Source organism: Lactuca virosa, chromosome 4 (assembly GCF_052849685.1).
Source record: "Lactuca virosa cultivar CGN04683 chromosome 4, Lactuca_virosa_CGN04683_v6, whole genome shotgun sequence".
In the NCBI taxonomy this organism is placed as follows: Eukaryota; Viridiplantae; Streptophyta; class Magnoliopsida; order Asterales; family Asteraceae; genus Lactuca; species Lactuca virosa.
In genome coordinates this window covers 149489056-149561144 of record NC_136429.1, presented here as the reverse complement: position 1 = coordinate 149561144, position 72089 = coordinate 149489056, and positions in this window count along the sequence as shown.

The window sequence follows — 72089 nt, the reverse complement described above, 5'->3', positions numbered from 1 at the left end:
ATTAGTGAGCATCATGAAATATTTTCATGAGCTTCTTAATTTTTTTTTCGTGAGCATCAAGTTTTGATTGAATAAAAAAAATAAACAAAAAAAATAAAAATAAAAATTTCTTTTTGGAGCATCAAAGGTTTTTTTTAGCACCTCATAACCCACGTGATCAACATCATCATGTTTTTTTTGTTTGGCACATCAAGTTTTTTTTTCTCTTGTCTTCGCGCATCACACCACCGAGATAACCCCACTCTTGCGCCAACCCTACTACAGATCATCTTCCTTGGCGTATCTTCATGACTTAACTTCACTTGGCGCATGATCCCTCCCGAAAACCATCTTGGCGCAGCATCAATCACACCTTGGATACATACTTTGGCGCAACATTGATACTCCTTGGCGCATCATCAAGTTTTTGTTTTGGCGCCTCATCTGTTTAGTGCAATACCCCTTGGATCAACTTCTTCATCTTGCGCCATCTACACCTAGAACCATTCCTTTGTTGCTCCACACCCACTATATTTTTTTTTTTGCATCACACTCCTCACACGACAATCCATCTTGGCGCATCCCTTCCCAGAATGACAACTCTTTGGCGCAACATCATTCTTTTTGGCGCATCTGATCACCGAGAGTATCCAAACCCTACGTTGGCGCATCTGATCTTTGGCGCCTCAGACTCATCAATTGGCGTTTTCGCCTTCACTTTGGCACCTCTCCATCGCATCTTCTCTCTAAATCAAAACCCTTGGCTCATCATCTCTAAGCCAAGAACGTCTTCAAATCCATCATCATCATCATCATCTTATTTGCGCCACTTCTCAGTAAGTCTCCATCTCAGCCGACGTGCACATCAACATCAACTTGGCGCATCATTCTTCTCTTGATCATGATCATCGAGGTTGCTCAACTAGCCCCACAACCTATTGGTGCAACTTCTGAGTCCCATTGATCATAAAAAATTCGTGAGTTTTCTATCCACCTTGGTGCATTCTCTCACAGATTAGGTGCGACATATACACTCACCTGGTATGCCACTAAAGGGAAGAATTTTTTCCTATATCCCTGAACAAGGGAGTACAAGGTATATATACATGGATACAGAACTGAAAGAGAGTAAATGACTCCTAACCCTCAGGAACTAGTTACAGACTATTTCAAATGTACAAGACTATTTCAATTTATACATGTGTTAAATATTGTGTTATTATCCCCCGGCAAGCTGAACAGAGGGACGAACTTGAAGCTTGGAACGAAGAAAACAAACTCTATCCTTTCCCAGAGGCTTTGTGAAAATATCTACAACTTGATCAACTGAGGAAACATAAACTATCGTCAATGTGCCTTCTTCGACTTGCTCACGGATGAAATGAAAGCCCAATGCAATGTGTTTTGAGCGAGTACTGATAACCGGATTTTTGCTCATGAAAATAGCCCCAACATTGTCACATAACAGAAGTGGTGAGTGAGTGATTGGTGCTTGAAGATCTGCTATTAGCTGTTTGATCCACAACAATTCAGCAGTGGTATAAGCCAAGGACCTATACTCAGCTTCCGTGCTTGATCTAGCCACGACTTTTTGCTTTCTGGATGTCCAACTAATCAGATTTGAACCATGAAAAATGGCAAAGCCATACTGAGAACGACTATCATCACGATCTGAATTCCAACCTGCATCAGAATAAGCATGAAGAGCACGAGCTGTACTGGGTTTGAAGTGAAGACAATGATCAATAGTCCCTTTTAAGTATCGAAGTATACGTTTCACTGCTTGCCAATGTCTAGTTGTTGGAGCATGCATAAACTGACAAACTCTATTAACCGAGTAAGCAATATCGGGACGTGTGATTGTTGCATATTGAAGAGAACCAACTATCTGTCTATACAATTTTGGATCTTCAAATGGGTCACCTTCTAATTGAAGACGATGATAAGGATCAGCTGGTGTCGACATTGGAGCTGCCATCGCCATGTTGCTTTTGTTTATAACTTCTTATATATATGCCTGTTGAGAAATTTGGAGACCATCTGCATGTCGATGTATTTGAAGACCAAGAAAATAATGCAAGTCACCAAGGTCTTTTAATGAGAATTGTTGATTCAGGGCTTTGATAAACGTCTGAAGATGAGATGCATTTGTGCCTGTTACAATTAAATCATCCACATACACAAGAACATAAACAGTGGAGGTAGATGAAATATGCACAAATAGAGATGTATCAGATTGGCACGCTCTAAAACCATGCGTAACCAAGTATTGCTTTAGTTTTGTAAACCAAGCTCTTGGTGCTTGTTTAAGTCCGTAAAGAGCTTTGTGTAATCGACACACATGGGTGGGATTATTCGGATCTTTAAACCCTTTTGGTTGTTTCATGTATACCTCCTCCGTTAGATCGCCATTAAGAAAGGCATTGTTAATGTCGAGTTGTCGAATTTGCCAGCCTTGAGAAACAGCAATGGAGAGCACGAGCCGTATAGTTGTAGGCTCAATAACTGGACTAAACGTCTCAAAAAAATCAATTCCAACCTCTTGACTAAAGCCCTGTGCTACTAATCTGGCTTTGTGTCGCTCGATAGTGCCTTCCGAACTTCTTTTAATCCTGTAAATCCACTTACAACCAATAACATTAGTATTAGTGGGACAAGAAACTAAAGACCATGTGTTATTTTTCATGAGTGCATCATACTCTGCCTTCATTGCAATTTTCCAACATGTGTGCTTATTAGCTTGAGAGAAATTTTATGGTTCAAGATGAGATGATGTAGAAAGATGGAAGAGTTTTGGTTTTAGTGAGTTTGTGCGAGCACGGGTCATCATAGAATGTTGATTATTGTCAGCAGGACGATAATGAGAAGGAATAGAAGGATTTTGTCGAGCTCTTGAGCTAATTGTGGATTGTTGATGATGTGGAGTGGGAGAGGGAGACATAGATGAGATGATTGGAGTATTTGATGGATTCGAGTTGGGGTTTGAAGGTGGTGATGAATGAGATGAGATGGTTGGGGACGATTGGATTGAGGATGGTGAATCTATTTGAGTAATAATGGTAGGGGTATTGTCAACATTTTGTGATGTCTGATGTGAAGGAGTAGATTGCGGAATGTATGGAAAGACTTCCTCATTGAAAACAACATAGCGGGAGATGTATATGCGAGAGGTTGGTTGATGAAAACAAAGATAGCCTTTGTGTGAAGCACTATATCCTAGAAAAATGCAAGGTTTGGAACGAAAATCAATTTTGTGAGCATTATATGGTCTGAGAAAAGGATAACAAAGGCAGCCAAAGGTTTTTAGAAAATCATAATCAGGAGCTTTCAGATAAAGTTTTTGATAGGGTGATTGGTAATGTAATATTGGTGTGATGGTACGATTGTTTAAGTAGGTTGCTGTTTTAAAAGCATGTTCCCAGAAAAGTTGAGGTAGTGAAGCTTGAGCTAGAAGAGTTAATCCTTTTTCAACTATGATTCTGTTTCTACGTTCAACAGATCCATTTTGTGCTTGGGTATAGGGACAAGAAATACGATGAATGACACCATTTGCTTGAAGAAAGGAAGAAATATTTCGAAATTCCCCACCCCAATCTGTTTGTAAGCTCTTTATATCATAGTTGAATTGAGTTTTTATCATGGTTCGAAATTGTAAGAAAGTAGAAAATGCTTGGGATTTATGGGACAAGAAATATATCCATATAAACTTTGTGCAATCATCAACAAATAAAATAAAATACCGATTTCCATTTAAATAAAATTCAGGGGATGGCCCCCATACATCAGAATAAACAAGTTCAAAAGGTGTAGAAGATGTAACATGCGAAGATGCAAGATGAAAGCGATGACTTTTTCCAAGTTGACAGGAGTCACAAACACTTGGAAATTTATTTGATGAAACAGGAGATTAAATGAAGTCACAAGTTTACGCAGAATAGGTTCATGAGGGTGTGCCAAACGTTTATGCCAGCCATGTAAGGATGTACGAACACCGGTAAATGCCATTGAATGAGGTTTTGATATGGTATGAGGCAGCCGATAGAGATTGTGTTTAACATCCCCTTTGAGTATGGTTTGTCCCTGCAAGGTCTTAACAGTACAATGATTAGGCCAGAACTCCATATAGACATTATTGTCTGCTGTTAACTTAGACACACTTAAAAGATTTTTAGTGAGTTTAGGAACAATAAGCACAGTTGGTAATTTTAAATTAGGCAAAGAAGAGGATCCAACATGAGAAATACACAGGTTTTTACCGTTTCCCACTTGCAGCTTATCATCCCCTTTGTATTCTTCTGTAATATGGAGCTTGTTCAAGTCAGGAGAGACGTGATCAGTGGCCCTAGTATCAAAATACCAAGCAGGGTCAATGACAGTAGAAGGACTGCTATTGTGTTGTGCTATATGGGCTTGTCGAGTCTGCTGTCTGGGATTAGGACGTCTAGAAGGATAATCAGTCTGATTTTCTCTTTGCCAGCAATCAATAGCTTCATGTCCTTGTTTGTTGCACAACTGACACAGTGGTCGGCGCTTTCTGGAGTCAGAATTGCGAATGCCTGAATTAGGATTTTGATTGTTGTGGGAGTTGGATGAACGGTTGTTGAATCGATTTACTATAAGAGCAGCAGGTGGTGATTGAACAGATGCTAATCTAGCATGTTCTTGTTCTAGGCGTGCTTCCTCCTGTAACAAAAAACCTACAAGATCATCAACAGTCATGGCTTCAGTTTTCATCATAAAAGTAGTAGTAAAAGCGCCATATGATGAATCAAGACCGGCCAATATATGACCAATAAGTTCCTCATCAGAGATTGGAGTAAGATTGGTAGCTAGAAAATCAGCAATAGATCGCTTTTTCTCAATGTAGTCGATCATTAACATTGACCCTTTAGAGAGTGTTTGAAGTTGGGCTCGAAATTGAAAACGAGAAGCCCTAGATTGAGCTTGAAAGTTCCGTTCAATGGCTTGCCAAGCCATTTGAGATGAAGTTGATAGAGTGACAAGAGCTAGGGCTCTATCAGACAAGGTGGATTTTAACCATAATAAGACAAATCTATCCCTCTTCTTCCAGGTAGCATAGTCAGGATTAGGAGCTGTGGTGGCCGGAGTAGCAGTGACAGCAGGAGCATCATCAGTAGCCGGAGAAGCAGAAACCGCTGGAATTTGAATGGTTGCAGGTGGTGGATTAGGATGAAGAACAAATTCTTCCAAATCAAAGGTTTCAAGATCTGCAAGAATTGTTGTGCGCCAGAGAACATAGTTATCTCTATCAAGTTTGACTGTGATAGATGGGATTTGGAAATTTAGGTTAGATGTGTTGGTAACAGCAAGATTGAGTAAACTGAGAGAACTTGCTGCCATGGATGAAGTCACGAGAGAGAAAAAAAAATTGTGAGAGATTTTTAGCGCTCTGATACCATAAAGGGAAGAATATTTTCCTATATCCCTAAACAAGGGAGTACAAGGTATATATGATGGGTTTTATGCATAAGAAACAATCCTATGTGCTCATACAAACCCTAATGCTTGGATCTAGATTTCTCTATTGTACATGCTTTGAATCCAAGACTTACAAACCCTAGATCTATCAAATAAGAACTGAAATAAGGGTTTAGTAATTACCTTTGATTGTTATATAGCAATAACAATCAATCCTTGCTTTGATTGGCTTCAGAAAGCTTAGTGCCTCAAGTGTTGCACCTCTAATGGAGTCACAAACACCACTAAGCAACTTGGATGAAGAAGGAGGAGAGAGGAGGCAGCCAAAACGTCTAGAAACCCTAATCTAAGAGTTGTCTACGTTTTTGGGCATCAAGGGCTCTTTATATAGGTGTAGGCTATTAGGGTTTACAACTAGGAAACCCTAATCTGACTGCTTAGGCCCTAAGCAGCCCATGGATCCCTTTCTTTAGAGTCATGGACGAAATCTTATGGGCTTCCCCATAAATTTCGTCCACTCCACTCTATGGAGTCCATTAGCCCACTCTTGCAATTATCTTATAATTATAATTCCAGTCCCTTAAGTTTAATTAATCTCTTTTAGTCACAAAATTAATTCTTAATTAATTCTTGACTAATATTAATTAAACAATATGATTTCTCCTTTAATATATTATTCTTATAATATATTAATAAATCATAATTCTCCTTAATTCATCCTACATATTGCTATGGTGAAGGCAACCCAAAAGGACCATGCTCATAATCGGGTCAAGTACATACCAAAATAGTTATGGACTTAGACACTAATCCAACAGTCTCCCACTTGGATAAGTCTAATAACTATTTTGCATAACTTCAGAACCTGATCAGCAATCGTAGCTTTCAAAAGCCGCTGTCAACTCTGATCTTATCAGATACGCGTGTCCTTTAGATAAGGGATTATATATTCCTCCATTCTACAAGATATCGTATAGACATGAGACATGAATTGAAATCATTCTCTCAGTCTATGTGTCGTTTCCCGATTTCCGATTTATGACAACTGACTAATTGAACATATCAAATCAGTCCTGGCCCGGCCGAGCACTTTCCTTTGTCATCACTAAATCATCGAGGGGCCCACAGATATCGCTTTTATCCTACTTTGGGTAAAAGGAATGGATAAACTTTGACTCAAATGCTTGCTTGCACCTACTAATCGAATCATACACAACAATAAGTTTTATAAAACCAAGTTACTGGTGCGTTTACTTATCATCAATGTGCAACTGATCAGCAAGTAACAACTCACACGTCTTGGTTTCAAGAATATACAATATTATCGTCTCACAATCACTCGTGACAAAACCATGAAGTGATTCAAGTGAGCGTGGGTTTGATCCAATACTTTAATCTTATCAAAGCACTCATGAACTCTGCAGCAAACTTGTGCTATGTCTAAACACTTAAGACAATCTACAGACAGATTCACGACAGTCTTCCTTCATGCCTACTTCCAACGTATGACCGACTGTGGAGGTTCGAATAACCCAGTTATTCTGGAAGTCAAAACATGCAAAATGAAACGTAATAATAATATTAATCCTATATGGCCCCAAAACCTTTGAGCGTAAATAAAAACACTTTTATTTAAACACCATATTGATTACTCATTATTCATTGTTTACTGTTTCAGAAAATCAACTTATCACTCGAATTATAACCACAATTGTCCCATGCTCCAAGCATGCACACTTTGGTTTCCTATGGTCCATACTTTATGAAATAGATCACTTGGAAAACTTTTCCAATGAAACTCATTTCACAGTCCCCAATATGTCAGATTCTAACATTTTATGCAACGATCCTTTCGTAAAGTCATAGCACAAAAGACATCAAGACTTGGCCAATGAAATTACAAAGTACTCTATCTGAAATTGTTACAAAACAATTATATAGATGTGATGTCTCTCACTCAAAGTACATTCCTTTGAACATCCTTTTGCATAAAAGTTTCTAATCTAGACATATTTCTTAATATCCAACTCCCATTAATGGAAACATTTCCATATTTGTCATATGACAACTCATTCTTAATAGAATCTTATCTATTCATAATAATGTCAATATAGTCCATCCAATACTATACTTCCAACTACTCACAAGCGACAAATCCTCAGTGAACCTCAGATCGTCCTTTGATAGTTGTTTAATTATTTTAGTCAGAACCAGTTCTAGTCCCTTTTCCCTCTTAATGCCCTAGGCATTTGGAAAATTTTAGAATGGTCAAATATTATAGCATATGCTATCGATCCTATACCCGAAGCGTATTGGACACGATGCATAATGTCTCACATAAAGACATGATACTTCATCATCCTTCTGCCATAATATTTTATGTGCCATGTTCCCACAATTCGAATTTTGAGAATGCACTATGTATCCTTGACTAAACTTATTAACATTTCTTGATCTAAGCTTTAGAATTTTGAAACGAAGTATAATATTCTCTCCCTTAATTATAGCAAAACAACTTTTCAACCCTTGCAACTTTGCAAAATAAATCTTTGTTTTCTATAATTAATATTGCTAACTTGCAATACTTACCATAATAATCATGCTCCCACTATCATGATGATTATTTTCTTACCAGCATAACACTTATGCTCCCACTAGCTTTGACATGTATTCAGAAAACAATTGAACTTCTAGAAAAACAATGCTTATTGAATTCCTTAAGTTCATATTTCTAATACCTAATGCTTTGATAAGCCTTTATCTAAGCTTTTTAAGCTCATACACCTTTGCCTTAGAAAGCTCACATGTATGTCTAAACAATTCAGAATTTAGTTACTAAGTCCCAAATGTTCAGATCAATTGTCAAATCTCACAATTCGAATTATGAAAAGGGATGCCGTAATCATAATCGAATTTGAGAATACAATTTTCACAATTGCTATCTTATTAAAATCTCTCTTAGTGAAAGCATTTCCTCACAATCATTTTCATGAAGGAGGAAAACCTTATGACACTTAGATTTTATGATGTATGTGTTCCTATCCATGTGAATTTGTCAAAACGAAAGTTTGCGACAAATCCAAAACCATATGGACTGAACTTGTTCAATCTTGATTTCTTGCCTCATTGTAACATGAATGCCCACCATGTCTTCCAAGCAACTCACCCTTTCGTATCAATGTACTTTCCATTGATCAAGGTGCTTTATCTTTACGCATTCAAATGAGAACTCATAGAACTCACATGCATAATTAACTCAATTGGAATGGCACAGAAAAAGAATATGTCATCCACGATAGGCTTTAGACCTCATGTCGTGTGCTAGTGATGATCAATTAGGTTTACTCTTGATTTGTTCTTGAAACTTTTCAAGACCATTAAGACTCTCACTGACTCCTTGACATATAAGATTCTCTTGTCAGGAAACATTTCTTGACAAAACAATTATTCAAGAGTTAGTGTAGCTTTTTGTCAAGTTTAACACTTCACACAATTGATCCTGGTTGGTCTTTGTCTTATCCAAGACATTACAACTTACCAATTTCAAATGTGCAAGAATAAGAAAAAAAAATTTCAAATTCCACATTCGTCGAGTGTTATAAACCTACTTAAGACTTGTCACTTATGTCAGAATCTTGACTCTAAGATTTGATATTGGAACGAAGTATGATTGACTTCTTGATTTAACCATTTCTACAATTCTCGATTCCTCTTCTTAGACATGCAATTGCACTAAGACTCACTTAGAGGATCTATTGAGATATGGTTCTTAATCATTAAGACTTATCATAAAACACAATAAAAGGTACTCTCCCTTCTTCTTGGAATGGAGAAACTTTTATCTTTCTGCCTACTTGATTCTTCTTATTCGTTCTGCTATTGACTGAAACTCTTTCAATCAACTCAGAATTATACTCAATCTTATAAGTATAACCATATTTACTAAACTTTAGTAAATCATGACGAATATCTTTATCACTCTTGTGGTGGACTTGATCAATGCACAACCTAGTGTACTCGATCTGCTAGTCCTTCTCTTGACACTTTGTCAAAGAATTAGTCTAATTTCCAAATATGAAATTTCTCATTCATCACGCAACCAAGTTCCATGATTCCAAGTTTCTGTCCAACTGAAACTTGGGCGATGAGAAGCTTCCCTTATTTGGCAAATTCTCGACATTTCCACAAATAACATAATTGAGAATCAAATCCATTATAGAAACAATTAAACATCAATTTTTCATACACACCATTGCAAGGATAAATAAATAAGACAAAATCAAAATTTATTTTATTGCGGAAAAACTTGTCCTTACAATGTAATTCAACTGAAAAACTATGCTATTACATATTTCTTATCATTCTATCCTAACTGTAGAGTAGCAGCTCAAAAATCTGATCCTCGAGTCCATGCGATCGAAATCCATTTCTTCATGATCAGATTCAGCACGCTTCTTCCTTAAGCTTCCTCTCTTTTCTTTGATCCTGCAAAAACATCAAAATGTAATCTTATCACATCATGTATTAAGAATCAAAGAATAGGAACTTATAGAGTTAGTTAATAGATTTTACCTGAAGTAGAGCCATACGTCTTAACTCTCCCATCTCTTAGATCTCTCAGGTAAACAGGGCAGCTTCGTCTCCAATGCCCCTTCTCTTGGCAGTAGAAGCAGATGGACTCTTTTGGAATGGCACAAGAAACTATCTCAGAATTTACCTTTTCTGGATTTCCAATGTCACCATTTTCAATGTCCATTGAAGTTTGGGAGTTTGATTTGCCAGACAAATTTGCTTGATAAACATGCCAAATCATTTCTGATTCAGCAGCTATAAGCAAATAGGTCAAATCAATGAGGGTCACATCATGGTCCATCATATAGTACTCTCTAACGAACTCACTATATGATTCAGGAAGTGACCGAAGAACCCAGTCAACAGCCAATATTTCTGAGATATCGACACCCATCATCCTTAACCTATCAATGTGTGACTTCATCTCTAAGACGTGTGCACACACAAGTTTCCCATCTTCGTGTTTACTTGCCAAAAGGGCTTGAGTGAGCTTTAACTTTTCAAGCCTTTGAACTTGTGGGTTAGGGAGAATAATTGGAGGAGGTGGAGAAAGTGAAGCATGACTCTCATTTCCTTGATCGTATCGTGGAACGTCATCTTCATTTGGAAAGCTTGTTCCAAGGGACTTGGGAAGACCATTGTAAGATTTAGACATCTACAAAATGGGAGAAAAATTCAAGTTAGTTGATAAAAAATCCTTGATGTAACTCCCAAATGAAACATCAAGGCTAGGATCCAACACAATACTCTACAACCTAGAAGAGGGATGCCGTAATCTAGTTGCATAATATTTGAAGGTAGGTAAATGACGATTTACCAATTTCCACCATGAAAAACGAAAAAAGAAAATTAAGTTTTAAATGAATTGAAACTCCTAGATCTTTTGAGATTCATTGAACTTTTCAATGGCATGTTTTAATCTCGATTATGCCCTTCTATTTGTGACTGGGATGCCGAGGATCACAAATAAGGTGTGAATAACCATGCGAATGTACTTGGTGCACTCAATGTCATGCTTACCTAATCAATGTGCCGGTTAACCACACACGCTCCATTGATCTATGACAGACATCGAACCACCCTTCGCCACCAATGCCAAACTCAAATTAGTGTGCCGGTTAACCACACACGCTCCACTAACGTTTCGACAAGGGTACAAAGTGTAATTCCATGGATTAGCATACAATTCCACATTTTTCCTAAAGTAACTATGATTGGGAATTTGTAAAAGCATTTAGTTACTTTGTACTTCATTATACTTATAATGGAAGGTTTCGTCCTATCCTACCCGTTCGGCTAACGACCCTCCACTAGTCAAGAGTGCGGTGGGTAAGAGTGGATACCCATTCAATCGCCATTTTATAGGCAATTTCCTTAAACACCCCTTGTAGACCAGCTTCGTGAATGAGGCCTACTAACGGTAAGACTGACTCTTTACTCATATATAATATTAGACTTTTAATGTTACATATATATAGTATAGGGTGTATTTTACACTTTTAAAATACTAGGTGATTTTATTAACTTTCTCTTTTAATTAAACTTTTAATTAACTTAACAAAACCATGAGGGTGTAATTTGAACTTTTTCAAAATACTAGAGTTTTAGAATTTAAATATTACATAATTAAACTATTAATCAAAATTTTAAATTCCAAAACTTGAGGGCAAGTTTTGAAACATTTCAAAACATTAGGGTTTAACTATTTAAATTTCAAAAACAAAACTTTTAAGTTCAAATTTAAAGTATAAAACCTAAAGGGAGTAATTTGAAATTATTCAAACTTACTATGGATCAAATAACAAATAATATAAATCAAATAATTAATTTAGTGATTATCTATATTTGACCTAATCTAATTTTAGTCATTAGATAATTACCAAATAACTTTAAATAATCCATATTTATCAAATAAACAACCAATATTCAAAAGATTTGAAATTATCTATTGTTTTGGCAAGGATAATCATTTAATTAAGATAAAATTCGGATTTTAACTTCAAAAAACGATTCGGGCATCAAATCCAAGTCAAAATAGCAACAAAATCTCGAAATATCCTCTGCCTGACGCACAAACTCGCCGAGTCAGCTCTGAACTCGCCGAGTCCAGATACTGACTCGCCGAGTTGAGTCGGGCAGAGACAAAAAAATTCGATTTTCAGCAAGCAAAACAGTTAAGCATCACATACAATTGAAACCAATCAAGGCTCTGATACCACTGATGGGTTTTATGCATAAGAAACAATCCTATGTGCTCATACAAACCCTAATGCTTGGATCTAGATTTCTCTATTGTACATGCTTTGAATCCAAGACTTACAAACCCTAGATCTATCAAATAAGAACTGAAATAAGGGTTTAGTAATTACCTTTGATTGTTATATAGCAATAACAATCAATCCTTGCTTTGATTGGCTTCAGAAAGCTTAGTGCCTCAAGTGTTGCACCTCTAATGGAGTCACAAACACCACTAAGCAACTTGGATGAAGAAGGAGGAGAGAGGAGGCAGCCAAAACGTCTAGAAACCCTAATCTAAGAGTTGTCTACGTTTTTGGGCATCAAGGGCTCTTTATATAGGTGTAGGCTATTAGGGTTTACAACTAGGAAACCCTAATCTGACTGCTTAGGCCCTAAGCAGCCCATGGATCCCTTTCTTTAGAGTCATGGACGAAATCTTATGGGCTTCCCCATAAATTTCGTCCACTCCATTCTATGGAGTCCATTAGCCCACTCTTGCAATTATCTTATAATTATAATTCCAGTCCCTTAAGTTTAATTAATCTCTTTTAGTCACAAAATTAATTCTTAATTAATTCTTGACTAATATTAATTAAACAATATGATTTCTCCTTTAATATATTATTCTTATAATATATTAATAAATCATAATTCTCCTTAATTCATCCTACATATTGCTATGGTGAAGGCAACCCAAAAGGACCATGCTCATAATCGGGTCAAGTACACACCAAAATAGTTATGGACTTAGACACTAATCCAACAGTCTCCCACTTGGATAAGTCTAATAACTATTTTGCATAACTTCAGAACCTGATCAGCAATCGTAGCTTTCAAAAGCCGCTGTCAACTCTGATCTTATCAGATACGCGTGTCCTTTAGATAAGGGATTATATATTCCTCCATTCTACAAGATATCGTATAGACATGAGACATGGATTGAAATCATTCTCTCAGTCTATGTGTCGTTTCCCGATTTCCGATTTATGACAACTGACTAATTGAACATATCAAATCAGTCCTGGCCCGGCCGAGCACTTTCCTTTGTCATCACTAAATCATCGAGGGGCCCACAGATATCGCTTTTATCCTACTTTGGGTAAAAGGAATGGATAAACTTTGACTCAAATGCTTGCTTGCACCTACTAATCGAATCACACACAACAATAAGTTTTATAAAACCAAGTTACTGGTGCGTTTACTTATCATCAATGTGCAACTGATCAGCAAGTAACAACTCACACGTCTTGGTTTCAAGAATATACAATATTATCGTCTCACAATCACTCGTGACAAAACCATGAAGTGATTCAAGTGAGCGTGGGTTTAATCCAATACTTTAATCTTATCAAAGCACTCATGAACTCTGCACCAAACTTGTGCTATGTCTAAACAACGTCAAGCAACCAAGGACGCTGGAGTCACCTCAATGACTCACAACGTCAAGCAACCAAGGACGCTGGAGTCACCTCAGGCCTCAATGTCATGCGTATCATCAACGAACCTACTGCTGCTGCCATCGCTTATGGTCTTGACAAAAAGGCAACAAGTGTTGGGGAGAAGAATGTTCTTATCTTAACCTTGGAGGTGGTACCTTTGATGTGTCTATTTTGACCATTGAATAAGGTATCTTCGAAGTTAAAGCCACAGTTGGTGACACTCATCTTGGTGGAGAAGATTTGGACAACAGAATGGTCAACCATTTCGTTCAAGAATTCAAAAGAAAGCACAAGAAAGACATCACCGAAAACCCCAGAGATTGACTCTCTATACGAAGGTGTTGACTTTTACTCCACCATCACCAGAGCTAGATTCGAAGAGCTCAACATGGATCTTTTCAGAAAGTGCATGAAGCCAGTTGAGAAGTGTTTGAGAGACGCTAAAATGGACAAAAGCTCCATCCATGATGTCGTTTTTCCCTACCAAGGATCAAGACGATTTTTTTGGGGGAGCACTCGTTTTACTTCAATCATGAGCCCAATGCATTTGGATGTCACTGTGCTGTCTCTCTCAATCTTCCTTCAGCACATCCTTACCGGCCTCTTTATATTCTTTCAATCAATTCCATGGCTAAGCATCTTATACATCAACGTCACCATGGAGTTCGTCTTGCATCTCGACAACGGGTTTCATGTTGATATTCTCAACAACATGCTGTGAAAAAATCAAGAATTCACAAGTTTTATTTATTTTGACATTTGTTTTCATGACACTTGCATGTTTTTCTTTTGTGACAGTTTTGGTGTCACAAAGAACAACCACATGTTGCTGTCAAGAAACAAAGAACTCACTAAGTTTTTTTTTTTTTTTTTTTTTTTTTTTTTTTTTTTTTTTTTTGACACTTTCATCCTAAAGGTTATAGTTTTTTTTTGTGATACATGTGTACCTTTCACATTGACTTTTTATTGTTAAAACACATTCACACACATGCACGATTTTTTATATATTCTTTTCCTTTTATTTTTATTTTATTTATTTATTTTGATTCGATTATTTATTTATTTTTTTTCTATTTTTTTTTATTTGGGTTCTTAGCGTTTATCTGATATTTAAGGGATATCCATAATTTTTTTTTTTCCAAAATATCATTTATGATAAAAAAAAATGATATGTTACAAGTCTTTTAAGGTCAAGACTTAACAACTTTGTTTTATCATAACACTCGTTGATATGATTTAGCAAAATATAAAAGTTTTTATTTATTTTTCAGTTTGTAGAAAAAGATCAAATCTTTCACTTTTATTCAACACTTGACTTTTCTTCAAACTTCTGGCCTAAATAAAACACTAAACGAGTTTGAAAGTTATTCCTATTTGTCATTTTACTTTCCTATCTTGACAAAACAAATTTTTGTTTAGATTGCGCAAATTTGAACATATTTTTTTATCAATTCCATTTTTTTTTAAATTTGTTTTTATTTTCAATTGTCATATTGACAGTTAAAATTTTCTTTAACAAAATCTTTTATGTTCGAGGAACACATTCTTTCGAATTTTTTTTACAATTTTTTTTTCTGTGTCAGCTTCAACAGAATATTCCATTGAAGCAGAAGGGGGAAATGTTAAATCGATATTTTTCCTTTTGCACACTTTTTATAGTTCCTTATTTCGGTAACCATCACATAGGGGGAAACTGTTGAAAATATTTGTATGTGATTGTCACTTGAAATAAGTTGAGTATTGATTTACATTTTCTAACAAACATTATCAGAATGTTCAGGTTGGAAAGATCCTGAAGATTCAACAAGTGTTTGAAGAATCAGATGTTGGACCACTTGAAGTGAACTTGGAGCACTTACAGTTCACATGGAGCACTTGCAGTTGACATGGAGCATTTGATGTGTTGGATTAGGTGTCTAAGCCCATTACTATATTTGGTATGTACTTGATTTGATATGTAGTATGGTCCTTTTGGGTTGCCTTCACTCATGCAACTTGATAGGATGACAAGGAGAGAGAGAGAGAGTAGGATTTATTATATGAATAATAAATTGGTACTCAGAATGATTTTATTAATATATTATAAGATTAATATATTATTTGGAAATCATATTATTAATTAGTAATTAATCAGAAATTAATTTGATATTAATTTTGGGATTAAAGGAACTGATTAATAATGGAGGGACAGGTTTTGCAAATCATTGATAGTTGCCAAATTGGGCTGATGGACTCCTGTGGGAGGACTGGACGAAATCTATAGGAGGCCCTATAGAATTCGTCCAAGACTTCTATTGTGGAGGTTCATGGGCTGCTTAAGCCTTAAGCAGGAATTAGGGTTTCCTCCAGAAACCCTAGCAGCCCACACAGCTATATAAGGAACCCTCCACTATGGGATTTTCAGCCCTAAGCTTATGAAACCTTAGAGTAGCCGATTTTCACCTCTCTCCAAGTCTTCCTTTGCATTGAGTGTTTGTGACTCCATTAGAGGTGCAACATTTGGGGCACTAGGCTTTCAGAAGTCAAGATCAAGCAAGGATTGTTCTTGTTATTACTACATAACAAGTGAGGTAATGATCAGACCCTAATTTCATATGTGAATTTCGAATTGTACATGCTAGATCTAGGGTTATTGCTTTGGTGTTCATATTTGTATGTTCAATAGAGAAAAACTTAGATACAAAGCAATTAGGGTTGCGTGATCACATAGGAATGTTGTTATGCTCAAAACACATCAGTGGTATCAAAGCCTAGGATGTTTTTCAATTGAATTAGTGCAATAGGGAATTGTCCAAAGCAGGAAAAAATCGAAACTTGCTGTCTGGAGGATGGACTCGACGAGTTCATTCTTGAACTCGACGAGTTGACTCGCCAGTTTCCAGATTTTTCGAATTTCTAATCAGATTTTGAATAGGATAATTATAATAACTCGTTTTTATTGCCTAAAATCGATTTTTCTGATTGGTAACTTGATATCCTTATCAAAATTGAAGATATGGTTAAATTTGGATAATATAATATTATTTTGATTCATAGATTTAACCTAGTATTTTTGAATAGTCTCAAATTGCACCCTTTCGATTTTATAAGTTTAAATTTGAAACTAAAAGTCTTGATTAAGAAATTTAAATAGTTAAAACCTTGCATTTTGAATAGTTTAAAAATACACCGTGATGGTTTTATTAATAATTTAATTAAAAGATTAATTAAGAGACAATTAATAATTCCTTGACATGGTTTAAAATTAATTAAATTAAAAGCTTAATTTATTAAAAGATTAAACCACCTAGTATTTTAAAAAGTTTAAAATACACTCTTATACTATATAAGATTAAAAGTTTAATTATATATATATATATATATATATATATATATATATATATATATATATATATATATATATATATATATATATATATATATAAGAAAACGGTCAGTCTTACCGTTAGTAGGCCTCATTCATGAAGCTGGTCTATAAGGTGTGTTTAACCGGCACACTAATGTGGACTAATGAAGGATATCAATGGATTTCTCGTAAATTATCGTTGATCAATGGAGCGTGTGTGGTTAACCGACACATTGATTAGATGATAAATGACATCGAGAGTACCAAGCTAATTTGCATGATTATTCACACCTTGTTTGTGATCTTCGGTATCCCAGTCACAAACTTGAAGGGCATAATCGAGATTAAACATGCCGTTGAAAAGTTCAATGAATCTCAAAGGATATAGGAGTTTCGTCTAAAACCTAATTCGTTTAAAATTTCATTTTCATGGTGGAATTGGTAAATGTTCATTTACCTACCTTCAGAAATTTACAATTGGATTACGACATCCCTCTTCCGAATTGTGAATTATTGTGTTGGGTCCTAGCCTTGATATTTCATTTGGGTGATATATCAAGGATTAAATCAACTAACTTGAATTTCTCCCTTTTGTAGATGTCTAGTTCTAACAACAATGGTCTTCCTTATCCTTTTGGAAAAAGCTTTCCTTATGAAGATGATATTCCACGTGTCGATCGAGGTGAAAGATCAATCCCTTCTTCGTGCATTAATGGAACTGGAAATCATACTTCTCTTCCTCCACCTCCTCCAGTGATTCTCCCTGACCCACGTTTTCGTCAACTTGAAAAGTTCAAGGTTACTCAAGCCCTATTGACATGTAAACATAAAGATGGAAACTCTGCATGTGCACATGTTCTTAACATGAAGTCGCACGTTGACAGACTGGGAATGTTGGGTGTTGTTTTCCCAAAGGAGCTGGCTGTTGACTTGGTTCTTCAGACACTTACCGATTCACATGGTCAGTTTGTTAAGGACTACTATATAACAGATCACGACGTGACCCTTATTGATCTAACAGAATTGCTTATTACCGCTGAAGCAGAAATGCTAAAGAGCACTGGTCAAGCAAAAGAGTCTGAAGATCAATCTCCCAAAGTTCCATGGACATTGACAGTGGCAACATTGGAAGTCCAGAAAAGTTTTCTCTTCCCAATAGAAAGAGAAAAGCTGATTCTGAGATAGTCCCATGTACAATTCCAAAAGAGTCCACTTGTTTCTATTTCCAAGAGAAGGGGCATTGGATGCGAAGCTGCCGTGTCTACCTGAAAGATCGCAAGGATGGTAAAGTCAAATTGTATGAATCTACTTCAGGTATATCCACTATCTAACTCTATTAAGTTCCTATTTATTAGATTCTTAATACATGATGTGATAAGATTGCATCTTGATTTTTTTGTAGGATCAAAGAGAAAGAAGGAAGCTTAAAAGAAGAGCAAGTTGAATCTGATTGTGAAGAGATGAATTTCGATCGCATGGTTCGAGGATCAGATTTTTGAGCTGATGCTTAGGAGTTATGATAGATTGCTTAGGAATATTTAGAAACATAGTTTTCATATGAATTTGCATTGTAAGGACATGTTTTTTCGCATTTTATAAATAAAGAATTTTTTTATTGTCTTATTTTATATTTCCTTGCAATGGCTTTTGTGAAAATTGGTGTTTATATGTTTCTATTAATAGCAATGTTGAAAAATGGATTTGATTCTTAGTTATATCGTTTGCGGTAATTTACCAAGTGAGGAAGGATTCTCATCACCGAAGTTTCAATTGGACAGATACTTGGAATCATGCAATTTGAGTTGTATGATGCATGAGAATCTTGATCTTTGGGAAATTAAGATTAATTCCTTGTTCACATGTATATGTGAGTCAAGTGAAAGACAAAAGGGATCTGGTACACATTAATGTGGACTGGTCAGACCCACCACAAAGGAAGATAATGTATGTTCGTCATGATTTACTGTTGGTTCAGTAAATATGGTTATTCTTACAAGATTAAGTGTAATTATGATACCTTGAAAAGTTTCAAAGAATGGCAGAACGAATAAGAAGAATCTATTAGGCAGAAAGATAAAAGTTTCTCCAATCTGAAAAGAAAGGAGAGTACTTTAGTATCATATTTTATGATCACCCTAATGATTATGGAACCATGTAACAATTGATCCTCTAAGAACATCTTAGTGCATTTGTATGCCTAAGAAGAGGAATCAGGAATTGTTGAAATGGTTAAATCGAAAGGATGAGTCATACTTCGTTCCAAAACCAAGTTTTAGAGTCATACTCTAGTTACTCCAAGTTGTTGTTGGGTTATGAGCGTTCTAACACTCCTAAGGTGTTCATGCAACCCTAGAAACCTTGGATCTATGTTTGACTAAAATACATGCAAAATAATTTTCCAAGGTCCATATCCTATCTAGCATGGCATGGGGTACTTTTAAACATAAAAGATACTAGAAGAATTACATACCTTTAGTAGTGAATTGATTCATTAGGAGTTTGAGAGCCTAGCACCAATAGTGTGGATGCCTCAAATGGAAATCACAAAACACCACAAACTTGGAAAACTTTATGAGAGAGTATACAAGCTCTAGAAATCGGCCACTCTTATGCACACACACATAGTGTCATTTCAAGCACCACAAGCCTCTTTATATAGTGTAGGTGATTAGGGTTATGAACCATGTAAACCCTAATAACCCATGTCTTTTCCTTTACCAAGGATCCATGGGTTAAAAGCTCCATGGATCATCCATGGACTCCCATGCAAGCTTAGCCCATTTCCTAATGAGTATTAGCCCACACTATATAAATATAATAGCCCATTATTTAATTAGTCACCTTTTGATCACTAGATTAATTCATAATTAATTTAAGATCAATACTAATTAAATAATATGATTTCATATATTAGTATATTATAACTTATAATATATTAATAAGTCATAAACATACTATTCTCATAATATTATCCATACAAATAGTTCGGGTGAAGTGCAACCCAAATGGACCATGTCGGGTTGGGTCAAGTATATACCAAATAAGTTATGGACTTAGACACCTTATCCAACAGTCTCCCACGATAAGTCTGATATCTGTATTTGCCTATATAGCTTCAGGAACCAACCGGAAATCGTAGCTCTCGAAAACTCTGTTGAACTATGAAGTGCCATTTTTGATAAGTGATCATATAATCCTCTGTTCTCATGATATCAGTCGGACAAATACATGGAACAATGTCTTACTTATTGTCCAGCAGTTTGTTTCCCGATTTCCGATTTGTTTGACAAAGAACTTAATCGAACACATCAATTTAGTTCTGACCGGGCCCGGTACATAGGTCAAAACAAAATCATCGAGGGGCCTAGATATCGCTTCTAATTCAAGAAGGAACAGATAAACTTCGACTCATATGCTTGTTCTACTACTTGTTGAATTGTACACAAAGGCACGTTTTATAACATCAATTTACTGATGCGTTTTGTGTAATCAATGCACAACCAACTCATAGGCAACAACTCATATCTCTAGGTTCGAAGACTTATATGATATTACCGTCTCACAATCACTCGAGATAAATTCCATGAAGTGATACAAGTGAGCGTGGGTTTGTTCCAATACTCATAACTTATGAGCACTCATGAATGTTGTAGCAACCATTTCTATGCCTAAACACTTTTAGTCATCTACAATCCCAATTCATGACAGTCTTGATTCATACCTACTTCCGACATATGACCGACTGTGGAGAATTTGAATAAATTTATTATCCTGGAAGTCAAAACATGCAAAGCTGAAACAATAGTAAATAATTGACAATGATAGCAACACCTTACTCATGAATAAATCACAGATTTTATTCATCATCAAACGTCGATTACATATTACAAGTTTCAGTAACAACTATCTAATCCATAAAACTAATATCGTCCCTCAGCCCGATGCGCCTCGCATGCTGCAAATGCCTAACCCTCGTCAGTCCCTTCGTAAGGGGGTCTGCAGGGTTCTCATCCGACGATACCCTCTTTTCCACGAGGAGTCCTTCTTCTATCTTGTGTCTTATGAAGTGATAGTTTCTGTCAATGTGTTGGGATCTGCCATGATCTCTTGGTTCCTTGGCTAAGGCAACCGCACTATTGTTGTCACAGAAAATCTCCATAGGCTCCTTAATAGCTGGTACAACTCCAAGGTCTCTGATGAAGTTCTTCAGCCATATCGCCTCCTTTGCCGCTTCACTCGCTGCTATGTACTCTAATTCACAAGTCGAATCAGCTATAGTCTCCTGCTTGGAACTCTTCCAAGTGATTGCCCCTCCATTTAGGGTAAAGACCCAGCCAGACTGAGAGCGGAAGTTATCCCTATCAGTCTGAAAACTAGCATCACTATACCCTAATACTCTCAAGTCATCACTCCCACCAAGGGTAAGGATCCAATCCTTAGTCCTTCACAGGTACTTGAGAATATTCTTTACCGCAATCCAATGAGCCTTGCCAGGGTTCCCCTGATATCTGCTGACCATGCTCAAAGCGAAGGCCACATCAGGGCGGGTACAAGTCATAGCATACATGATCGAGCCAACAGCGGAAGCATAAGGTAATCAACTCATCTCAGCTATCTCAGCCTCTGTACTCGGGCTCTGAGCCTTGCTCAGTTTGGCATTGCTTTGGATCGGTAATTCTCCTTTCTTGGCATTGCTTTGGATCGGTAATTCTCCTTTCTTGGGATGTCATTTCCTATGAGTAGTATGTCGTCTACATACAGTACCAAAAAGCTAACTATACTCCCACTAGCTCTGACATACACGCAGGACTCATCTTCACTTCTCGAGAAGCCAAACTCTTTGACCTTCTCATTGAAACAAAGATTCTAGCTTCGAGATGCTTGTTTCAATCCATAAATGGATTTCTCAAGCTTGCACACTCTATTAGGGTACTCTGCACTGACAAAACCTTCTGGCTGATTCATGTAAACATCCTCAACCAACTTTCCGTTAAGGAAAGCGGTTTTGACATCCATTTGCCATATTTCATAATCATGAAATGCAGCAATCACTAGCATAACCCTAATAGACTTAATATTCGCTACTGGCGAAAAAGTTTCATCATAATCAATACCCTGAGTCTGAGTAAAACCCTTCGCGACCAGTCGCGGTTTATAAGTGTGCACCTTCCCATCCATGTCGGTCTTTTTCTTGAAGATCCATTTGCACCCGACTGTGTTACGGCCTGGTACATTGTCAACCAAGTTCCAAACTTGATTGCCATACATGGATTGTATCTCGCTGTCCATAGCCTCCTTCCATTTAGCAGACTCCAGGCCTACCATGGCTTCCTTTAGACTGTTAGGTTCATCTAGATTTACCAGTGTACTATCACTGATAAATGTATCACTGTCGCACCCCCAAACCAGAACGGCAGAAACGTTCGGGGGCGGAGGACTTTAGGTAAGTATCACAACACATGCAATATAGTAATCAAAGTACAAACAACCATTGCATTAATAAGTATAAGTTTTACATAAGTGTTCAAACATTACATATTCAAACACTAAAGTAGGTACAGTAGAAGACAAGAGTCGCGGTACGGTACTAGGTAGTCTTCTCAATAGCTTCGGGAGTGTACCTGTCTACTGGATTCCTGAGAATACAAGTTATTTGGAAAGAGTAGATCAACATTTAAGATGGTGAGTTCATAAGTATTTTAGTTCTGTTAAGTATACTCTAAGTTCTTTGGATAAGTTCAGTGGTTTCTCCAGGAAATCCTATATTTCCTGAGGTGATTAACTGATAACCTCAATAGTTTCCCTCTGTAATTACTTAGTTTATACTGATTATATATAACCCAATATCGAATGGACAGTCAAATGGGTGTATCTACCCTAAGCCCACAACCAAACAAGGAACAAGAAGTAAGGCGGAAGTCACACATTTCACTGTCAATCGGATATTACTTATGTACAACTCTGATGTAATAACTAAGGAATTGTAGAATTAACCACTAAAGGTCTTTTATGTTATACTAGTTTACAAAGATTGAATGACTAAGTTTCATTTGATAAGTGGTTTAATCCCATAAACCGTTTCCTTTGTATAAGTGGTTTAATCCCATAAACCGTTTCATTTGTAAAAGTGGTTTAATCCCATAAACTGTTTCATTTGTAAAAGTGTTCTTAGTTATATTTGTTCTATAGTAAAAACCTTAGTATTAATCCTGGAGAGTATTGTATTATCCATAATATTGCCTTGTGGTTTTAAATGTTCAAAACCAGAAGTACAATACTTGATTTCATGATACGTAGTTTTTACTGTAAGTAAAAACTACTGAATGTATACTTGGTCGGGATGTAATTAAATTTTCTTACTGTTATAAGAGAAGTATATTACTTTGTAATTCACTTGTTGTTTTATCCATGTGAGTTCTATTAACCATACTAATATGACTGATATGCCTGCGGCGACGTTCTTCAGGCGTCGGAATGGAATGATATTTGACACCCTAGGCCTGTCGGCCAAACTGTAGCGAACAATAGAGGTGCGGGATTGTCAGTCCCATATAGATCTATACATAAATTCACGCTCTCCCTACAAGAGATTCTGGCTAATAGTTCAGGACTTAAAAGGTCGTACTTAGATAAGTACACTGTGAAGGGTCTCACAAATTTATTGTTTCAATGAGATTTACTATGTATTATTATTACCCTGTGAATGCTAACTCTGGTACTTTGTATCGTACCCTCGGTTAATGCAAACCCGGTATGATGTATTAGTACCTCGTGTTTGCTAACTCTGGTACTCTGTATAGTACCATTGCTAATGCAAACTCGGTATTATGTATTACCTCGTGTTTTCTAACTCTGGTACTCTGTATAGTACCATTGCTAATGCAAACCTGGTAGGATGTATTATTACCTCGTGTTTGCTAACTCTGGTACTCTATATAGTACCATTGCTAATGCAAACCCGGTAGGATGTATTATTACCTCGTGTTTGCTAACTCTGGTACTCTGTATAGTACCTTTGCTAATGCAAACCCGGCATGATGTATCTTTACTTCTTTAATATGTTGTTCGTATATTAAAGGTATTATACATATCTTGGTATAGTTGAATGAATTTTGGTAATTTCCTTGGAAAGTATACAGTCGTGAATCATACTTGTATATTTAGTTTTGAATCATAAATTATACCTATTATAATTTATATGTTCTATGTGATTAGCATGGTTTCTCATGGATGAACACCTTTGCTCAGCCTGATACAAAGGTGATGATACCAAAAGGAGTAACCTTTTATACTCATATATGTATAATATATATATAATTAAGAAGGAAACGACCTTCAGGCAAATAATACAACCTTAATTCCACATCCAAACAAGGAAAATAAAATAAGATAATTCATTAGTCCTAAGCCCTTCAAATCTTATTTATATATTTATACATATATAAACATGATTTTGGCATATATAATTTGAAATAGTTTGTAAAACATTTTTCAAAGAATTTAACAGAGTTTACATGACTTTTAAGATTTAACATGGCTTTAAGTTATTTTGGAAGTATTTGGTAATTCTTAAAAGCATACGAAAACTTTCTATGTGATTATTGTTGAGAGAAAACTTAGAGACACACTTGAACAAACGTTAGAACAAGTAGATTGCGGAATAGTTAATCTCGAAGGATCTAAAAGCTCAACAATAATATTAATAAGTTAGAGTTAGATAGTTAGAGAGTTAGTTGCTGAAAAGTAAAGAAATAGAAATGACAACAATTGTTATATCAAGTATACACATAAGTTGATTCATAACAAGGAATGCATTCAAACCAAGTTAATAAGGAAGATCAAACTTAGTGATTAAGTCACAAAAGACTTGCTCCGAAGAGAGGTTATAATCAGTTGTATTCTAGTAAGAAGGGATGAGTAATTAGATAGAGAGATAGAAAAGATAACTTCAGAGATGTGTATTCAGAATAGATAGATTCGTGATGAATACAAGAGAATGAGCTCTATTTATAGAGACACGAAGTACACTAGTTACATCTCTAAGAGTAGCCATGCAAGACATACTGGACAATAGAGAGTATTACAATAAAGAGACTGCGGTAGGTAGGGACTCCGGATGTGGTTGCTGAAGAAGGAGCTTGACTGCGGGTGCTTGTAGGCTGCGGTAGCTGAGGTTCAAGAGGGTCACTTTTTATGATTCAACAATTTCCCCCTAAGTGACCTCTTTAACTTTTGTTCAGCTATCAAGTTTAAGAAACTTGATCAGGATCCACCAAAATTTCCTGATGTTTTCCAACCAGATGATTCTCCTTAAAATCTCGAACTTGACTTCTGCAGTAGTGTGCTTCGATTTTTCAACTGCGGTTCGGCAGATATCAAGTTGCTTCCTGGTGAGGTGATGCATGGAAGTCATAGGAATGACGTATTTGACATTATCGATCTTCCTTTTGAAAATGACTCCAAGTTCAGGAAAATTGGTTGCACCTAAGGATCTTTCTTGATAGCCTTCGGTAGGCATTGGTGCAGGATCGAGTGGTGGCAGATCAAATTTTTTGGCAATGGTGGGGTAGATGTCTGCATCGATTTTAGCAAAATCGCAAACAGTTTCCTTCAAGAAAATATTAGCCCTTTCAAGCGCAATCTTCATATTCGGATGCTTCTCCGACTTGTTCTGAAACACCTTAGCTATGAGAAAGACTTCTTCCGGATTCATGCAGGGGAAGTTAGCTTGGGTGCGGACATAGTCGTGTTCCCTTCTAGTGAGGGTGTACTGGATGAAGTCAGCCTTCATGAACTTCCGAATCTTGTAGTTCTTGACTGCGGATGGTCTATCGTTAGAGAATATTTTATCAATGGGAGAGGCATGCTTAGCATAAAAATGACTAAGTCTCTCAAATTCCATTGGCAGTCTTTTATGGTCTGGAAGGCTGCGGTCGAATTGCTCAAACACTCTGAAGTATTTGCCATTAGGGGAGATTGGAACATCCCAGTAGCCATCCGAAGGGGGTTCAACATATGTGAGGTGAGGTCTGTAGTCGTCATCCAACAGTCTGCGGTGAGGATTGATCCAAGAGTTTATCAAGGATTCATCCATGATAGTATCAAAACCGCATTCTCTCCATATGAGCTCCTCAAGTTTAGCTGCCTTCCAATCTTTTTTCCTTTGGGTGGTGGCAGGGGCGTCGTTTGAGCTTGGAGAGGACATGTGCTCGACCAGATTTTTGAAGTGCGGGGGAGTCTCTGGTTTCTCAGGAGTGATCTCCTCTTGCGGTGGAGTGTTATGAGGTGGAGAATGATGAGATGGTTGCGGTGTAGGAATTTTTTCTGTAATGATAGGGGGACTTTGATGTTGTGAGATGGAGTGATTGGAGTGATGGACTTCTTCTTCAATTCCCCCTCTTGAGGAATGCAACCCAGGAGCTTCCTCAAGCCATTGTCGAAGGCCATCAACTTTGGCAAAAACTTCTTGAAATTGAGCTTTAAGGGCATCGGCCAGCTGTTGATTATTGGGAATGGTGGAGTTGAAGAGCAGTCTATGAATTTCCTTGGTGAGCTGAAGTATCTCATGACCATGGAAATTTGAGGATAAGGATCGTTGCAGGCGGTTGATTGTGGCTTGAAGAACTGAGATAGTGGACTCATATGCAGTGTGAGTCTCAGCTATCAGTTTTTGAGACTGGGTGGCTTGATCCGCAATGGCTGCTTGGAGATCTTTCTTGATTGTGGTCACCTCAGAGATGAGGCGTTCCGCAGCAGCCATGAAGTCCTTGTGATCTGCTTGTCGATTGTTGTCAAGGGACCGAATTCCTATTTCAACTTTGAGAGAAATTCTCTCAGTAGCCAATCGCTCACGCGTTTCCAAGCGCTCTATCCGTTCGATCAATGACTGCGGTCCGGGGGTGTCTTCTGGTTGCGGTTGAGTTGGCTTGACCGCAGCGAGAATTTGATCAACCTTTGCTTGCAGGCTCAAAAACTCCTTTCTTGTGACAACATTCTTCTTCTTTTTCTTTTTTTCTTTGGGCTTAGAAGTAGAATGGTGAGAGCCACTGGATTCCTCTTCTTTATCGAACATCATAAGGTCATCATCAGAGGGAGAGGGTTTGTTCACCTCTTGGAGATCAACATCATCAAAACCGAAGGTGGGAGCAGAACTGACTTCTATTGCAGTTCCTTCGACTTGTGATTCATGAACTGTTGGAGTTGGAATCGGATTTGGAGTTGGAGTTACTCTGGAGGGGCCTGCGCCTTCACCTGTTGCTTGAGCTTTGAGGATTGTCTCAGCCATCTCGGTCATCCAGTCTTGAAACTTCAGAATGGTGGCTACGGTATTGGCATTATTGATTGCATCTACCTAATACTTAGCCACTGACTGGATTTCTTGTTCCTTTTGTTGTTGTTCCTTGATCTGTTGTTCCTTGCATGCTTGGAATGCCCTCCTGAAAGCGACATATTTCTTGATGTCTGACTCAGTTACCGGAGTGTAGCATAACCATGAGTCGTTTGATTCATCCCCGTCAAATCCTTGGAATCGCACCGAAGTGTCCTTCGGGTCCACGGATCCTTGCACATTTGTGCTCACCGTGCCTAAACCACCTGCTGCGGATGTAAGCAGAGTAGGATTTCCTGAGCTTCCTTGGTCTCCTTGACCTGTAGTCAAGTTTGGCCTCGGATCAGTTCTGGCTAGGGCAGAAGAAGTGCCCTGCGGTTGGGGAGGTGTTTGAAGTGTTTGGTTTACGTTCAAGAGGATGGAGTGCAACTCCTCAGAAGAAAAGAAATGCAGTCGGGAAGCCCTGGAGACCTTAGGGCGTGCACCAGTGTCATCCTCATGGGAGTGAACTGGGGGGGAGTCTCCACGATGTGGTGAATCAGACTCACTTTCTGAGTCTGATTGGAAAAGGATAGTGGTGTTGAATGGGTCTGCGGCCACCCCAAGGACTACCGGAGCCTTTTGAGAGGCTTCGATATTGGTCTGGTCACGCATATGGCCAGTGGTATCGGTTTTCCTTTTCTTAAGGATGGCAATTGGTTGCGCATCCTCATCAGAATCACTATCAGGTGTGGGTGCGGTTGGTGTGATTTTACGTTTCTTGGTGGGTGCGGTTGGTTTGGGAGCATCTTTCTTGGGAGTTCTTTGTTTCTTCTTCGAGGCCAATTGCTTTCTTCTTTGAGAAAGATTGGAGAGAGTAGTGGAAGAAGGGACTGCGGTACCTTCAGGGTTAATGATTGCAGATGGATTTTGAAGAGGCGGGGTAGGAAGGTATGGGGCAATACCTTCCGTAGCCTCAATATGATCTGAGACATCAGCAGTCTCAAGAGCAAGAGTGGAAAGAATATGGGTAGGAAGTCTTCGAATCGGTCCAAAAATAGATTGATCAGATGAGGGATTGTACCTTTTGAGATCCTTGGTGACAAAGAAATTGATGTCACTGCTCATGTTGATCCCTGCATCCGCATGGAGGTCTGAAATGCAGAGGGACCAGAATCTTGCGAAAGTGAGTTCGGTTGGGTTCTCCCTTGGGCTCTCCTTGGGAATGTATTGAAGAAAGTCGTCCCATAGGATCTGTCCGTAGTTCACGTCATGACCCATGAAGATACTCCACACCAGCTCCAGAAGTTTGAGTCCCATATTATCCGTGCCTCCGGTTCTGCCGGATAGACTGCGGATGACGAAGTGGCAAACAAATTGCCAGACCGGAGGCAGTTAGTTTTTCTTGAATTCATCAATCCCTTTAATCTTCTTCTGGTATCCCATTTGGTAAAGTGCAGAAGTGACGTTTGCCATGGATGGGGTGAAAATCTTGATGGAGGGATGAACAAGGCGGTTAATGTCAGAAAGAAACTTTTCTTTGGACAGAATGACCAAAGAATCGTTAACCAGGTTAAGATGTACTTCTTGTGGGTTTTCGAGTGGGCGATAGGCTGAAAAGGCACATTTGAATAGGGTTGAGATTGGGACAACATCTGTGAAAGCATCGAAGGGGCCAAACAGGGGGTGATTCTTCAGAAACTTGATCATCAGCTTGATCGGAGCATTGTAGGATGAATGATCTTCGAACACAGCTCTGAAGTTGCTTGAAGCAATCGTAGGAGAGTCTGAACCAGTAGGGTTCACTGATCCAGATGCCTTGGATTGTTTCTTAGATACACCGGATTTCACCATTGTAGGAGCTTGAGAGAAAGAGTAGAAAACAGAGTGCTTGTAGGAATTTGAGAGGGAAGATTCAATGTTCAGAGAGTGTAAAGTGATTTTGGGGAAGAAGAAGGGTTTATATAGGGGTGAATTTGAACAGTAACTGTTTTTACCCTAGGTAAAAAGAAAGGATAAGGTAAAAGGTCGTTTGGGGGGAATCTTTTGAATTGGAAATTAAATCTCAGCCACATAATATGAAACGGTTTAAAAAAGTTTTTGAGATTTACCAAAAAAAAGGGTTTGCATTTAATGAAAAGTCAGACGTACATCATCACACCAGGTGATCGTGTGGTGAGGGGAAAAGAAGTTGTAACGGATGGGACGTGCTGGGTAAGAGGAAAAGACAGATTAAGGATGTGTTTATGGAAAAACGTTCTTTTTGTCATCATTCCTAAAATAGGTCTGACACAAGGTTTATTCAAAAAGAGAATGAGACAGTTTCTCAAGGAATGTTTTTTATTTAATGTTTTATTTAATGAAAGATTATTAAATAGAACACCATGATTCAAGGGTTGATGAAACAGTTGAGAAATTATCAATGTGATTGCGGATGGAGATTGCATTGCGGATGACCAGATTTCATTGCGGATGAACAGATGTCATTGCGGATGAGCAGATGAATGTCTGCAGTATAGGAACTGAGGAAAGCACTTGTACAAAAAGTTAGTAATAACAAACAATAAGGACCTATGAAAGATAAGTATGATATATGGTTGCGGTACATAGACTGCGGTACCAACACCATCTATCATAAGTAACTTTCAGTTAGAACCGTAACGGAGACCAAGGATGGTGTGCGGTATCTATCAATTCAAAAAGAATTGCGGGTCTGGATTCATCATTCCTAACATTTGTAGGAAGGTGTTAAGTTTTGTGGAGTCGAGCGCTTTTGTGAACACATCAGCAATCTCTTCATGAGTATGGACAAAGATGAGTTCAATGTTACCTTTCAGGATGTGGTCTTTGATGAAGTGATACCGTAGTTCAATATGTTTGGTCTTGGAGTGCTGAATAGGATTATGAGAAATCGCTATAGCACTTTCAGAGTCGCAGTAAATTGGTATCCGCAACATTCTGTATCCGTAGTCCATAAGTTGTGTCTTCATCCATAGGACTTGTGAACAACAGCTGGCTGCGGCCACATATTCAGCTTCTGCGGTAGACAGAGATACACAACTTTGTTTCCTTGATGACCAGCTGACGAGTCTTCCACCCAGAAATTGACATCCACCTGAAGTGCTTTTTCGATCTAGTCTGCATCCGGCATGATCCGCATCTGTGAATGCTTGAAGGCTGAAATCATTGCCTGCGGGGTACCATAATCCAAGAGACTTGCTTCCTTTCAGGTACCATAGTATCTGTTTGGCTGCGGTCATATGTGACACTTTTGGGTCATCCTGATACCTTGTGCATACACCTGTTGCAAAGACAATGTCTGGCCTGCTTGCGGTGAGGTACATCAAAGAGCCTATGATACCTTTATAAGTCTTCTGATCCACAGATTCGCCTGAGGGATCAGCAGAGATCCTATATCCGAAGGCCATGGGGACCTTAGCCGAAGAACAGTTGTCCATAGAATATTTCTTTAACAGTTCAGTGGTGTATTTCTCTTGATGAATGAATATCCCTTGCGGAACTTGTTTCACTTGAAGTCCTAGAAAGAAGTTAATCTCTCTATTCATGCTCATTTTTAACTTGTTGGTCATGAGCTTAGCAAATTCATCCACTATTCCTTGATCAGTCGATCCGAATATGATATCATCCACATATATTTGTACAAGCATAAGGTGGTCACCATTTGCTTTTCTAAATAAAGTGGGATCAATCACTCCTCTTTTGTATCCAGACGAGACAAGAAATTCAGAGAGAGTCTCGTACCATGCTCTTGGGGCTTGCTTCAGACCGTAGACTGCTTTTTCAAGTTTGTAGCAGTGGTCTAGGAATTCAATACTTTCAAAGCCTGGAGGTTGCTGAAGATAAACCTCTTCTTTTAATTCCCCATTGAGAAATGCACTCTTAACGTCCATTTGGTGTACCTTCACGTTTTTGTGGGCTGCGTATGCTAAGAAGATTCGGATGGCTTCCATTCGTGCCACCAGAGCATACGTTTCATCATAGTCAACACCTTCAAGTTGACTGTAGCCCTTTGCAACTAGCCTTGCCTTGTTTCTGACTACCGCACCAGATTCATCCAGCTTGTTTTTGAATACCCATCTAGTACCAACAATGGTGTGACCGTGTGGCTTCAGGATGAGCTTCCACACTTTGTTCCTTTTGAATTCTTCTAGCTCTTCTTGCATTGCGGATATCCAATCAGTTTCTAGTAATGCTTCTTTGATCGTTCGGGGCTCGACTGAGGACATAAATGTTGCGTAGTGACAATGATCAGATAAGTCCTTGGAAGATCGAGTCTGGATACCTGCGGATGGGTTGCCAATGATTTGACCTGGTGGGTGGTCCTTCGTCCATACGTGTAGACGGGGTTATAGATGATCAGCAGCTGCGGTAGAGGGAATATCTTCAATATCAGAAGATTCTGCGGTTAGAGATGGTAGTTCCCCCTGGATTTGAGAACATCCTGCGGAATCATCTTGGTTTGTTGGAACGAGAATGGAATTTTCTTGAGCAGTTGGAAGAGGTTCCCCCTGGATTGTTGATGGGAGTTCCTCTGGAACCTGAGAAGGTTCCCCCTGGACTGCGGATGGAAGAGTGATAATCCTTGAATCGGTTCTTGTGCCAATGTTCTTTATGAGTTCATCATCTGAATCCGAAGATACGTTTTATGGTAACGATTCTCTGCGGATGGGAACTTGAGCAGCATCAAGTACTGGAACCTCGACGGTTGTTGCTTGATCCGGAGTAGAGCTTTCCCCCTCAACCGGAGAGGTGAAAGTATTGAGAGATGCTACTTCGGATAGTGAAGGACCAGATACATCAGCGTGCTGCTGTTGAGCTTCTTGAGACACAAGAACTTCGGATAACTTGCCTGTTTCTACAGGGTCGAAGAGATCGTCATAATTGACTTCAACTAGATTTAATGGACCCGAAAAGATAGGAATATCACTTTCCAGGATTGCGGTGGTTTCAGTGGATGGAGGGGTGTTGCGGATGTGATAGTCGTCAAATTTCACATCGAAGCTTTCAATGATCAACCTTGTGCGTCTAATGAGAACTCGATAAGCAACCTTGTTAATGGAGTAGCCAAGGAAGATGCCTTCATCAGACTTTGGTGCAAACTTGTTAAGCTGATCTCGGTTATTGATCACGAAACATCTACACCCAAAGATATGAAAGAAGCGAACATTTGGCTTGCGGTTGTTAAGGCCCTCATACGGTGTTTTATTGAGGCGTTTGGACACAATGCTTCGGTTTTGTACAAAGCATGCGGTTGCTACAGCTTCAGCCCAGAAGTAGAGAGGAAGGTGTGCGAAGTTGAGCATGGATCTGGCTGCTTCTACTAGAGTGCGGTTCCTTCTCTCTACTACCCCATTTTGTTGCGGTGTGTAGGGAGCTGAGAAGTTGTGAGTGATGCCTTTGGAAACCAAGAAACTGTTGAGGAGATGATTAGTGAACTCGGTTCCATTATCACTGCGGATACGTCTTACTGGAAGCTTGATCTGAAGTTCTATCTCCTTGATGAAATTGATGAGAATCTGTGCTGTTTCTGACTTGAGTCTGAGGAAGAAAACCCATGTGAAGCGTGTTAAGTCATCTACTATAACCAGTAGGTACTTCTTGTGATGGAGACTGGCTACGGTTGATGGACCGCAGAGATCAATGTGGATGAGCTCTAGAGCTTCAGAGATTGAAGAATCAATCACCATGGGGTGACTTGCTTTGGATTGCTTCCCACATTCACATGCAGGGCAGAAAGTATCGTTGCTGAATTTGAGAATAGGGAGACCTCTGACTAGTTCTCCGGTGAACAAATTGTTGATGTACCTGAAGTTGAGATGAGCTAGCTTGCGGTGCCATAGCCAGCTGACTTCGGATACTGCTTTGGATAGGAAACATAACTGCGGTTTGCCTATGATCAGAGAGACATCCAGAGGATACATAGTACCTTCGGATCAAGATTTTATCAAACATCTGCTCCTATCACTTGTCATTACATAACAAAATTGATCATCAAATTCAACTCGATGGCCTGCCTTACATAAGCAACCTTCTGAATAGAAAAGTTCCCCGTAGTGAGAACACCGTAACCTCGGATGACTCCATTCGCATTGTTGCCGAATGTGACATTTCCACCATTGCATATTGGCCTGAAATCCCGAAGGTATTCTAACCTTCTGGTCATGTGCAAGGAGCAGGCACTGTCAATTAACCATTCTTCTTCTTGTTCCTCCTTGCACAAAGCCTGAGAATTACACGGTTACTTTAGGCATCCAAACTAGTTTGGAGCCTGGGGCAATTGGTGAATTTCTGAATGATGCATGGACCGAGGTTGCAGGGACGGGTCTCTTGTCAACTTTTAATCCTAGTCCTAGGTGTTTGTGCAGATTTGGAATGTTGTGAATTTTTGAAAAAGTACGAGGTTTGTGACTCCGACTAGAATTGACATAGGATGAATCCTTTTGACAACTACACTGACATTTACAAAAAGAGATTTTGTCTTTTGATCTGACACTATGCTTGGTCAGCGGTTTAAAGGATGAATTGGACTTGTTACCGGTCCGAGGTTGGTAATCCCTGACATGAGTGTTGTTGGGTTTTGAAAAAGTTTGTTTTTGAAAAGGTTTAGCACGTGTAGGTCTTTGAGTTCTTTTTGGTGGAGTTGGTAGAATACCCTTCCACTTTTTGAAATTTTGACGTGACTTTAAAAGTGTTGGAGTGGGTAAGATACCCTTCCATTTTGGATCATCTGAGGAATAGATTTGAAAACCATTGTTTTGAAAAGACTTTACACTTTTTTGATTTTTGTCAGATGAATTAGGAAGGACTGATGAAACTTGACATTCCTTTTTGTGTGTTTTCTTGATAGGAGAGTTTTTTGAAAAGTAGTGTGAGAAAACAAATTTTTCTGGACTTTTGGATTTTGGAAATCTGACATGCTTCTTGTTTTTCGAAAAAGTTTGTCTATTTGTGCCACGGGATCGAATTTCCTCTTTGAAAGCCTTTCTAGCTAAGGATTTTGGTGAACCGCAGTCTTTGTTGTTCAACTGCGGTTTGCTAGAACCCTTTGAAAATTTGTGAAAACGAGGGCTTGAGTCATCAGAACTTGAAGATTCAGGGATTTGAGAGCATTGACCCACTTCAAAGTTTTCTATGGGTAATTCGTGATGAATTGTTTGAAGAGTGGCAGAACTTTTGTTCGAAGACTGCGGTAGGGATGACTTGACTACCGCAGAGTAAGTCTTAGTTGGGACTGCAGTGGGACTTTTGTGGGACTTTTGGCTACAGTGAGAAACACTGCGGTCTGAGGGCAGAGATGGAAAGTCTTTTGAGACTTCGGGGCCCTCAATGACAATTTCTTCATCAACTACGGATGAGGTTTGAGAATTTGGGTAAATGGTGCCACAGATAGGAATTTGATCACATGTGTGACCCGAAACCTCAGGCACAATTTCCTCAATGACACAATTATTGCTTAGATTATGCAGTCTACCGAAGTGAGTTTTGATGTCTTCGGGAAAGGTCTTGTCATTGACTGGGAAATGAAATTCTCGGTCTGGAGGGGCATACAGTCTGTCTTTGTTGAACCGGGGTGAGGAATCCATTGTGGTAGGATATCCATTTGACCAACCCCAATTGTATGTATTGTCCACGGTTCCATTGTTTACCAAATTTTCAATAGCTTCACTTTCATTGAACAATTTTTCGATTAAAAGATTTAAGCGTACAATTTCACTCTAAGCTAAATCTCTCTGGTTCAAAGCTATCTCTAATTGTGTTTCACTCAACATTCTTGCATCTTTTTCTAACTCTAAGTCCTTTTCTAACGTAGCCATTTTGAGTCTTTTGTTATCCAGTCGTCCTCTCACGTGGAACATCTCTTGGGACGCAATGTTCTTCTCATCTAAGGATTTGTTATAGTCTGTAAGGACGGCAGCACAAGTATCATTAAGATCATCTATGTAGGGTTGACAGTCATGCATGCTATAGTTTAGAGTTTGGATCATAATTTTACCTGTTCGACGATGCTTAGAGTTCCATCCTTTGCCATATAGCAGTAGTTGTTGTCCGGTTTTGTAGACCCATCATCATCCGCAGTTGCCAGCATGCAGATTTTTCCTTTTCCTTTAACACTGCTGATGGCATCATCTTCATCTCCGGATGACCAAACTTGATGGTCTCTTTTGACATGGGCTACGTATGCCCTTGCCTTTTCCTTATCTTCCAACTCTTGAGCCATTCTAAGGTAGAATGCTCTGTCTTTTACTACATTGGCCTTACAATCTCTTGCAAAGTGATTCTCATTGTTGCATTTGTGACAAATTACAACATCAGTCTTGTCTTCTGAGGGAGTACCGGAGTCAGTGGTTTGAGTAGACTGCGGTGCCTCCTTTGGTTGATTATTTTGAGATTGCGGTGGTGGATGAGAACTTTTGGGATATCGAGGATGGTTATTCTAGGAACTGAAGTTACGGTTGAATGGAGGTTTGTTGAACTGTTGATTCTTGCGGAAGGAAGGAGGTGGTAGACGGTTGAACTGTTGGCTAACTAGAGCAATAGCCTTCTGAAATTCTTCTTCATCGTCATACTCTGAGTCAGCTTCGTATGACTGCGGTGGAGTGTCATACGAGGGAGAGTAAGATTGATTATGTGGAGCTTGTGCTATGAGAGCAAGTGGTCCTCCGAAGTCAGCACAGTCTTTGAGTACGGTGGATTCTTGTGCTTGCAGTTCTCCATAGAGCTTGTATAGTGACAAAGAATGAATCTTTCTATCGCCTTGGACTATCATCTTAGCCGTAGTCCAATGTCTTCCCAAACTATTAAGAAACTGATGATTTGTTTCATGGTTACTGCGGATGGTGCCCGCATTGGATAACTTGGTGACTATCAGGTTGAACCTTTTGAAGGAGTCTTCCAAGCTCTCGCCAGTATGAGCTTTGAAGTTGTTGAACTCATTGAGTGCGGTAGTAAGCTTCTTGTCTTGTGCTTGTTCTGAGCCTTCGTACAAATTCTTGAGAACTTCCCAGATCTCTTTTGCTGATTTGCAATTTATGATAATATCGGAGTTGTCAGGAGCAACTCCACTGGAGATTTCATAAAAAGCAACAACATCATTTTCCATTTTATCAAGATCATCCTTGGTGGGACGGTACATGACTGGTTAACCTCCTCCTAGTCTGGTTGTAGCTCCGTCAGTTTGGACTGGTGTAAGGACTGGGACATGTAGTCCTTCTTCTACGGATCCCCATACATCTCTACCAAGTCTCCTTAAGTATCTTTCCATTCTTTGCGACCAGTGATGATATTCATTTGCTACCAGTATTGGGGCTCGATTAGAACCACCAACACTGTTGGAAACATTCAGAGATAACGATTGTGCCATATTTTTGAAGTTTTTTTTTTAAGAAATGAGCTTCAGTGGTATAGAAGGCCCTTTGAAAATCAGAGTTCCGTTTTCAAAAAGCAACCACTATGGCTCTGATACCAATTGTTGAGAGAAAAACTTAGATACACACTTGAACAAACGTTAGAACAAGTAGATTGCGGAATAGTTAATCTCGAAGGATCTAAAAGCTCAACAATAATATTAATAAGTTAGAGTTAGATAGTTAGAGAGTTAGTTGCGGAAAAGTAAAGAAATAGAAATGACAACAATTGTTATATCAAGTATACACATAAGTTGATTCATAACAAGGAATGCATTCAAACCAAGTTAATAAGGAAGATCAAACTTAGTGATTAAGTCACAAAAGACTTGCTCCGAAGAGAGGTTATAATCAGTTGTATTCTAGTAAGAAGGGATGAGTAATTAGATAGAGAGATAGAAAAGATAACTTTAGAGATGTTTATTCAGAATAGATAGATTCGTGATGAATACAAGAGAATGAGTTCTATTTATAGAGACACGAAGTACACTAGATTACATCTCTAAGAGTAGCCATGCAAGGCATACTGGACAATAGAGAGTATTACAATAAAAGACAAGTAAAGTAATCTAGTAAAGAGACTGCGGTAGGTAGAGACTCTGGATGCGGTTGCTGAAGAAGGAGCTTGACTGCGGGTGCTTGTAGGCTGCGGTAGCTGAAGTTCAAGAGGGTCACTTTTTATGATTCAACAATTATTATCACACACTATTATTAACACAATTTATTATTGTGTTAAACTTGTATTCCCCCCTAAAAAGCATTTAAAAACCATTAAAAAGGTAAATTATAGGGGTATGAACTCACTTTGATAAGCGGTGATTCGGGCAGCGTTTTGTTTCCCGTAAAGAGTTTATTTGACGAGAAACCGGCTCAAACCGGGCAGAGTTTCGACTGGAGAGAGGATAACTTCTCGAGAATTCCGGGGCTCCGGGGCTTGCTTCGGGCTTTAGACATGATACCGGGGCCTTGGGGGGTCGTGAGAAAGTCGAGGGGGTGAAATGGTGCAAAATGGAGAATTTAAGGGTGAAAAATCCTCCTTAGCCGAGAAGGTGCGGTCCGAAGTGAGGAGTCAGCAGCCACCTGGCGAGGGTTCGGACACCTGGCGAGGCGAGGAAGAGTCAGCAGGACACGCGACAGCTCCTGCGAAGGCCACGTGCGAAGTCTTAAGGCGGTGCAGCTTCGGACACGGTGCGAGGCACGTGCCTCAGACAAATGGTAGCTTCTAAGTGGACCGGACTTCGGTCCAATAGGAAAGAAGGGTGACGACTTCGGACCAATCAGCGGTTGCCACGCGAGGCTGCGGTCCAATGAGAAGCGAACACGTGGAGGCTGCATGCGAAGGGTGACGTGTCCGAGGCCAGCTATGCGAATTTGCCCGGTTTTCAAGATTTTCTTGATTTTCGTGCCAAAAACTTGCGAAAATCATAACTTTCGCATACGAGCTCCGTTTTTGGCGTTCTTTATATGCACGCGTAGGTAAAATTATACTCTACGACTTTAGTTTAGACTTTGTCGGCTGATTTTGAGTTTATTTTTAATATTATTATTTTTAACAGACCGGGACAGGAAATCCGTTAAAAATTCATAACTTCTTCATCTGACGTCCGTTTTCGTCTGTCTTTTTACCGTTGTGCTACTTTTGACGAGACCTTCGATTCTCGTTTAAGTTGCGTCGGCTAAATATCGATCGATTTATATTTCGAATTTTTAGCTGTCTACTGCTAAACCGAAACTTCGAAAAATCATAACTTCCTCATGCGAAGTCAGATTTTTACGTTCTTTTTATGAACGTTCTCGGTTTAACATATTCTACAACTTTCATTTAGGTTGTCAAGGCTAAAAAGCCTTTTATCGAAAATTCGCTTTTTACACTGAACAGTGTTTTGCCGGTTTTATCGCAGATTTTCGATTGGTCATAACTTCTTCGTTATAACTCGGATTTCAGTGTTCTTTATGTTTTTGGAAACCTTGTTACAAACTCTACCACTTTGTTCATCCCAATTACGATTATTGATCAATTTATTTTTGACCAAAATTTGACTGGTGTCACAATCACCTTCCGTAGTAATATGAAATCCATAATAAAACTTAGGTGTGTTCCTAACCCTTGTGGAACGCCTCGGAGGTATAGACTCGTCAGTCGCATCAACAGGAGTTTCCTCCTCAGGTTGATTGCTAGTGTCTGAGGTTCCTTCACCAATTGACTCTTGAATTTCTTCAAGGTCAATTTGCCTCCCACTGTCTCCTTGGCTTATAAATTGTCTCTCTCGAAAGACCCCTCTCCTTGCCACAAAGACCACATTCTCACTGGGTATGTGGAAGAGGTAACCAAAGGATTTTTGTGGGTAGCCGATGAAAATACACCTCTCGCTTCGAGGTTCGAGCTTGTCATGAGTCTCGCGCCTCACGAAAGCCTCGCAACCCCAAATCTTGATGTGGTCCAAATTGGGAACATTCCCAGTCCACATCTCATGAGGTGTTTTGGCAATCTTCTTTGTAGGGACTAGATTAAGGATGTGGGTGGCAGTCTCTAAGGCATACCCCCAGAAAGAGATTCGTAGCGAAGATCGACTCATCATAGAGCGAACCATGTCTAAGAAAGTTCGATTACGCCTCTCAGCCACACCATTCGGCTGTGGTGTCCTGGGAGGTGTCAATTGTGAGACAATCCCACACTCCTTAAGATAGTCGAGGAACTCAGTACTAAGATAGTCACCACCTCGATCAGATCGAAGCATCTTAATGTTCCTGCCCAATTGATTTTCTACTTCCTGTTTAAACTCTTTAAACCTTTCAAAAGTCTCTGACTTATGTTTGATTAAGTAGACATAACCATATCTACTAAAATCATCAATAAAAGTCACATAATAGCGATTAGCATCCCTTGAGGCGGTTTTGAATGGTCCACATACATCAGTATGTATAAGCTCCAACAAACCCTCACCCTTTGCACAAGTACCAGTGAAAGGAGATTTTGTCATTTTTCCAAGTAGACAACTATCATCCGACTTAAGGTCGAATGAATCCAAGACTCCATCCTTTTGGAGCTGGCCTATGCGTTTCTTGCTTACATGTCCAAGACGACAATGCCACAAAGATGCTTTATCCAAGCTAGTAGAAGAATCAATACACAATACATTATTTCCTAAATTATCTACAACCGACACAACTTCATACACACCATCACAAGGTAATGCTTTAAAATAAGAAACATTATTAAAGAAAGCATTTATTCCACCACATTCATTATCAAAAGAAAAGGTAAACCCTTGTTTGTACAAAGCATGAAAGGAAATAATATTTCTCGCCATTTCTGACGAGTACACACATTTATTCAAATCTAACTTTAACCCACTATCTAGCAACAAAGTATAAACTCCAATCTTGGTAACAGGTGAAATCTTCCAATTCCCCATGATTAAGTTTATCTTCTCGTGCTCCACATCCTCACTTCTTCTTAGGCCCTGCAAATCATAACATATGTGAATACCACATCCTGTATCAAGCACCCAAGAGTTAGAATATGGTGAGTTATTAGACAAGATAGTGTAAATACCTGCATGGGATTGTTTCACTTTCCCATCCTTGACATCCTGCAAGTACTTAGGGCATTTTTGCTTCTAGTGCCCCTTATTCTGACAGTAGAAGCAATCAACATCCTTAGGGATGGCAGAAGGAGTGATAGAACCACTTTTGGTTCCAGATGAGGAGCCTTCAAGAGACTTTCCCTTGGTACCCTTCGAAGGGTGCTTCCTCTTCTTCCCTTTGCCTTGCCCGATAGCCAAAACAGGGGTAGCTGTAGGAGTAGGAGTAGCAACCGACTTACTTTTAAGACCACTTTCGGCGGTCTTCAGAAGTCCTTGAAGCTTACTGAGTGTGACTTCCTCCTTGTTCATGTGGTATGTAATACGGAATTGATCATAACACGAGGGTAAGGAGTGCAAAATGATAACAATTTCCAACTCCTCTGGGAAGTTCACATTCAGTTTCAGTAAACGGTCCACATACATTTGCATTTTCTGCATGTGGCTTGTGATTGGTTCGCTATCCTTCACACGGGTTGTTATCATGGAGGAGATTTTTTTCATACTGCTCTTGACGAGAACTCTGATGGCACCTTTCCATCAGATCCTGATGCATCTCAAAAGCGTAATAGTCCTCATAGGACTTTTGGAGTTCAGCTGTCATCGTGGCCATGATGATACATGCTACTTTGGTGGCATCTCTCTCATGTGTCATGTATTCAGCGATCTCCTCAGGAGTAGCAGTGGACTCATCAAGCTCTTTTAGCTCCTTATCGAGGACATATTCCTTGTCCTCGTAACGAGTAACCATCCTGATGTTTCGGATCCAATCCATGAAGTTGGAACCATCAAAGATGACTCTCCCACAAAGGTTCATGAGAGAGAAGGAGCCAGTAGGGTTAGAGCCTGAAGCATTGTTGTTGGAAGACATCTGTAAAGAAGAAAACAAGTTTAGATTAGATATATAGAATCCTTAATAAGACACCCAAATGTAATATTAAGGCTAGGATCCAACACAATATATTATAACTTAGAAGTGGGATTCCGTAATCTAAGCTATAACATATCTGAAGGTAGGTGAATGACGATTGACCAATTTCCACCATGAAAGACGAAATAAATTATTAGGTTTAATTGGTTTTGAAATTCCTAAATTTTTTTGAGATTCATTGAAATTTTCAATGGCATGTTTGAATCTCGATTGTGCCCTTCAAGTTTTGTGACTGGGATGCCGAGGATCACAAAACAAGGTGTGAATAACCATGCAAATTCACTTGGTACCCTTAATATTATCACCTAATCAATGTGCCGGTTAACCACACGCGCTCCACCGATCTATGATAAACATTAAGTCACCCTTCATGATCCTTACTAGTCCAAGTTAGTGTGTTTGTTAACCACACACGCTCCACCAACGACTTGGTAAGGTACAAAGTGTGAATTTCATGGGTTAGCACCATTTTCACATTTTTCCTAAAGTAACTAAGATTGGGAACTAATAAAACATTTAGTTACTTTATAATAATCATTATACTTTTAATGAGAATTTAAAGTCATTGTCCTACCCGTTCGGCTAACGACCCTCCACCGATCAAGGAAGCGGTGGGTGAGAATGGACACCCATTAAGCTGCCATTTTATAGGCAACAACCTTATACCCCCCTTATAGACCGGCTTCGTGAATGAGGCCTACTAACGGTAAAACGACTGAATCTTATACATATATATAATAATTAACCATTAATGTTATAAATAGTATAAGGGTTGAATTTTAACTTTTAAAACTCTAAGGGTTGGAATTAAAGTATATTAAAGTGTGTGAAACTTTACAAATTCCAAAACTTGAGGGCAAGTTTTGAAACTATTCAAAACTTTTCATTTCATAACTTATGAATTAAAGGTTCATAAAAATGAAGACTCTTCATTTTCATGTAACTTAGGTGTTTTAAATCTGCATAAAAGAAAGTGAGCTTTGGAAATCAATAACTTGAGGACAAATTATGGACTCCATCAAAACACATAAATGATCAAGAATTAATTAATAAACAATTTAGCAAATAATTCCAATGATCTAACAATAATTCATAAGAACATGAATATCATATCAAAATTTCAAGAACATATGAACACATATAAACATGTAATTTTGATATTGGCCATTGTAAATGGATTAGCACAAACATTACACCATCTAAAACAGGTTTTAAAACATCAAAACAATTTAGGGTAATGTTTCTAGTCCATTTCCAGCAGCAAAAGTCGAAAAACTGCACTCTGCATAGCCAACTCGTCGAGTGCAAGAACTGACTCGCCGAGTTGGTTGAAGATTCGCTTGGACTCGTCGAGTCCCCCCATGGACTCGGCGAGTCCCCTGTGCAGACAGCAAAAACTTCTACTTTTTCAGCTATTTTGCATCAAGTATCAAACAAACAAGCCTAGGCTCTGATACCACTGTTGGGTTATGAGCCTTCTAACACTCCTAAGGTGTTCATGCAACCCTAGAAACCTTTGATCTATGTTTGACTAAAATACATGCAAAATAATTTTCCAAGGTCCATATCCTATCTAGCATGGCATGGGGTACTTTTAAACATAAAAGATACTAGAAGAAATACATACCTTTATTAGTGAATTGATTCCTTAGGAGTTTGAGAGCCTAGCACCAATAGTGTGGATGCCTCAAATGGAAATCACAAAACACCACAAACTTGGAAAACTTTATGAGAGAGTATACAAGCTCTAGAAATCGGCCACTCTTATGCACATACACATAGTGTCATTTCAAGCACCACAAGCCTCTTTATATAGTGTAGATGATTAGGGTTATGAACCATGTAAACCCTAATAACCCATGTCTTTTCCTTTTCCAAGGATCCATGGGTTAAAAGCTCCATGGATCATCCATGGACTCCCATGCAAGCTTAGCCCATTTCCTAATGAGTATTAGCCCAGACTATATAAATATAATAGCCCATTATTTAATTAGTCACCTTTTGATCACTAGATTAATTCATAATTAATTTAAGATCAATACTAATTAAATAATATGATTTCATATATTAATATATTATAACTTATAATATATTAATAAGTCATAAACATACTATTCTCATAATATTATCCATACAAATAGTTCGGGTGAAGTGCAACCCAAATGGACCATGTCGGGTCGGGTCAAGTATATACCAAATAAGTTATGGACTTAGACACCTTATCCAACAGTTGTATCTTGAGTAACATGTTCTAAGTAGGTTTATAACACCTCATGAAATGTGGAGTATAAATGTTTTCTTACTCTTGCACATTTGAAATTGGTAGTTGTGATGTTTTGGATAAAACAAAAACCAACTAAGACCAATTATATGAAGTGTTGTCTTGATAAGAACACACACTAACTCTTGAATATATGTTTGTCAAGGAATGTTCTTTGACAAAGAATCTTATATGTCAAGAAGTCAGTGGGAGTCTTAATGGTCTTGAATAGTTTCAGGAACAAATCAAGAATAAACCTTTTAGTTATCTCTAGCACACAACCTGAGGTTTACAACCTATCGTGTTGACATATTCTTGTTTCTGTGCCCATTCCAGTTAAGTTGACTATGCATGTGAGTTCTATGAGTTCTCATTTTTATTGCATAAGACAAAACACCTTGATCAATGAAAAGTACATGGATCTGTATGGGTGAGATGCTCAATGACCTGGAAGCACTGGTAGGCCTCTTGTACTACCAGATGGCAAGAAATTAAGATTAAGCAAGTTCAGTCCATATGAGTTTGGATTTGTCATAAACTTTGTCTTTATGATAGTGGTTGAAAATGACAAATTCACATGGATAGGAACACATACACCATAAAGTCTAAGTGGAAAAGTTTTCTCTTTACTTCATGAAAATGATTGTGAGGAAACACTTTCACTAGTAGATTTTAAAGGATTAGAGTTAGCAGTTATGACAATTGCGTTCTCAAATTCGAGTATGATTACAACATCCCTTTTCATAGTTCGAATTGTGAGAAATGGCAAATAGTTTGAATATTTGGGACTTATTGCTATATGTTCTGAAAGGGTTCAGACATACACATGAGCTATCTAATGAAAGGTGTATGAGCTTGAGGAGTCTAGATAAAGACTTATTGAAGCACCACACATTAGAAATCTGAACTTTGGTAAGAAAGTCAATATGTATTGATTTCTAGAAGTCCAACTGATTTCTGGATACATGTCAAAGCTAGTGGGAGAATAATTGTTATGCTAGAAAGAACATAATTATCATGCTAGTGGGAGCATGATTGCTATGATGAGTATTGCAAGTTAGCAATGCTATTTATAGGAAGCAAAGTTCTGAATTTGCAAAGTTGCAGAATTTGGAAATTGTTTCGCTTTAGTAAGGTTTAAGGGAGAGGGCATTTATACTTCATTTAGAATCTAAAAGCTTAGATTGGAATTTTAATGGAATTTAGTCATGAACATATATGAATGTCATGTTGAAATGATTCAACATAGGAAATTCTATATGTGGAAATATTATAGCAAAAGACAGATCAATTATCATGTCTTTATGTAAGACATTATGTATCATATCCCATATGCTTTAGATACAGGATTGATCGCATATGATATAATGTTATCTCGTTCTGATTTTCCAAATGCCTATGGCATTAAGAGGGAAAAGGACCATAACTGAATATGATTAAAATTATTAAAAATCTGTCAAGAACAATCTGAGGTTTACTAAGGATTGGTTGCTTGTGGACAGTTGGAAGTATGGTATAACTTTGGAAGGACCATATTGACATATTCTGAGAAGAGGTAACTCTTGTTCAGAATTGATAGTTATATGGGAATATGGAAATGTTTCCATAGTGGGAGTTTGTCATAAAGATCTGTCTGTAAGATTATTAACTTTTATGTGAGAAGGATGTTCAAGGAATGCTCTTTGAATGTGATACTTCGTCTCCATGGAATTGTTTTTGTAACCAATCTCCAATGGAATGCTTTGTAATATCATTGGCAAAGTCTTTGTGACTTTGGTGCCTTGACATTATAAAAGGATCATTGCATGTGAGTTTAGATCTGACAGATTTCTATAGTGGCAAGAATTTGGTATTCTTACACTTGTGATAAGGATTTGAAATTCTGAAATGAGCATCATTGTAAATGTGTTCAATTGATCTATTTCACAAAGGAAGGACCATAGATAAACATAGTGTGCATGCTTGGAGCATGGGATGACTATTGTTTGAATTCAAGTATTGAGTTGATTGTTTGAAACATTATACAATGAATAAGTTCTAATTAATATGGTGATTAAATAATAAGTGTTTTATTTATGCTCAAAAGTATTGAGACCATATTGGATTAGGTTGTTCTTGTGTTTCACCTCGCATGTTTTACTTCCCGAATAATAAGATTATTCAAACATCCACAGTCTATCATACTTTGGAAGTAAGTAATGAGGTAAGACTGTCATGAATCCGACTATAGATTATGTAAGTTCTTAGACATAGCAAATGTTTGTTGCAGTGTTCATGAGTACTCCTGAAATAGGATTTGAGTATTGGATTAAACCCACGCTCATTTGAATCACTTCATGGATTTTATCACGAGTGATTGTGAGACAATAATATCTTATATTCTTGAAATGGAGACATATAGTTGTTGTTTACAAGTCGATTGTGAATTGATAATACGTAAACACATCAGTAACTTGATGTTATAAAACGTATTGTTGTGTGTGATTTGATGAGTAAATAGTACAAGCACATGAGTCGAAATTTATCCGTTCCTTTTACCCTAAATGGGATAAAAGCGATATATGTGGGTCGATTATTTAGTGATGACACCCTAAGCGCTTGGCCAAGCCTGGACTAGTTGATGTGTTCAATTGTACTATGAGTCATTCGTCGTAAATCGGAATTTGGGAAACAACACATGGAAAGAGAGAATGATTATAATCCATGTCACATGTCCATATGATATCTTGTAGAACGGAGGAATATTTGATCACTTATCTAAAGGACGCGTAGCTGATAAGATTAGAGTTCGACAACGGCTTTGAAAGCTACGATTGCTAGTCAAATTCTGAACTCATACTTGCAATAATAGTTATTAGACTTTCCAAGTGGGAGACTGTTGGATTAGGTGTCTAAGCTCATAACTATATTTGGTATGTACTTGATTTGATATGTAGTATGGTCCTTTTGGGTTGTCTTCACTCATGCAACTTGACAGGATGACAAGGAGAGAGAGAGTAGGATTCATTATATGAATAATAAATTGATACTCATAATTATTTTATTAATATATTATAAGATTAATATATTATTTGGAAATAATATTATTAATTAGTAATTAATCAGAAATTAATTTGATATTAATTTTGGGATTAAAGGAACTGATTAATAAGGGAGGGACTGGTTTTGCAAATCATTGATAGTTGCAAAATTGGCCTGATGGACTCCTATGGGAGGACTGGACGAAATCTATAGGAGGCCCTATAGAATTCATCCAAGACTTCTATTGTTGAGGTCCATGGGCTGCTTAAGCCTTAAGCAGGAATTATGGTTTCCTCCAGAAACCCTAGCAGCCCACACAACTATATAAGGAACCCTCCACTATGGGATTTTCGGCCGTAAGCTTATGAAACCCTAGAGTAGCCGATTTTTACCTCTCTCCAAGTCTTCCTTTGCATTGAGTGTTTGTGACTCCATTAGAGGTGCAACACTTGGGGCACTAGGCTTTCAGAAGTCAAGATCAAGCAAGGATTGTTCTTGTTATTACTACATAACAAGTGAGGTAACTAGTACAAGCATATGAGTCGAAATTTATCCGTTCCTTTTACCCTAAATGGGATAAAAGCGATATATGTGGGTCGATTATTTAGTGATGACACTCTAAGCGCTTGGCCAAGCCTGGACTAGTTGATGTGTTCAATTGTAGTATGAGTCAGTCGTCGTAAATCGGAAGTTGGGAAACAACACATGGACAGAGAGAATGATTATAATCCATGTCACATGTCCATACGATATCTTGTAGAATGGGGGAATATTTGATCACTTATCTAAAGGACGCGTTGCTGATAAGATTAGAGTTCGACAGCGGCTTTGAAAGCTACGATTGCTAGTCAAATTCTGAAGTCATACTTGCAATAATAGTTATTAGAGTTTCCAAGTGGGAGACTGTTGGATTAGGTGTCTAAGCCCATAACTATATTTGGTATGTACTTGATTTGATATGTAGTATGGTCCTTTTGGGTTGCCTTCACTCATGCAACTTGACAGGATGACACGGAGAGAGAGAGTAGGATTCATTATATGAATAATAAATTGGTACTCAGAATTATTTTATTAATATATTATAAGATTAATATATTATTTGGAAATAATATTATTAATTAGTAATTAATCAGAAATTAATTTGATATTAATTTTGGGATTAAAGGAACTGATTAATAAGGGAGGAACTGGTTTTGCAAATCATTGATAGTTGCAAAATTGGCCTGATGGACTCCTATGGGAGGACTGAACGAAATCTATAGGAGGCCCTACAGAATTGATCCAAGACTTCTATTGTGGAGGTCCATGGGCTGCTTAAGCCTTAAGTAGGAATTATGGTTTCCTCCAGAAACCGTAGCAGCCCACACAACTATATAAGGAACCCTCCACTATGGGATTTTCGGCCCTAAGCTTATGAAACCCTAGAGTAGCCGATTTTTACCTCTCTCCAAGTCTTCCTTTGCATTGAGTGTTTGTGACTCCATTAGAGGTGCAACACTTGGGGCACTAGGCTTTCAGAAATCAAGATCAAGCAAGGATTGTTCTTGTTATTACTACATAACAAGTGAGGTAATGATCAAACCCTAATTTTATATGTGAATTTCGAATTGTACATCCTAGATCTAGGGTTATTGCTTTGGTGTTCAGATTTTGTATGTTCAATAGAGAAAAACTTAGATCCAAAGAAATTAGGGTTGCATGATCACATAGGAATGTTGTTATGCTCAAAACACATCATGATGAATATGGAGCACTTGATGAACATGGAGCTTGAAGCTTACATGGAGCACTTACTGAAAGCAAGTTGGACCATCATGATCTTAGATGGTACATCTACATCATATGTGGAACATCAAGATATTGGTGGATCATCTCGAATATTGATGGCTCATCAGAAACATTGTTGGCTCGTCCATAACTCTATGGCTCAAGAAGACGTTGATGGATCAACATGAATATTGGTGGCTCATCTCAAGTCAATGGATCAACATGATCAGGTTGATGGCTCAACAGGATTGCACATGGCACATCATGTACATTGATGGCACGTCCAAGTTCTCAATGGCACATGCAGTTCGTCCATGGTCCATCATGAACACGTGGTTGCACATCTTTAAGTTCAAGACATATTCCAATATTCAAGAAACAACTCAACTTGATCAATGAAACTTCTGGAAGTTGATGACATCTTAGAAGACAATGGAGCAACATGATGCTCATATTGCTCATCATATTTTCAATGTTGATCAACAAGGCTCAAAAGATATGAAGACTCAATACTTGGATGGAACCCTACCAGAATACTAATGAAATTGGAATATTTCATCCATTCTCTGTTAAGTATGGCAAAGGTGTCAACTGATGACTAAGTCATGATGACGTGTCAACACCTGATTGGTCAAGCCATGTCATTGGCTTTTCCAAAGCTTATAAATAGGCCCCTTGGGATCCATTAATAAGTTGCTCAATTCTGATAATTAGTCTCAATTCTGCTCATTTACTGTTTAGACTAGTTTTCAGAGAGCCATCTGAGTGTTTTAGTGTGTTTACTATTCAAAAACTTGTAACTAAATCTTTATGAATAAGATACACATTCGAATAATTGATCTTAAGCATTAAAAAACGTTTTTATCATTAACTTGGTTGATTCACAACTCTTTAGTTTCTGCATTACTTGCCACTTGACGATTCTGAAACTCTATTTCAGTATTTGTAACACTTGGACTCTTCAAGTCTAAGGTTCACTGATTTTTATAATAATTTCAGTTGGTATCAGAGCAACTGAATTTCTTATATCTTCAGTTGATATTAGAGCAACTGAACTTCTTATATCTTCAGCTGGTATCAGAGCAACTTTATTTCTTATGTCTTCAGTTGGTATCAGAGCAACTGAATTTCTTATATCTTCATTTGATATTAGAGCAACTGAATTTCTTATATCTCCAGTTGGTATCAGAGCAACTGAATTTCTTATATCTTCAGTTGGTATTAGAGCAACTTAATTTCTTATATCTTCAGTTGATATCAAAGCAACTAAATTTCTTATATCTTCAGTTGGTATCAGAGCAACTGAATTTCTAATATCTTTCAGTTGATATCAGAGCAACTGATTTTTTCACTTCTACACTATTGATATGTCTAATCTCCATAGACAATCTACAATTCAATTTATGATAGTCTTAATTCGCTACTTACTTCCAAAAGTACGAGCGATTGCGGAACTTCAAATAATCAAATTATTCTGGAAGTAAAACATGCGAAGTGAAACACAATAATAACCTAATAAACTATGGTCTCAAAACTATTGAATATAAATAAAACTCTTATTATTTAATCACCATATTACATAAGACTTTATTCATTGCATAATGTTTCGAGTAATCAACTAACCACTTGAATTAAACATCAGTCATGCCATGTTATGAACATGCATACTATGCCTCTCTATAATACTTCCTTTGTGAATAGATCGACTGGACACTATTCCAATGATGCTCATTTCACAATTCCAAATTCTTGTCACTACTAAAGTGTGCTAGAATTACAACCTTACATGCATTGTCCTTCTATAATGTCGAGGCTTCAAAGTCATAGAGAATTAGCCAACGATATTACAAAATGTTCCATTGGAACTTTGTTACTAAAAACAGTTCAATGGTAAGGAAGTCTCAAATTCAAGGTACACGCCTTGAACATCTTTCTTGCATTAAAGTTTCCAACTCACATGTTGATTTTAATAATCAACTCCCACTATGGAAACATTTCCATATTCCCATATGACCATCATTTTTTACCAAGAATCATCCCAATCTAAAACATGTCACTATGGTCCTTCCAACCAATACCATACTTCCAACTGTCTACAAGTAACCAATCCTTTGGTATGACCTTAGAACTTTCTTGACAATTGTTTATCAACTCTAGTCACACAAAGTTCTAGTCCTTTTTCCCTCTCATTGCCCAAGGCATTTGGAAAAATTAGAACAAGTGAATATTATAATAAATGTAATCAATCCTATATTTGAAGCATATGGGAGTCGATTCATTATGTCTTACATAAAGACCTGATATTTGTTCAGTATCTTGCTATAATATTTCCATATATCGAATTTCCTATGTTGAATCATTTCAACATGATATTCATATATGTCCAACACTAAGTTCTATTAAACCCTTTAATCTAAATCTTTAGATTCAAAAGGAAGTATGAGTGCCCTCTTCCTTAAGTCTATCATAGAGAAACAATTCCCAAACTTTGCAACTTGCAAATTTGTAAACTTTGTTTCCTACAAATAGTATTCCAACTTGCAACACTTAGCATAACAATTATGCTCCCACTAGCATAACAATTATGCTCCCACTAGCTTTGACATGTACCCAGAAATCAATTGGACTTCTAGAAATCAATACTCTTGACTTTCTTACTAAAGTGCAGATTTCTGATACGTGAAGCTTCGAAAAATCTCCAACCTTACTTCTTAAGCTTATACACCTTTATTAAATAGCATATGTGTGTGTGTGTGTGTTTAAACACTTTCATAACTTATAGCTATATGTCCTGAAAGTTCAAACAATTCGTTGCCGATTCTCACAATTCGAACTATGAAAAGGGATGTTGTAATCATATTGCGAATTTGAGAATGCAATTAGCATAACTACTAATTATATTTATCAGATATTTAAAATCTACTAGCGAAAGTGTTTCTTCATAATTATTCTCATAAATTAGAGCAAAACCTTTTGCCACCTAGATTTTATGATGTACATGTTCCCATCCATTTGAATCTATCACTTCCAACAATCATAAGATAAGTTTTATGACAAAACTAAAATCAAATTTCGCTTTCCTTTCATAGACTGAACTTCTGTAACGCCCGAATATTCGGGCTAGTCAAATTAGAGACAATAAGCGTCAAAAATGACTTTTTAGTAGAATATTATTTAGAAGGAAAAATCTTAACTAAGTTATATTATATGTCACAAGGGTTTCGTACATATAAAGAACGCTGACATGCGAGTTATAACGAAGAAGTTATGACCTGTCGAAGTTTTACGGCAAAACCGACACGACGTTGTGTGACGTAAAAAGTGAGTTTGCAATAGAATAATTTTTAGCCTTAGGGATCTAAACAAAAGTCGTAGTATATATTAAACCGAGGGCGTACATAAAAAGAACGTCCAAATGTGACTTCGTATGAGGAAATTATGATTTTTCTAAGATTTAGCATAGTAGTGCACAGCCCGGAATTCGAATTTTAGATCGATTGATTTTTGGCCAATGCAACCTAAATGAGAAATGAAGATCTCATTACTAGGGGCTCAATGATAAAAAAGACAAACGAAAACGGAGTCCGTATGTAGAAGTTATGAATTTTATACGATCATTTAACAGTGTAATCTTCTCATACTGATAAATTTAAAATCGGTCGAGAATTAGCCGATGGAGTCAAAAGGAGAGTTGTAGATCCTGTCAATACGTACGCATGGATATAAAGAACTTCGAAAATGGAGCGCGTATGCGAAAGTTATGAATGTTTTAAAATTGGTTGTTTTACTTGCGTCCAACGCCACATGTCAGCACCAAGCGAAGCCTTGGTGCCTACGCAAGGCCATGACGTGGATTTTAAGTCCACGACGTGGATTGGCCCCAGACAGCCTATAAATAGAGGCGTAAATCATCCCTTTTCTTCACACGTTCACCCTTCTTTCTCTCTCAACACTCCCAATCTCTCCCTCCCAATCCCTAGCAACTTCTAAGTGCTAGAGGCGAGTCCCGGAGTGCCAGAAGGCTCTGAGAAGAAGAGTTTCCGGCTCAAAAGTTCCGCCCCCACAGAGCCCGGTTCCTAGCCAAACCCCCCCGATAAGTGAGTTATTCTTACCCTACTTTAAGTATAACTTATGTTTAAGTTCATTATCATTATTATGAACTTATAAACAAGATTTATCAGTGATTCCAAGTCGTTATAGTGATTGATCTACTTACGGGGATGATGTCTAGGTTGTGATTTAATGAGGTGTTTAAAGTGGGATTTCAAAACATTATAATTCGTATACCAAACGGACCCTACCTCCGATATGATCCTACCTGGTTGTTCCTTACTTGATAGATCATGAAAGTAGACTTTGAGTTAATGATGAATCTAGGCTAATAATTAGTCGCAATAAAGATTAGACTAAAACTTAGCGATAATAATGTTAGGTTTCGTCGAAGGAAAATAGAAACGTTAGAAGCGAAGCGCTGCCCGAGTTTAGAATCATCACTTTAACAAGAGAGTGCATAGCCCCCTTCATGAACATGATTTTAATACAAGTATTGATTGAAGTATTAAATATATGTTTATGTGCGAATTATTTGATGTTTCCTGAAATACGTGTTAAAGAACATATCTGATAATATATGAGGATTTAGGATAAAAGAGTAAACCTAAACTAATTATGAGGAATATGGGGTAGTATTTTCTTATGAGTACGAGTGAGATATTCACGACAGTCTTAATTCGCTACTTACTTTCAAAAGTACGAGTGATTGTAGATGTTTGAATAATCCAATTATTTAGGAAGTAAAACATGCAAAGTCAAACACAATAATAACCTAAGTAACTATGGTCTAAAAACTATTGAATATAAATAAAACTCTTATTATTTAATACCATATTAATTAGATTTTATTCATTGTATAATGTTTCGAGTAATGAACTAAACACTTGAATTAAACATCAGTCATGCCATGTTATGAACATGCATACTATATTTCTCTATGGTCCTTCCTTTGTGAACAGATCGACTGGACACTATTCCAATGATGCTCATTTCACATTTTCAAATTCTTGTCACTACTAAATGTATGTTAGAATTCCAGTCATACATGCATTTTCCTTCAATGATGTCGAGGCTTCAAAGTCACAGAGACTTAGCTAATGACATTATAAAATGTTGTATTGGAGCTTTGTTACTACAAACAATTCCAAAGTAATGAAGTTTCAAATTTAAGGAACACTCCTTGAACACCTTCCTTGCATTAAATTTTTTGACTAACATGTAGATTTTAATCATCAACTCCCTCTATGGAAACATTTCCATATTGCCATATGACCATCAATTTTCACCAAGAATCATCCCAATCAAAACATGTCAATATGGTTATTCCAAATTAACACCATACTTCCAACTATCCATGAGCAACCAATTCTTTTGGTATAAGCTCAGAATGTCAGTTGTATAACAACTTTAGTCACACCAAGTTCTAGTCCTTTTTCCATCTCAATGCCCAAGGCATTTGGAAAAATCAGAGCAAGTGAATATTATAGCGTATGTAATTGATCCTATTTTCGAAACATATGGGACTCAATTCATTTCTTACATATTGATCTAATATCTCATCAGTCCCTTGCTATAATATTTCCATATATCAAATTTCCTATGTTAAACCATTTCAACACGATATTCATATATATATCCAAGACTAATTTCTTTTAAACCCTTCAATCTAAACTTTTATATTTGAAACGAAGTATGAATGCCCTCTCCCTTGAAGTCTTACTATAGCGAAACAATTTCCAAATTTTGCAATTTGCAAATTTGTAGACTTTGTTTCCTACAAATAGTATTGCCAACTTGCAACACTTAGCATAATAACTATGCTCCCACTAGCATAACAATTATGCTCCTAATAGCACAACAATTATGCTCCCACTAGCTTTGACATGTACCCGAAAATCAACTGGACTTCTTGAAATCAATACTCTTAACTTTCTTACTAAAGTGCAGATTTCTGATACGTGATGCTTTGGTAAGTCTTCAACTAGACTTATCCAGCTTATACATCTTCATTAGATAGCATATGTGTGTACATTCAAACCCTTTCAGTACTTATAGCCATATGTCCTGAAAGTGCAAAAATTCCTTGCCATTTCTCATAATTCGAACTATGAAAAGGGATGCCGTAATCATATTGCAAATTTGAGAATGCAATTATCACAACTACTATCTACAATGATATTTATCAGATCTTTAAAATCTACTAGCTAAAGTGTTTCCTCATAATCATTCTCATGAATTAGAGCGAAACCTTTTGCCACCTTGATTTATGGTGTACATGTTCCCATCCATGTGAATCCATCATTTTTAACCTATAATCATAAGATAAGGTTTAGGACAAACCGAACTCAAATTTAACTTTCCTTTCATGGACTGAACTTTTCTTATTCTAAATTTCTTGACTTCTAGTAGCACAAGGGCCTACCAGTGCTTCCGCGTTGTTAAGCAGCTCACCCATATTGACCAATGTACTTTCACTGACCAACGTGCTCTGCCTTTTGCAGTCAAATGTGAACCATATAATTCATAAGCATTGCCAACCCAACTGAAAGGTGCACATAAACAAGAATATGTCAACGTAATACGATAGGTTATCAACCTCGGGTCGTGTGCTAGCGATAACTAAAAGGTTTATTCTTGATTGACTCCTGAAACTCTTCAAGATCAATAAGACTCTCACTGACTTCACGACATATAAGGTTCGCTCTCAAGGAACATTCCTTGACGAACAAGAACAAATATTCAAAAGTTAGTGTGGATTCTCGACAAGAAACACTTCATGGAATTGGCCTTAGTTCATCCTTTGTTTTTACCCAAACATCACAACTACCAATTCCAAATGTGCTAGAGTAAGAAAACATTATTACTCCATATTTCATGAGATGTTATAAACCTACTTAGTATAAAATAAATTTTCAAGAAACGATATTTAGTAACTAGATCATGTGTAACATCCCAATTTTCAAGTCCAAAAATTTCTTTTTAATTAACTGACTCATAAAAAGATTCATAAGAATATACTATGAAAACACATCATCTCATAAAACAATGTATCATGTCTAAAAACCCAAGTCATAAAATAATAACATATCAGAGTACAATCCCAGAAAACTCCATGCGGATATCATGTGTGTGTGTGTGATGCGATGCTACGCCGCCGGCTCCTTCCCCTTAGACGAAGAGGTACCTGAAAACCAAAACCGAAATCGTAAGCACAAAGCTTAGTGAGTTCCCCCATCATACCACATACCATACAATATCATCGGTATCTTTCAACCGGTAATCATCGTCGGTATCTTTCAACCGGTAATCATCGTCGGTATCTTTCAACCGGTAATCATCATCGATATCTTTCAACCGGTAATTGTCATCGGTATCTTTCAACCGGTAACTGGGGACTATTCCACCCCCTACCACTAGCATACAACAACAAGATATAAACATACAGTCAGGCATATCCGGGTACTGACCTACCCTTCGGTCCTAAGGACCGTTGTCAGGGAAACTAATCCCTATTATACACGTAACATATCATACAGATAAAACTCATGACCAAAGCACGTAACCAGACCAAGATAATTATCACAAAGACAATCATCTTCTAAATATCCCTCTTTGGTGGGCCGGCATTGTGGCCTTAGACCCACCCCTACTGGAAGGTAACTCACCTCGTACGAGTAGCTGCTGATAATCTGTGCGGGAAACCTCTGTCTGCTGCTGCTCCGGAAATCCTCCGGCTACAATCCCCACAAAACACTCAGTCAAAATCTGATATCTACTCTTAGGGTAAAATGACTATTTTACCCCCAACCAAGTCCAAGACAAAGTCAACTTTCAGTTGACCCGACTCGCCGAGTTGGGCCGTCAACTCGTCGAGTCCCTTCCCTTTACTCGTCCTTATCCATGACTCAACTCGTCGAGTTTGGCAACGACTCGACCAGTTCCCCTTCTTTACGAACATTAATGAACCTTCATCCGACTCGCCGAGTCGTATGAACAACTCGTCGAGTTCGCCTTCAACTGAAGAACAAGTCCTGACCTTGACTCGCCGAGTTGTATGAACAACTCGTCGAGTTCATCTTCAAACATAAGAAGATTGCCTTGGACTCGCCGAGTCTGTTCTAGCACTCGTCGAGTCCCATGAACTCCAGGTCTAAAACTAAGTCCAATGCGTTGGGTCACTCTTTCTGCCCTGCTACAACCCTTCTAACACCCAACTGAGTTCTTTGACCCTCAACAGATAAGGGACTCAAAGCCATGGACTCGTCGAGTCCCAAGAACGGACTCGCTGAGTCGATAACGTCCACACCCTAAATCCTCGATTTCTGATGTACAACACTTGTCCAAATGATAGATCCAAGCCCCTAAGCTCGATCTAGCACGTAAAGTTACAAACTTTACGTGCATGCATGGGACTTTTGAGCCAAAAAGGCTCTAAAATGGCTCTTTTGTTGCATGGGGCCTTCCTTGGGTGCAAAAGCAACCCAAATCTGCCTTGTGACTCTCCCCAAGTGCTAGATCCGAAGTCTTGATCCCCAACCATGTTTGCAAATCATGGTTGGTCACCTCATATGGCTTAAAAGCCCTAAATCCTCCCCAAAAAGGGATCTAACAAACAAGTAAGCAAGGTACATACTTTATACCTTTCAAAGACTGCAAATAATGAACCAAACTCGAATCCTTCAGTCTCCTCTTGATCCTTCTATGCTCTTCCTCCTTCCTTGAGGTCAAAACCCACAAAAAATCACTCAAAAGCCTTAGATCTTGCACCAAAACACTTAGGGTTTGCTATGGAGGGTTTCTGGGAGCATAAAGGGGCGATAGAGGCTGTATAAGGTTGTTTAAATAGGGTGCAAACCCTCAGATTAGGGTTTTGTCCAGTCAGAGCCTACTCGTCGAGTCCGGGACCCGACTCGACGAGTCCATCACTTAAATCCCGCGTCTCATCCCGCTTCTACTCGGCGAGTTGGTCCTTCAACTCGTCGAGTCCAAGGCCAAAAATGAAAAATTACTTAAGTAAAATACATACCAGGAACCAGGTGCTACAAATCTCCCCCACTTATTTTAGACTTCGTCCTCGAAGTCTGCTGCTCGATCCTGGAATAGCTCTGGGTAATGCTCCATCATCTCATCCACCAGCTCCCAAGTCCATTCCGAGCCCTTCCGGTGCTGCCATTGCACCTTTACCAGCTCGACCCTCTTGTTCCTCAGATCCTTCGACTTCCGGTCGTGAATCGCTACAGGTCGCTCGATGTAATTCAGGCTGTCATCGACCCGAATATCCTCTAATGGTACCACTGCCGAGTCGTCCACCAAACATTTCCGTAACTAGGAGATGTGAAAAGTGCTATGAATCTGACTGAGTTCGGCTGGCAGATCCAACCTATATGCCACCTTGCCCACCCGGGCTATAACCCTGACGGGTCCAATATACCTGGAACCCAACTTGCCCCGTTTCCTGGATCGGATGACGCCCTTCCATGGTGACACCTTCAGAAGAACCATATCCCCGACCTGAAACTCCAGGTCTGATCGGCGCTTGTCGGCATAACTTTTCTGCCGACTCTGAGCAGTCTGTAGTCTGCTCCGAAGCTGATGAATCCTCTCTGTCGTCTTGAGCATCACTTCGGTGCTCCCCATGACCCTCTGGCCAACCTCACCCCAACATATCGGGGTTCTGCACTTCCTCCCGTATAACATCTCGAAGGGAGGACGGTCGATACTCGCATGATAGCTATTATTATACGAGAACTCCGCCAACGGAAGGTAGGTATCCCAGCTACCTCCGAAGTCTAAAACACATGCCCGCAGCATATCCTCTAGCGTTTGGATGGTCCGCTCGCTCTGGCCATCCGTCTGCGGGTGAAAGGCGGTGCTAAAATGCAGACGAGTACCTAGCTCGTCATGAAACTTCTTCCAAAACCTGGAAGTGAACTGCACATCCCTGTCGGAAATCACTGAAACTGGCACTCCGTGCCGAGCTACCACCTCTCGGATATAGATGTCGGCCAACTTCTTGGCCGAGATACTCTCCTGGATCGGTATGAAATGGGCTCTCTTGGTCAACCGATCCACGATTACCCAAATCGAATCCACTCCCCGTGCAGTCTTGGGAAGCTTGGTGATGAAATCCATGATAATATCTTCCCATTTCCACATGGGAATATCTAACGGTTGCATCTTTCCGTGTGGCCTCTGGTGCTCGGCTTTGACCTTCCTGCAGGTCAAGCACCACTCCACATACCATGCTATGTCCCGATTCATGCAGGGCCACCAATAATCAGGACGAAGATCTCTATACATCTTCGTCGCCCCGGGATGGATAGAAAATCTGGTTTTGTGTGCCTCCTCCATCAGGATCTGGCGCACGCCTCCATGATAAGAGACCCACACCCTACGGTGAAGAGTCAATAACCCTCGGCTATCTTAGTCGAAGGAGGAAACCTGCCCCACAATCCGCTCACTCTTCCGATGTTCCTCCTTCATGGCCTGCTGCTGGGCCTCCCGAATCTGCTCCAACAGCGGAGTTACCACTGTCATCCTCAGACAGATATCCCTGATCGGCGCTGCCTTGCGGCTAAGCGCGTCGGCCACCACATTGGCCTTCCCCGGGTGGTAGAGGATCTCACAGTCATAATCCGTTACCACATCAAGCCACCGACGCTGCCTCATATTCAGATTTGGCTGGTCCATGAGATACCTCAGGCTCTTGTGGTCCGTGTAAATCATACAACGAACCGCATAGAGGTAATGACGCCAAATCTTGAGGGCGAACACAACAGCCCCCAGCTCTAAATCATGCGTCGGGTAGTTCGCCTCGTGAGGCTTCAGCTGCCTCGAAGCGTAAGCAATGACATGCCCTCTCTGCATCAATACTGCACCCAAACCCGAGATGGACGCATCACAGTTCACGACGAAATCCTCCATGCCCTCTGGCAGGGCTAAGATTGGCGCCTCGCACAATCTCTGCCTCAATGTCTCGAATGCAACCTGCTGCTCAGGCCCCCAACGAAAGACCACGACCTTCCTCGTTAGCCTGGTCAGGGGTACGACTATCTTGGAGAAATCCTGGATGAATCTCCGATAGTAGCCGGCTAATCCTAGGAAACTCTGAATCTCAGATAGAGACCTCAGAACCTCCCCATCTCATCACGACCTCCACTTTGGCCGGATCTATCGAAATCCTGTTCTGGTTGACAAGGTGCCCAAGAAACTGCACCTCGCGCAACCAGAACTCACACTTGGAGAACTTAGCATACAAGTTCTCCCTTCTCAAAGTCTCCAGAACCTCTCGCAGATGCTCCTCGTGCTCCTCCTGCGTCTTGGAATAGACCAAGATGTCATCGATGAAAACTATCACAGACCGATCCAGCATCGGCCTGCACACACGGTTCATGAGATCCATGAACGCGGCAGGAGCGTTGGTGAGCCCGAAAGGCATCACCACAAACTCATAGTGACCATAACGGGTCCGAAAGGCAGTCTTCTGCACATCCTCCTCTCTGACCCTCATCTGGTGATACCCTGAACGCAGATCAATCTTGGAGAACCAAGACGCTCCCTGTAGCTGGTCAAAGAGGTCATCAATCCTCGGGAGTGGGTAACGGTTCTTCACCGTTACCTTATTCAGCTCCCGATAATCTATACACATCCGATGCGACCCGTCCTTCTTCTTCACAAACAGAATCGGGGCTCCCCAGGGAGAACTACTCGGTCTAATGAATCCCATGTCTAACAGCTCCTGCAGCTGTGTAGACAACTCCTACATCTCAGGAGGAGCCAACCGATACGGTGCCTTGGCTATCGGAGCCGCACCAGGGACTAGGTCGATCCTGAACTCCACCTGTCGCTCCGGAGGTATCCCAGGCAACTACTCAGGTAATACGTCCGCAAACTCTCCTACCACGGGCACATCACCCACCGTCACCCTACCCGCCTCCCGGGTATCCATAACATAGGCGACATAACCTGTGCAACCCTACTGGAGGTAGAGCCTAGCCCTTGCTGCCGAACATAAAGCTGGTCCTCGCTGTGGCCTTTCGCCCTGAACCACCAGCTCTCCCCCACTAAGGGTCCTAATCCGTACTGACTGATGCGCAGTCAATCACTGCCCCATTGGGGCTCAGCCAATCCATACCAATAATAACCTTGTTCCCCCGCAAAGGTATGGGGACCAAGTCCACCAGGTAACGTTCCTCGAACAGCCTCAAAACACAATCCCGGTAGACCTCTGACGCTCGTACCGACCGGTCATCCACAATCTCGACCTCTAGAGGGCAATCCAACATGCCCGAAGACTCCGGAAACTTCTTGCTAAGCGCAAGAGAGACAAATGATCGGGTGGCACCCGAATCAAACAACACCTAAACTGGAATACCGTTCACATGGAACGATCCCGTCACCACATCGGGTGCAGCGCGTGCCTCCTCGGCTGTCAGCTGAAAAGCTCGGCTCCGAACCACTGGAGCCTCCAACTTGGCCTTCCGGCCATCCACAACCTGTGTTGTCGCTGGAGTCGGCGCCACTGCCGGCGCCGCTGCTGTTGTCAATCTAGGGCAATTGGCCTTTCTATGGCCCTTCTGATTGCAATGAAAGCAGATCAGGTCTGATATCTGAATCGCATGAATAGGGGCAGTACAATCTCTGCCAAAATGCCCGACCTTGCCACATTTATAGCAGCCTGAACCCGGCCCAGTGCGACAAGCTCCCTTGTGTGACCGACCACATTTTCCACAGCGGTCCCGCCCTGACTGGCCTTTCGGCCTACCATCGGATCCCTTGGGATTCTTCCCCGAAGCCCCCGTCGTCAGCCCCTCTGCTGCCTTCCTCTTCCGGATGTGCTCCAGATCAATCTCCCTCTCCCTAGCCCTAGCAATCATGGAATCCAGGGTAGGGAAAGCTGAGAAACTGACATGCTCCCGGATGTCAGCTCGTAGCATGTCATGGTAGCGGGTCCTCTTCTTGTCCTCATCACCCGCATACTGGGGCACCAGCAATTCCCTCTCCCGGAACTTGGCGGTGATCTCCGCCACAGTCTTCGTAGTCTGTCTCATGTCCAAGAAATCCATGGCCAGCTGTTGAAGTTCCACAGCTGGCGTAAACTCTGCCCTGAATCTGGTCACAAAGTCTGACCAAGTCATAGCCTCAACAGCCGAGGCTCCCAGAGAGTCGCCAACCGACTCCCACCAATCTCTGGCCCTGTCTCTCAAACACCCTGTAGCGAAACGGACCTTCGACCCTTCCGGGCAGAAGCTCGTCAGCTGCGCAGACTCGATGTCTGCGATCTATCTCCTAGCAGCAATGGGGTCTTTCACCCCATGGAAATCTGGCACACCACTCCCACGGAAGTCCTTAAAGGACAGTGTGCGCGTACTCGTCTGGCTAGACGCCATATCACTCCTGAATGCCCGGAGGCGATCCTCCATCAGCTCAACAATCCCTTCCTTGATCGACCCGAAAATGACCGGGGTCGACTCAAGAATGCCTCTCGTGATCTCAGACGCGATGAACTCGCGCAACCCGTCATCAACCTGCTCAGATCCTGCACCCGAGCCTGATCCTGATCCTGATCCGGAACCTCCTGCTCCATGTCGCGTGGTCACCATGCTGAAAATACACGCCTAAATGTCAGGATCATACATACTCTCGAGAGGTCTAACACACTCTCCAAGGTTCCCGGTTCTGTCTCAACCTTCCTTTATTCGAGTACGGATCCTCTGCTTCCAGTAGTACGGGCCCATACTACCTTTCACATCTATCCGTACTTTCCTCAAGGACTGTCTCGACTCCACCAGGTCCCTTAACCAATATCCCTTTCCATCTAGTCTCATCCCAGGCTTTCATGGGGTACTCTCTGACCTACTCTTCGCCATCAGCTGCACTAGGAGTCCCTAGTTCCCTTCCCTAACTAGCTTGCGAGTACTGTTAAATATCCGCTCACTAGTTAGTTAAAGTTATCCAGGACCCCTTAAGCACAAAGCAATCAGCATTCATGCATCGAGTAACCGCATCAGGCATAACCTAATCAGGCTATCCTACTGCTGACTAAACAGTCCTAGCATACAGCTCATACAACAGGCATATAAGGCATCCTCCCTAGACCCTTAGCCCTAACTAGCATTCAATTCTCAGAATCATATATCAGGCACACAAGGCATCCTCCTAGATCCTTAGTCCTATTCTAGCATGCAATTTTCTGAATCAAAGCCATATAGCATAACATAGCAAGTATGGGTATCTTGGGGAAAACTTACTTGAGCCCGGTCGGTCGCATGCATCACACACTTCGTCTTTCTTAAAATACTTCCATTTAGATTTTAGAAAACCATTTTTCCTTGTAAAAACCTTTTAGCCCTTCGGTTTGAATCCAGACACCCCCGAGGGTGTGCCCGAATCCCTCAAACCAAGGCTCTGATACCAACTTGTAACATCCCAATTTTCAAGTCCAAAAATTTCTTTTTAATTAACTGACTCATAAAAAGATTCATAAGAATATACTGTGAAAACACAACATCTCATAAAGCAATGTATCATGTCTGAAAACCCAAGTCATAAAATAATAACATATCAGAGTACAATCCCAGAAAACTCCATGCGGATATCATGTGTGTGTGTGATGCGATGCTACGCCGCCGGCTCCTTCCCCTTAGACGAAGAGGTACCTGAAACCAAAACCGAGTCAAGTCGTATGAACAACTCGTCGAGTTCGCCTTCAACTGAAGAACAAGTCCTGACCTTGACTCGCCGAGTTGTATGAACAACTCGTCGAGTTCATCTTCAAACATAAGAAGATTGCCTTGGACTCGCCGAGTCTGTTCTAGCACTCGTCGAGTCCCATGAACTCCAGGTCTAAAAGTAAGTCCAATGTGTTGGGTCACTCTTTTTGTCCTGATACAACCCTTCTAACACCCAACTGAGTTCTTTGACCCTCAACAGATATGGGACTCAAAGCCTTAGACTCGTTGAGTCCCAAGAATGGACTCGCCGAGTCGATAACGTCCACACCCTAAATCCTCGATTTCTAATGTACAACACTTGTCCAAATGATAGATCCAAGCCCCTAAGCTCGATCTAGCACGTAAAGTTACGAACTTTACGTGCATGCATGGGACTTTTGAGCCAAAAAGGCTCTAAAATGGCTCTTTTGTTGCATGGGGCCTTCCTTGGGTGCAAAAGCAACCCAAATCTGCCTTGTGACTCTCCCCAAGTGCTAGATCTGAAGTCTTGACCCCCAACCATGTTTGCAAATCATGGTTGGTCACCTCATATGGCTTAAAAGCCCTAAATCCTCCCCAAAAAGGGATCTAACAAACAAGTAAGCAAGGTACAGACTTTATACCTTTCAAAGACTGCAAATGATGAACCAAACTCGAATCCTTCAGTCTCCTCTTGATCCTTCTATGCTCTTCCTCCTTCCTTGAGGTCAAAACCCACAAAAAATCACTCAAAAGCCTTAGATCTTGCACCAAAACACTTAGAGTTTGCTATGGAGGGTTTTTGGGAGCATAAAGGGGCAATGGAGGCTGTATAAGGTTGTTTAAATAGGGTGCAAACCCTCAGATTAGGGTTTTGTCCAGTCAGAGCTTACTCGTCGAGTCCGGGACCCGACTCGACGAGTCCATCACTTAAATCCCGCGTCTCATCCCGCTTCTGCTCGGCGAGTTGGTCCTTCAACTCGTCGAGTCCAAGGCCAAAAATGCAAAATTACTTAAGTAAATTACATACCAGGAACCAGGTGCTACATCATGACTCTAAAATTTGATTAGAAACGAAGTATGACCCATCTCTTGATTGAACCATTTCAACAATATATGATTCCTTTTATTAGTTATTCAATTGCACTAAGATGTTTTTCAAGGATTAATTGAGATATAGTTCCACAATCATTATGATGATCACAAAACACGATACTAAAGTATTCTTCTTTCCTTTCAGATTGGAGAAACCTTTCTCTTTCTACCTAACTTATTCTTCTTATTCGTTTTGTCACTCTCTGAAAAACCTTTTTCAAAATGTTAGAATTATGCTTAATATTATAAACACAACCATATTTACTGACTCATCAGTAAATTATGATGAATAGGACTTTCATCCTTTGTGGCAGATTTGAATCGTCTGTATCATTGGACTAGATTCATTAGTCCTTCACTTTGACTCAGATAAAACATGTGATCAATTAGTTAGTCATAATCTTATAAAGATCAAGATTCTCATACATTACACAATTCGAATTGTATGACTCCAAGTTTCTATCCAATTGGAACTTGGGTGATGAGAATTCTTTATCACTTAGTTAATTATGACATTTACCACAAGTGAAATAATAAGAATCAAATCCATAATTAATATTTCTAATAATAGAAATGTAACCAACACTTTCATAGATGTCATTGCAAGGAAATATAAAGTTAACCAACTATATAAACCAAAATTTCACTTTTATTGATAATAAATGAAAAATTGGAAGTTGTCCTTACAATGCATAAATGAAAACAATGTTTCTAGACACTTCCTAATATTCTATTAAATTATCATAACTCCTAAGTAGTAGCTTCCAAAATCTGATCATCGAACCATGCGACCGAAATCCATATCTCACGATCAGATACAACTCACTCTGCTCAAGCTTCCTTCTTTCTCTTAGATCCTACAAAACATCAAAATATGATCATCACATCATGTATTAGGAATCTATGGATAGGAACTTATCAAAAAGATGGAGTTAGATAATGGATATACCTGAAGTAGAGTCAGATGACTTGACTTTACCATCTCTAAGATATTTCAGGTAGTTTGGGCAGCTTCACAACCAATGTCCCTTCAATTGGAAATAGAAATATAGGGAACATTTTGGGGTTAGTAGATGGAACTATCTCAGAACTAGAATTTCTCTTTACCATACGATCAAATGGTTTGACCTTGGCCGATGCCTTTCCATTGGGAAGATAAATCTTTTCTAGACCACCATTTTCACCTTTGTCAATGTCCATGGAAACTTTGGAAATAGATCCTTCAAACACTTTTGTTTCACTTGTGCTCTTAAGAATTTTTGCTTCAGCAACAATCAACATATGTGCCAGATCAATTAGGGTCACGTCGTGGTTGCTCATATAAAAGTTCTTAATGAACTGACTATATGACTTAGGAAGTGAAAGGAGAACCAAATAAATGGCTTGCTCCCTTGGGAAAATGACACCCATTCTATCCAATTTTTCAATGTATGATTTCATTTCCAGAACATGTGTACACACAAAATTTCCATTTTGATGCTTGCATGCCAATAGGGCTTAAGTTGTTTTGTATCTTTCAACTTGTAACATGGGGAGAGTCATTGGAGGATGAGAAGGAAGAGTTGGAGAAGTATGATATCCATTTCCACCATTACTCGAAGAAGGGAACATACTTTCACCTTGATCAGAATGTGGAATATCATCTTCAGAAGGAAGAGGAAAACCATTTCCCAAAGAATGAGGAAGACCATTGTTGTCTTGACTTGAAATCTATAAAGGGAGAAAGAGAATTCAAGTTAGTCGATTTAATCCTTAATTATTAACCCATATATTTAAATTAAGGCTAGGCTAGGATCCATATTTTCAATTCGAAGTTTGAAGAGAGATGTCGTAATCAAATTCAAATTTATTTTAGGTAGGTAATGCTTTTACCAGTTTCAATCTTATGAAACTCCTAGATCTTTTGAGTTTCATTGAATCTAATCAATGGCATGTTTAATCTCGATTATGCTCTCACTTTTGTGACTGGGATGCCGAGGATCACAAACGAGATGTGAATGACCATGCAAATTAGCTTGGTACTCTCGATGTCATATATCATCTCGTTTTAATGTGCGGTTAACCACTTACGCTCCATTAATCAACGATAATTTTCGAGACACCCATTACAACTCTTTATTAGTCCCTCATTAGTCTGTCGGTTAACCACACACGCTCCACTAACGACTTATAAAGTGTAATGTGCAATTTCATGGATTACCATACAAATTCACATTTTCCTAAAGTAACTAAGAGTGGGATTTTAAAATAGATTAGTTACTTTATGTCATTATACTTTTTAATGAGGTTATGTCCTATCAAACCTGTTCAGCTAACGGCCTTCCACCAAACAAGAGAGCGGTGGGTAAGAGTGTATACCCAATGACGGTCATTTTATAGGCCGCCTCCTTAAACTCCCCTTATAGTATGACTTCGTGAATGAGGCGTACTAGCGGTTCGACTGACTTTTCTTATACATATAATATATATTAAACTTTTAATTATATATAGTATAAGGTGTACTTTAAAACATTTTAAAATTCCAAGGGTTTAATCTTTTAATAAATTAAACTTTTAATTTAATTAAATTTAAACCATTTTTATGGATTTACTGATTATCATTTAATTAATCACTTAATTAAATAAGATCCATAAGGATGTATTTTAAACTTTTTCAAAATACTAGGGTTTACATTTTAAATTTCAAAATTAATATCAAATTAATTAAATTAAAAATAAACCAATCATGAATTCAAGATAAGGATATTAAATTACTTTTAAAAATATTGAGTTTGATACAATTAAAGCAATATTAAATGTAATTATCCTAATCAATTCTTGAGGTGTCTTTAAAACCATTTGTGGATTTGATTGTCCAACACACCGTGTTAAACAATCACCGCGCCGTGTTTGGAAGATTTCGCAGGCCAACACGTCGTGTTAGAAGAACACCACGCCATGTCTGTGGAACAGAATGACGATTATGTTTGCTTCTCCTTGTTGAAGTTCAACCATTATATCAATTCAATAAAAACTAAACATACGCTCTGATTCCACTGATGGGCATTATGCAAAACATATAAATCCTATGTGTGCATGAACCCTAAAATTGATCTATGTTTTCTCTAATGGTTCACACCCAACACTAGCAAAGGAAGATGATTGAGAAGGAGGAGAGAAGAAGAATTTTCAGCTAGGTCTTCCAGAGAAAAGGTTGGCCGAAAATCATAGGGTTATGCCCTATTTATAGTGCAGTCAGAAAACCCTAGATAAGCCTAAATCCAAGATCAACTTAAACCGAGTAATTATCCACTTTCCTGTTTATCCACCCAAGTCTATTATAGAAACCCTAAGGCCTTAAGAAAACCTTGCAAGCCTTCATGGAGGGTTCTAGATTGTCTCTTGCTCAACTATTGAACAATTGAACTTCAGTCTCTGCATTATTTTTTAATTCCTTTAATCCCAAAATTAATTTCAATTAATTTCTGATTAAATATTAATTAAATATTACTATTTCTAAATAATATATAATTTTTATAATATATTAAAAAATTATGTATTTCAATTTATTAATCAAATAATAAATTAAAACTCTCTCTCCAAATATCATCCTTTCTAGTTGCTAGTCTTGAGGGCAACCCAAAAGGACCATGCTACTATCAGTTCAAGTATATACCAATTATAGTTATGGGCTTAGACACCTAATCAACCAATACTTGCTTTGACTAATAAAGATCCCTTGAGTAGATTGCTTGACTTGTAGTCCAAGAAATAAGGTAATCTCTTTAATCATGCTCATTTTAGACTATGCTACTATCAGTTCAAGTATATATCAATTATAGTTAATGCTCATTTTTGGTCAGATCTGGACTCACGACGTGAGGAATGATGCCTCACGACCTGAGAACGTATTCGAGGAAGTTTCTGGGCCAAGGTCCCGACCTCACGACGTGAGTATAAGGTTCTCACGACGTGAGCAGATCCTGTGCAAGTTTTGGACTCTTTGATTGTGGGCTAGCTTGGTATTGGACTTGTCTTTTGGTTTGGGCTCATAATGGACTAAGGATTTTAGAGTAGCACCCGAATCAAACAAAACATGAGCCGACATACCATTGACCAAAAAGGTACCTATACATAAACACAAAGCACATATAAGCAACACAAATAAATAGAGAGCAGAGAAGAATAAACACGTACCAGCCAAAACGTCTGGCTCTGCTCGAGCCTCCTCGGTAGTCAGCTGAAATGCGCTCTTCACCACTGGAGCATCCGCCTTAGTAGGGCGGCCATCAGTAATCCTCATCGTGGCGGGCGCAGGCGTCGCCACTGCTCCTCCCCCTCCCTGCAACCTCGGACAATCGACATTTTTATGGCCAGTCTGGTTGCAGTGGAAACATATCAAGCCCTTCTTGGGGCAGTGCCTGCTCACATGGCCCGGTTGAGCACACGTATAACACACCGTGTTCGTCCCCCGGCAAGCTCCCCCATGAGATCTCCCACACTTGGCACATCGGCTACGACCCTGCTGGCCCCTTCTGGGTGAATCCGAGGTCTTAGGATTTTTAGCCTGACCTACTGCTACTTGTGCCTGCTCAGGCTTCCGCTTGGTGCGGAAGTCCAACTCCATCTCCCGCTCACGGGCCTTCTCCACCATCTCATTCAGGGTTTTGCACCCTGCAAAGCTCACAAACTCCCAAATGTCATCCCTCAGCCTGGAATGATACCTCGTCCTCCACATATCCTCATCAGTAGCATAATGTGAGATCAACAATGCTCGCTCCCGAAATTTGGCGGTGATCTCCTCCATAATCTCGGTAGTTTGTTGGAGCTCCTGGAACTCCCTCACCATCCGCTGCACCTCAATAGCCAGTGCAAACTCCAAGTCAAATCGCCGAACAAACTCAGCCCATGTCATCTCAGGGTGTCCTAAGATTTGCTCTACCCATATCAATCAGACCAATCATAACATGTTTACTTTATGCATGCAAATTATACACATAAAAGGATCAAATAGACTTTCGAATAAGAGATTCTACCCTAGGACCACAACCATACGAGGAACAGGAAATAAGGCCAAATCAATCATTCTAAGGCTATAAGCTCCTAACCGTATACAATTTTAAAAGCATACACATAGCAAGTTCCATACGATTATCAAGCTCAAATATCAGTATAACATGGCTAACACATTGGGGAACTACTTACTTGGCTCGGCCGAATACGCGCGTTGCACTCTCCTCTTTTCCAGTCTTAAAGTTTTTAACTTTTATTTTTGAAAACAATTTTACCATTTCCTTACTTTGAGTCCTGACACACCCGAGAGTGTGCCTGAATCCCTCAAACCAAGTCTCTGATACCAACTTGTAACAACCCAATTTTTAAAAGAATTTTTTTTCATTTTTAATTATCCAAAACACATTATCATCATCCACAAAAACCAGTTACAATTGTTTTCAAAACCATGTCAAATACAACTTTATTTCCAAAATATCGGAGTTTCCCATAAAATGCCCGAGTGAGAGTGCACATCGCGCCATCAAGCATTGTCCTTGCCCTTGGGCTCAGATGTACCTGAAACAAATCCACAAACTGTAAGCTAATGCTTAGTGAGTCCCCCATAGCATACCCCACACACAATCCACATAACACATATCATATTAGCTATAAAGCTACACATATCACATAAGCCATGCATACAACATATAAGGAAGCCATGAAAACCCTCCAGGGTCTTACACCTAATGCCACGGGAACCCCCCACGTGGTCTTATCTGCTATGGGAACCCCCACATGGTCTTCCTGCCTTGGGAACCCCCTCAAGTTCTTCCTGCCTTGGGAACCCCCACAAGGTGTTCACTACCAAACAAGAAATAATGCAAACTATACAAACAGATATACTAGGATGCCATGAAAACCATCCAAGGTCTTATACTAAATTCCACGGGAACCCCCACTAGGTTTTCCATGCAAATGTCATACTATCATATTGCATAATCAATCAACAATCCGCATCACATAAAATGGGACGGCCTTTGTGCCTTTGACCCATTGGTATGGTGAGAAGACTCACCTTGTCTGCTGAATCCGAAAGCTGCTCTCCTAACAGTCCGTAACCACCCGTGCTGAACAATAATAACATTACTCAAGGTTAGGACTGAACACAATCCAATTGAAGAGTCCAAGCTCCAAGTCCTCTCTCAATAGCCCAACAGTCTTCCTTTGCTATTGGGCCCAAAGTCCATGTCTAATTATCATTAATGGGCCTCATGGCCCAATAAGGCCCAACCATATCATCTATGGCCCAAAACAGATACACTGGCCCACTAACCCCAAAACTTGACCAGGCCCAATGACTAATTGAGTCCCAAAGGCTCAAAGGCCCAAAATAAGTCCAAGTCCATCTGCTGTGCGTACGCCTAGCGTACCACCCTGGTACACGCAGCGTACTGCATCCTAAGCCGTACGCGCTGCGTACGCTAAGTTACGCCCAACGTACTAACAAATTAAGCACTTCTTCCATTAAGTTCTTAATACTTGATTTCCTCACATCCAATAGTCAGATCTAAGCTCATTAAGACGTCCTAGGGCATAAAGTTGGCAACTTTATGCCTTTGCATGTCCCATATGTTCCCAACAACCCATTAAGACCTTTCCAAGGGTCTTAATCCATGCATGAGGTCAAACCACCCATCAAGACTTCATTTTTATGCTATGAATGGACCAAAGGGCCTTAGATCTAACCTTTTCAGCCTCTAGAGTTGCTCAACTCTCAAGAGGAGGTCCAAAACCAACTAAAAGGGATAAGGTAGAAAACCTTAGCTCAATCTAATGATTAAGATAGCAAGATCAAAGCCTTATACCTCCATAAGATCCTTAAGGTGAACTAGATGCAGATTCTTGAAGCCCAAAGCCACTCCAAGCTTGCTTTAGCAACTCCTCCTTCTTGAATGGACACTATAATGGCCACAAATACACTCCTTAAGCTTAAAACACACTCTCAAATGATTCTAGGGTTTTTAGGGATGTTTGAAGGTGAGGGAAGTTGATTAGGGTGAGGCTCAAATGAGATAAGGATGCTTATAGAGTGCTCAAGTCCGGAATATTAGGGTTTGCACACCCGTCACATACTCCCAGCGTACGTGCTGCCCCTCCGCGATCTTTAATACATAGTACGCTAAGCATACTCATGAGTACGCCCAATGTACTTATGGGACTACTTATGCAAAAATAAATAAATTCAAGGGCTTTAATGGCAATACCTGAATTGAAGTGTTACAGTTTGTTGTAAGACTGCGGGATATCCGTAGCATTCATTAGCGGCCAGTTAGCGGAGTAAGGGCGGAGACCCATATCTCCTAGTCAGCAGAGTGTGGGCGGGGGTCCATATCTCCTAGATAGAAGAGTGTGGGCGAGGCCCGTATCTCCTAGTTATAGAGCCCGGATTGGCAGTGTGGATAGAGTAGTTTTCGATAGCCTAAGTTTCTTGGGAAGTCGCTGGGAGCGACTGAGAGAGTGTTCTTTAGTTCAGTGACCGGGTGGGAGTCCAGTATTCTAGATAATGGAAGATCAGTTGGGACAGGGTGGTCTCGGTTCATCCAGAAAGCAGATAAGAGACAACAGGATGTTCGGGCAGAAGTGGTGATGTGAGAATTCTTGTGTGAGAAGTAGCTTACCTATCAAAGGTACTAAGTCACTTATAGTTGGGTTGAATAATATCAGAGTAATAGATTTGACCCTGTTGCGCAGCTATCGTCTGAGCCTAACCGTTTCAGGGATGAATCTTCTACTCGAAGGATTATATGAGCCTTCTGTCATGTATAATTGTTCTGCAGATAGTTATGTGTGGGCCGTCTGTCAGGGAGACAGGCCATTACGGATTTCATACTCTGGGTAGGCAGAAGTGGTTTTGCGAGGGTTTAAAGTTTTCTTCGGGACGGAAGTTCGTTTTAGGTTCGGTTGTCTTG